Source organism: Lonchura striata, chromosome Z (assembly GCF_050655825.1).
Source record: "Lonchura striata isolate lonStrDom1 chromosome Z, ASM5065582v1, whole genome shotgun sequence".
In the NCBI taxonomy this organism is placed as follows: Eukaryota; Metazoa; Chordata; class Aves; order Passeriformes; family Estrildidae; genus Lonchura; species Lonchura striata.
The window spans coordinates 61,220,074-61,292,162 of record NC_140740.1 but is presented as its reverse complement, the minus strand read 5'-3'; the positions used below and the strand labels follow the sequence as shown (position 1 = coordinate 61,292,162).

At 37.9% G+C, this 72,089-nt stretch overlaps 1 protein-coding gene across 3 annotated transcripts; it reads right to left on the bottom strand.

The window, feature by feature from the left end:
- Nucleotides 1–26,339: 26,339 nt before the first annotated feature.
- SLC28A3 (solute carrier family 28 member 3) lies at nt 26,340–65,674 on the bottom strand. 3 transcript variants are annotated; one of them, XM_077790353.2, is made up of 18 exons: nt 65,469–65,674; nt 57,929–58,033; nt 53,954–54,042; nt 51,373–51,464; nt 49,791–49,980; nt 47,783–47,927; nt 46,348–46,461; nt 44,944–45,021; nt 40,476–40,556; nt 39,427–39,507; nt 38,325–38,450; nt 37,877–38,007; nt 36,936–37,104; nt 35,120–35,317; nt 31,116–31,197; nt 29,871–29,969; nt 28,005–28,128; nt 26,340–26,535 (listed from the first exon to the last, which is right to left on the bottom strand). In XM_077790353.2, the coding sequence occupies exons 1-18, from the start codon at nt 65,523–65,525 to the stop codon at nt 26,433–26,435; spliced, it is 2,064 nt and encodes a 687-aa protein (XP_077646479.2). In that variant the 5' UTR covers nt 65,526–65,674; the 3' UTR covers nt 26,340–26,432. The 3 variants fall into 3 exon arrangements, with proteins under 3 accessions (XP_077646479.2, XP_085423840.1, XP_085423841.1); XM_085567714.1 differs by lacking the exon at nt 40,476–40,556 and having other exon boundaries at nt 65,469–65,665; XM_085567715.1 differs by lacking the exon at nt 57,929–58,033 and having other exon boundaries at nt 65,469–65,665.
- Between the last annotated feature and the right edge of the window lie 6,415 nt (nt 65,675–72,089).

The window sequence follows — 72,089 nt, the reverse complement described above, 5'->3', positions numbered from 1 at the left end:
AATATTATTTGAGAAATCATGAAATTCTGCTTTAGTTTTACCAGAAGAGTAATTTAGTAAGCCTTAAATGGATTCAGTGAGCCATGAGGAATAACCTTTTGCTAAAAATTTTAAACATTTTGAAAGAAATTATTTTTCTTCTCTTCTTTTTTCACAGATTACATAAAATCCAGGATTCGACTTGAATGTATTAGAAGCCTAAACAGTTACTAAGAAGTTTGTAATTTCCATTTACTTTTATAACATCTATGTCTAAAAGAAATATGAAGCAAATCTAGATTTCATAACACAGAAACAGGAAAGAACATTATGCCTCCTGGCAAAAGTGCATGAAAATTATAAGAGCATGCTGCCACTGTACAATGCTTACTTCTGCAGGTAATATTTGTTTTCCAATATAAGTAAGAGAGATTAAGAGTTTATGAATGATTGCACCTTCAGATAACATGCACCTTCTGTGATTAGAATGTGCAATAAAAAATTTAGATTAATTCACACTTCGGTGAACATATCACATGTAGGTAACTACTAAAGTATTTACTTAAAAATCACTAACTGCCATAATTGCTACTATTAAGAATAGAAATATTAGCCAACTGTCAGGCCAATCAATACTAACCAATAATCAATACCTTGAGAATGAGAGAACTCTCTTGGCTCTTGGCTTTTGCTAGTGTATGCCACACACAGCCTGTTGAAACACCAAATATGTACATAAATACAGACAAACGGATGCTGCTATACCATGTCCCTGGGGACCACTGCTCCAGGTCAGAAAGAGTTTCCAAAGCATTGTTTCCTCTTCTTCAAGCCCTGACATCATTACTTTCTATATGCCAGGTGGTCAAACACCTAACAGACCTTCTACTCACTCTCTAGCTCTTATATTTTAACCTTTTCAGTGGTTGTGGCTGAACCCTCAGTTCAAATAAATTAATTTCCTTTTGAGCAGACCCAGCACCTTCAGCCTGGAAAGCATCAGGTTACAAAAGTCACCCCTACCCCAGTAGCTGGATTAAATTTCATTGAACCTGGATCTCAAGTTTCTGGTCTTATATTTCCTCAGACTCACATTAATTTGGATGGACACATAATAAGGTTAAACATATGCAGCTACTACTTTTCATTAAGCTGAAGTTGCAAAACACAATTTTTTAGTGAGTATAGTGCTCAGAAAAATAACATGTGTTTTGATTGTGGTCTAGATGCAAACTAATCCATTACTGAAGATAATGAGTATTGGCCAAAGCAAGGCAAGATGAACAATTGTATAAGAACATGTTATAATCCCTGAGACACATGACAACTTGTAATTACAGAGATATGAAGTTTTTTTCCTTCTCTCTGCCTCATTTATCTAGAAAACAAATTGGTATACATTTTGTTTGAGAGATTTAGCTTATTTCACCCAGTCCAGTTTTTTTTCTTTTTTCTTTTTCCTTTTTTTTTTTTTTTTTTTTCTTTTAACTTTAAAACAAAATATAGATACATGTTTGTTTCCTCTGGTAGAGCTGAACAAGTTCCGCGGTACAGGTCAGCCTGGAAGCTGAAACAGCTAATGGACAAAAGAAAAGCACAATCCCAAATAGCTACAGTGTGGCAATCTCACTGTAGCATTTGGGGCTGAGCTTCAGTATGCTTGTCTCTTGAAGAACAAGCTTTTGACCACGTGTGACTGACACAATCCTTTCAAACAAACAAGGTTTTTGAGCAAATTACACAACATTTGCCTTCAGGAAACTTGGGAGCTCAAGGCCGGGAACAAATTCTCTTTTGCATCAATTTTCAAATATTATTTAATACAGCAAAATTTATAATGCACCTTTGCCTTGCCCATTTGCATTCTATTTCCATCATTGCCTGCCACCTATATAGATTGCACAATTAATAGTTTAGAGTCCCAGAGTAGTCAATATTAATTAGGCACTTAAATTATTGTTTTAAAAAAGCTTTTGTGATATAGAGGACAAGTTTTTCTGTCATCTGCTCAATATCTATTTTAAGCATTTTAAACTACCTCGGGAATATTCAGTGCATGAAAACCTTTTTATGCTTGAATGTATTAAATTTCCAAGTCCAAATTAAAGCTATAAATTGCATTTACATAGTTCATTCTCCACAAAGGGGAATTTATTTCACATGCATAGATTTTAATGTATGCAAATGAAGATGAAAATACAATACGCATTGCTAACTTGGACAAAGGAGAGTTTTTTAGTGCATTTCAACCCCAGGTCAATGATCTTTCTCTCAGTAGCTGTGTTTCACAATTATGCAGCATGTATATGTGTTCTCAAATAAAAAGGTTCATGTTAAGTAAACTCAAACATACCTCACTTTGGCTCTTAGGAATGTAATAATGCTTCAAAAGCTATTATTAGGATTTTGATTTTTAGAATAAATGGAAAAGGCAAGCGGGGATAAGCAGTGTAATTGAACAGAAGGTTAGGCACTATTGTCTTTCCTTGTCAGTTTGAAACATCTGCAAGAAAAACAAAGCCAAGATCAGATTCCTATCAGAATTAGGCTTTGATTTAAGAAAAACTTAAAGTTTTCTAGAGTTAACCAAGGCACTTAACCATTTTGCCATGTTTGAAATTGGTAGAATTTATGTTTATGAATCCATCTGTCATTTTGAAGTCACAAATCCTACTATAATTTTGAAACTATGAAGTGACTTGTACATTTTGAATAGTTGATGTTGGCAATTTGTTTTGCAAAATAGAAAAAGCTTCAGTTTTAGAAAACCTGCTTTGTATCATACTAACAACAAATAGTGTTCATAAGTATAAAGTATGGACACTTGATAAGGTGTTTGATGGACCAATCTTCAGTGATTTGTGTTCATTTAGATGTACTTAAGAAATCAGACTCCCATTTTTTTCTCTTGTCAGCCAGTACTAGCTTTTTAAGTCAATGGAAATATTGAAATAATCATCTTTCTTCTGCCTTTAACATATTTTTTCATTGATTAAGAAGAGAAAACAAATCCAAAACTGCCTACAAGCACTTACCAGGCAGTTACATGAAATAATTGATGCCTAGGCATTATTTGTGAATTTAAAAGCAATATTTAAGCCAGCTCATATTTTTTTAAAGTTTGTTGTCTGTCTCTTTCAGAAAACATATTTACACAAATTCAATAATTTGAAGAGCAAATTATGTCAGTCTAACTGATTTATGTACTATTAACTCACACAGACAGATAAATAAAACTTAAGATGAATGTGGACAAAAGTTCTCAAACTGTAATTATTAGTAGTATTATCATTTGTTACCTGAGCACATATTTCTAGAGGCTGAATACTCCTGCATTGACTTGCTTCAGTGACAGGTCAGCTTTCGTTTATTAGTGCCACCTCATTACATGTAATTTCACCTTTCATTCCAAAAACTCCCTCAATGATCATGTCTCACTAAAATTAATGCACATTCATACCAAACATATGAAAGAAAACAAAATTAGACCAACAGTAGAGTGAGGATACAGGCTAGTACTCTGGCACGACATTCTGTATTCTTGAATGTCTTTACACAACACTGCAATGGTCCACATTACTGGGGCCCTTCTTGCAATGACGTTTACCTGCCAGCCCTCATGGGAAAGAGCTCTCACATTTAAACACATTTCCCACCATGCCTGCATAGAACCTCCAGTCAGCAACTATGCTCTCTTCTTGGATTTGTTTTGTTTGGAAAGCAGACGTGGGGATGACACTGATAAAGTGTGCAGACATTGGCAACTTGGGGTCAAGATACTATGTTAAACATGAAGTAGATGTGCTTGCTGCCTGCTAGAAACCATTCAGTGATGTCTGCCTTATGTCAGAGCCTGCCTCCTCCAGGGAATGGCATGATGCTTTCTGAGTCTGGAGGAGCTATTATCAGCAGAAAGCACATTTCAGTTTTTGGTTTTTTTTGAGCTGATGGAGACCATCTGAGGGTTCATTCACTTCAGTCCAACCCCTCACCCTCTGTGGAACTCTTAGTAGCTCTGAGTATGATATGGGTTTACTTTCCATGGGCTTGTTCTTGTGGCTACTGCAGGACTTGTGCCATACTTCTGGAGAGACCAAAGCAGTTTTGTATTGCAATCCCCTTAGCCAGAGTGTCTCCCTTTTAGGCTATGGGAAATCAATCAAGGAAATTTGCAGTGGAGATAATACAAAAAACCCAGAAGTCCTGAGTCTGGTTGGGATATAGTTAATGGTCTTGTAGCAGCTTGTACAGTGCAGTGTTCTAGATTTGTGGCAAATACAATACTGATAACACAGCTGAATTGGTGAATAGTGTTTTCCCAGCACCCAGGGATTTTCTGTTTCTTCCTCTGCCAGACCAGTGAAGGGACTGGAGGTGGGCAGGATGTTGGGACACAACAAGGTAGATGAGCTGAGTTACCAAGAAGACATTCCACATCATGTCATGCTACAGGCAGCAATGAAGCAAAGAGGAGAGGGTTTAGAGATGTTGGCCATGTTTTACTTCAGTCTGCCTGTGAGTGGCAGTGAGTGGTTTTGCACTACTTGTTTTGTTTCAATGTATTCCTTTCTTCTTCCACTCCTTCACTTACTGAACAATTTTTAGCTGGATCCGAAAGGTTTTTTCCCAATACTCTTCCTTTGCTCCTTCTCCATTCCACTGTGTGGTGCGGGGGGGGGAGGGGGGGGGGGGGCAAAGTGAAAAAACCTCTGTGTGATACTTAACTGCCTACCAGGGTGATTGGGCATTGGAGTGGGCTGCTCAGGGAGATGGTGGAATCACCATCCCTGGAGGTGTTTAAGAAAAGACTAGATGTGGCACTTAGTGCTACAGTCTATGTGACAAGGTGGTGTTGAGTCACAGGACCCAGTGATTTTCCAGCCTAATTAGTTCTGTGATTCTGTCTTCCTCCTTTACTCTTGTGTTGAAGGAGAGTTTGGCTGAGACTAGAGCTGTTCAAGCCCTTGTTTTAAAAAGCTGTAACTGAAAAGCACATCTTTTACATTTTTAGCACTTAAAAATAGCCCACTGGATAAACGATGGTTACCAACAAAATCATACTTTTGTTCAACTTGTGCTGTCTCTCAAGCTGCATAGAAAACACAGGCTGTGCTCTGAAAGCCATTTAGTTCTCTGATCCCCATGTCCAACTGATGCACTTGCTCTGTCTCTGTGCTGTAATATCAGATGGCTCCCACTCCCAGCAAAACTCCTGGCAGACAGCCATTTGGCATAGACAGACACAGCTAGCAGCGAGAGTCTTGTTCAGCTTAGTAAATTGATTTTACTGGACAAAGAGTTATCAAAAGCTGAAATTTTCCTGAGAAGTGGAGTATTTAAAAGTGGTCATTTCCTCCCGTTTTTTCTTTTATTTTTGCAAGGTGCTGTTTGTTTGGTAATCTATTTCTCAGTCTCTCCTCAGTTTGCAAGTTCACTAAATAGAGCTCCACCTGCACCATGATTGTTACAAAATACTTATATTTCAGAGAGAACAATCTCCTTGTTTGACAAATAAACAAACACACAAAGGATAAGCTTTCAGTCTTACAGTTCTCATAACAGGGAATAAACTCAGTATTAGTACTGGATGCAGCTTAGAGTGGTATTTGAAAGAGAAGAAAATAATTGACTGTATAAACACTGGACCCTCAGGAAATACTTGGAGATTTGCTCTTTGTTCTGTGTGATTTACATCCTGCAGCAAAGTTGCAGGAGCACAAGTACCAAAAGCAAATAAATTAATGAGGGAAAACCCAGTTTGGCATAAGGGCTGCAGAAATTATTGCCCTAGAAACCTCAGCAACAGATATTGGAGGACAGTTTGTATTAGGGTGAGGAAAAAATATTTGAGTGCAAAAGTATGCATTTCCAGAACATAATCACTAAGTTCAGTTTAGCAAGCACCCTCATTTCTTTTATTTGCCATATCTAGGGCTGACATTTCTGATAAACTACTTTCTATTCCATATATGTTAAATCATTTAAAGTAAAGAAACATGACTATGAAACAAATTATTCCAGTTGGATTATCCAAGTCCCTCAAACTTCAAAAAAGGACTTTTGTGTTTAGGGTTTCAGGACCCTATCACTCATATTTTCAGCAGCTGTTTTCAGATCAAGGATTTAAATTTAAAAAAAGAAAACCTTCTTTTCCTCCTGCTACCTTTCATTTTTGTTTTTGGTTTTGGGATTTTTTCAGCCATGTCATTTTTTTGTCAATGGATCAGCTTTCATTTGAAAGTTTCCAATGAAACTTTTGGAGCTTAAATAAGAAAATAGAAAGGCCAAGTAACTTGAAGCTGCATCTAAAAAAATAGTGAAAGGAGATAAGCATTAGAAAATAACATGCATATTGCATTGGTATACTACAGACATAATGAGAAAAATTAATCAAAGGATTTTTGCTGCAATAGTATTGTTCAAACTATATAAATAAGAAGCATTTTTTTAACCCCCTACAACTGCTTTTCCTTATTCTGCTACTGTTATATAACTCTGATCCAAAAACCTCAGCTTCCCATCTGACTTAGGTAAATCCCTTCTCCCCTTGAATCCCATAAATGTACCTCTCCAGTCTTTAGGTGCTGTTCATGGACTGTGGACAAGCATATCTGCATTTTCTGTTCCAGCCTTATCACTTCAGCCAACGTAGGATGAGTTGTTTGTGCTGCTTTCAGTTTGGAAGTAGGTTCATGTAGCCCTGCATGTAGGAGAAAATAACACTCCACATTATTACTAACATTTTCAGGCCTCTGGTCATGAGTATTTTTAAAGTGCTTTAAGCTCCTGAAATGCAGGTTGTTACAGAAATGCCAACAATTATTAGACCCTCTCAAATTGTGATTTGTGAAATGTAAAACCCAAGGACACATTGTTGTGGTGGAGGGACAAATCTCCCATTTTAAAGCTTTTACAGAAAAAATTGTCGCTAGTCCCAATGTAGAATATGCTATACATTAGCATTTAGGAGGGCAGTACTTAGAAAACAAAGAAACAATACTAAAGCAAGGTCCATTTAAATTCAAGATAAAATTAAATAACATGAAGTATTCAAAAATATAAAGCCTTTAGGTGGGTCTCTGATGATATATACTTGAAAAATCACTACTCTGATGCACATAAAAATAAAATTGATGCATTCCTTAGCAGCTTTCAAGGGCCTGACATGCCTACATACACAAAGGGCTGACACAGAAAAAGCATTAGTTGAAGAAATCATTAATTCACTGAATTATGGGAAAACAGCTGGATTGGATGTTTTTTCAATTCTATAAAACCTTTAAAGAAACTTGAGTTCCATTTACTGTGCAACATTTGCCATGGTCTTGAACATGGTGACAGGCCAAGACATTTGGCATGATCTTTGTTGAGACTGTACATATCCAACTTCCTGTCATCCACCTGCAAAGGCATTTCCAGAGGACTTTAATCTGTATTTCCCCATTACGGAAAACCATAAGTAGATAAACTTTTTAAACAGACATTACTTGTTTAATAGTAAACATATTTATGGCTTTCCTGAATTACTCAGAGTGAGTAATGAGAGTCATTACTCATGAAGCCTATAAAGTATTTGGTTACAAAGTCTTAACTTTGAAACAGTGGTAAATGGGTGCAACATCCATGTTAGCTAATTGCACTAGATTTTTCAAACAAGCTATTGTTCCTTAAGTATATAGAGTCCAGAGTTTTCAAAGCACCCTTTTCCTCCCATAAGATGCAAATTTCTCAAACCAAAAAATGTTTCTGAGGAAACAATGATTTCAACAAATTCTTCAGCTCAAAAAATATTTGGAGAAGTTTCAGAATTATCAAAAAAGTCTGTTCAAGATGCAAAATTGAATCTTTTTCTCGAGTGTGCAAAATACTAGTTATAGCAGCAGTTTTAATAGATTACTGGAAGTATGCCAAAGAAATGCTTTAATGGACCTTAAGCAGTATGACCCTGAGTTGAAGGGCAAGGCATTGAGCCTGAGCCCTTTCGCTATTTCCCAATTAATAATTTAGAAAGATACTCCTATTACTCTGAGACAAGCAGCTCCTTCTGGCCTTCTTACTTAGCTGACCTATGGATTGCTCATAGCACAGGTCTGAAGGTTTTCATCCACTTTGTGTAGGCCAGAACTGGCACAATATTTTCTTCATCAGGATCAGCTATCCTTTTGTCACTTTTTTCCTCACAGGAAAATATACCATAGAAAGAGGTTTAGTGCACAGGGAAAAAAATTGGTATCTGTAATTGCAGCTTGCATTTGCATGTTTTCCTGGGGTTTTGAATTATTTAATGTCCTAATAGTGTTTTCTCTGATTTTTATTTCCACTTTATCATCCTGGTCCTATAAATGTAATGCTTTTACTCAATACTGCAACCTTTCTTTCACTCCATCCACTTTGTTTCTTCCACTCACCCTTTCTTTCTAATCCCTGCCCAAATGACAGCAGAATGTTCAGTTTCTTTGGCAAGCAGAATTAAAAATGAAAGCAAAAGCAAATTACAGTAACACAAATGAATCCTGTGGAAATTATATCTACAGTTTACATCCTCATATTAGAAGGAAGAGGGGCAATGTGGTTTTAGGCCCAGCTGAAAATTAAGAACCACACAGACACATGCTCACTCTCTCCTCCTCACCCTCCCCCTGTAAAATGGAGAGGAGAATCAGGGTAAGATTTGTAGGTTGAGATAAGAACAGTGTAATAATTGCAAAGACATTTAATAAATTGAATATAAAATACAGTAATAATGGTTAATAATAATAGTAGTAAAAAGGAAAAAAACAAGCAATGCACAGTGAAATTGCTCACTGCCTACTGAAGGATGCCGGACCCTGTTACCATACCCAGATCATCTGCCCTTTCTGGTCACTCCCCCTAATTTATACACTGGACATGATGTTCTACAGTGTGGAATTCCTCTTTTGCCAGTCTAAATCACCTGTTCCAGCTGTGCTCCCTCCCAGCTTCTTTTGTGCTCCTGCTCACTATCAGAGCATGAGACACTGAATAAGTCCTTGAATCAGGATGAATACAATTCAGTGGAAAACCAAAATGTCAGTGTGTTATCTACACCATTCTCATTCTGAATCCAAAACACAGCACTGTAACAGCTGCTGAGAAGAAATTAACTCTATCTCAGATGAAACCAAAACAGAAAAGTATTTATTTCTAAAGGATGACAATACACATCAGTCCATGAACTGCACTGCCACTGAGGGTAGTAACAAACATTCAGCCCCTCAGGGTTCCAATGCAGCAAGCTGCTTGAGAGGCACTTATGATTGCCATGTAATCAACTCTTTGGTATAATTTTACATTACTACAGCTCCCAGTAATTATTTTTTTCTTTCAATAAAATATAACTAACCCTCTGAAAAAATTCAATTTGAAAATCTTTAGATAGGCATCTCTTTACTTAAGCTTTAAAAGCTTCATTGTTCATATACTGAAGTAATTCTTCAAGTTTCTTCGGGGAAAAAGAGGCAAAATCCAAGGGGTTTATTCATTAATTCAGATGTAAATCAAATAAGAGAACATGTTAGTTGTTTAGTCCTGTATAAACACATATTTACTATTTTCAATATTTTTCAATATTTTCAATCTCACTTCAGAGTGACCTTGAAAAGACTGTGTCAAACATCTAAGCCTACACAGTATCTGTTACATGCAATCTCCTTCCCATCAGTTTCCCCTGACAGCGGCATCTCAAGAACCCACATACATAATGTTTTTTCCATTCATGTGCTTCAAGTTGTAAAATGACAGGTGACTTAAACAACATTTTATATATACAGATCTATTGCTTCATCATTTTACAAAACACATCACACCTCAGCTACTGTGAAACTCAAAAGTTCTCTGAAATTATTGTAACTTCCTCTGACTCTGCTTGCATTTGAAACAGGCCCTACACTGCTGTGACTCTCTCACAGTGCAGTAGACAGGAAAACTTCATAATGCTTGGCATGGCCTTCTCCTCTTTTTTGGTCCGATAAATGTCCATAGCTACATGGACATTTAATTATATATATTTACAGCTGTTCCCTATTCAAAAATAGACTAGAAAAACAGGAGAAGGATGAAATCCAGCAGTGAGTGAGGAATACCAAGAACCTAGGAATGACCGTGACTAGATGGTCGTAATATGCTTAATTGTTGGAGAGGCTGAACTGTTCAACAGGTTTGTGAGAAGGGACTAGAAAATAGAATGCAGTGTGGCTAATAGGCTCAGAAAAGTACTTTTAAATGTGTGGAACTACAGAAACAGCATACAGCTGAGTCAGTAAGACATGAGTGGAACAAAGTCAGCTTAAAACCTGTGAAAAGAAGTAAGGAAAGAGGAAATTTTAGAAGGTGGCAGAAATTTCTAAAGTAGATTAATTTCCCATTGTTCTCAGAGAATGAGATGCATTCTCAGAGATGAATTTTCAATCAGCCAGAGATGATGAGGTGACAAAAGAACAAACATGCCTCTGTGAAAGTGTACACAAAATTTGGAGTGTTGGAATATTCCATTTTTGCATAGAAACTTAGAGTTTTCCAGAGATGGGTGTTTTAAGTAATAGACTTACTTGGGCTCAAGAATGATTACTGCAGGAAACTCACTTGATGAAAAGTGAGTGTACTTACTATTCTATCACCTTGTCTCAAACGTTGTGCTTGTCACTACTTTGATGCTTTGCAAACCCAAACTCAGAAAACTTACCATTAAATAACAGGAAGCTCAAAGTGAGATCAGTCATTTCCACAAAGTGGTTGGCCCATGGATATGAGCCAGTTTCAAGCCTTTCTTTCTAGAGTGTTTCTCATCACAGTAAGTATCTCCTAGCTGTGTGAAGAGATGTTGTGGTAGACAAAACAAACAAACAAACAGACAAACACCCAGCTGGGAAGTAAAGAAGTTAACAAACAGACAAACACCCAGCTGGGAAGTAAATAAGTTGACAAAGTAAAAATTAATTCCAATTCTGAAAAACATTTCCAGGCATCCCTCTGTTTTTAATTATTTAAAATTTAAAATTATGCTTTTGGAAACCAGGTGACACAAGAACTGGGGAAAATAGCAGAAAACAAAATTAAATATATACAATATATATAAATATATTCACCAATGAGAGATGGAAGAGTCAAATTTTCAACATTGATGGGAGTTATTACACATTTTTCTGGGCATACACATTGTTAAAATGTTGTTTGAAAACTAATTTTAAATTTAAACCTTTGTCACCCCCTGTGTCAAGAAAAAAATACATCTTTAAACAAATTGGTTGATTAGCAGCAATGAACCTATCATATGTCAGTTGTGTAATAGATTATAATTTTGGCAGGTTGGGAAGTACAAACACAAAGCACTAAGAAAAATGAGTGATGGTCTCAGCCATCATATGGAAAGACAAAGTGTGTTCTGAAAAATCTGTCTCAGAAAATAATAGTTGCATGGAAAATGTACAGAGGTTTTAATTTCCTACTGTTTTGAACTTTGTATTTCCACTTTCCAGGGTTTCTTAACTGCTGTAATCTTTTGCCTTTGGGCTGGTGAGAAATTTTAGGTACTTCTGTGTATTTCCAGAGGACACAATACTGAAAATTGGAGTATGACAGGCCTCAGCTCATGAGCAGTGTTTAGGTTCTTGTTTTGCAAAGATAGCTTTGAAATTGGGTGCTCCACATATGGTCAAAGCCCTCACTCCCATCCCACCCCACACTGTGTGTCCCACAGCTTCTTTCCCTATGCCTCTTTCTTCTTGTGGAAGCCCTTTCTCCTCCTTCTTGTCTCCCAGAGGGAAAACAGTCAAATGGGAGGCAGCAACACACTCTGGCCTCTGAAAAGAGAGACAAGGAAACACAGGGAAGCACAGAGGTGAGAACAGAAAAGAGACAAGGTTCAGAGGGAGAATGGAGAGAGGAACAGGGAAGTCCCCATTCCATGGATGCTGGTGAGAGGAGCAAGCCCACCGACCTTTAGAAAACTCCGCCACAAAAGGGTCAGAGCAGACATGAAGGACAGAAAAGAGGCTTGAAAATCTTACAAAGATGCCACAGACTTAAGGAAATATCTGCCAAAACCACAAAACCACAAGCACTCAAGTAGGAGGAAGAGTCCATGCCTTCTATGCTTGGAGATGCACATTCTTTCCTGCCTCCCCACCTTCGTACTCCTCAGGAGAAGATTGATGCTCAGAAGCTTTCACAACATTTGCTACAACATATGTCAGTATGTCACCAAGGCCATGTGGATTATTACAGTCTCACAGTGCAAACAGCATGGAGGGTATTTTTAAGATCTGAGTAGTAAATGACTAGAAACAGCTTAAAAGCATACATATATGATGGGTTAGAGGTTAGGATCCTTCAGTCTGAAGATTTCAAACTTATTTTCAATAGTAGCATTCATCTATTGAGAGCATATCATTACAGTAAACTCCATAGCATAAAGCTTTACATTTCCTCCAGAAATCCTGTGAATTGCTGCTTTGTCCTTGACTAGAGCTGAAATCCAGAGGAACAGGCAGTACTGTCCACCTAGAGTGGTAGGCATACTTCAGGATACTTTAGGATACTTTATTACTGATGGATGAGTAATACAAAACCATCACATGGACCTCTCAACCCTGGGGAATGTTTCTCATTCAATCCTTCATGCTTCATGCCCTCATTTCTGGTTATTTACTGTTTTCTAAAATTATTTTATTTTTTGACCTGTGTTTGTGGAAGACTCATAGGATTCCAATGCTCTGGCAGACTGAAGAAACCTTAAAGCTATTTTTAAGTAGAAAAATGTGGATGAGGAAGGTGTATTTGAAAAAAAATCTTGGCTGATGACAGAGACCACCACAGCTCACAAGCCTAAACTCTATGGAAAGTCTTCTGACAAGGTTACCCAGGGAACTTCACTGGTACGTAGTTTAGGAAGGGTGCAAATCCCATTTCAGCATTAACAGTAGAAGACTCTGGATTCTGACCTCTCTGGCCATTCTGGCCATGTGTGACAGGATGCAAAGTGCTTGATAATGAGCATGTAGAAAATTAAGTGAGACATGCTTGAAAAGCTGTCCTCAAACTCTTCAAACACATGCACAGCAACATGGCAGCTCTGAGCCTGGTCACATCTGTTGTTGCACTCAAACTTCTTGCGAGTGGAACCACAGGGCAGCCCTGGTGCCAGCATGATTGAAATGCCTAGGCAGGAGTGTTGGAGTGAGTGATCTTCAGAGGTCCCTTCCAATCCTAGCAATTCTGTGGTTCTGTGAGTTTGTAAAAATGCATACAGGAATAGAAACAAAGTCTGCCTCTGCAGATGTCCTTTTACTTCTTTAGACTTTACCAACCAGGTTTTAGCTATTCAAGAACACATTCCAACTCAAGTAGCTGAAATGAAAAAAAAAGAACTTTATCCTTAAAGACTCTTAGAGTTTATACAAGAAAAAAATAATATAGATTATGATCACACTAATTAGAAGGGTCAGATTTGTTAATGTAACCATTTTTTGTTAAATAATATTGTTAAATTGGCTTGTTCTGTATCTTTAGTGAGACAGAGGGATAGTAAAAAGTGTAATATTTACATTAGATTATTTATGTTATTTCTAACTCTTTATTAATAGACACTACTTGGAATTTTCTTACTCTTTTCTTTTTTATGTCCAGTCTGCTGGGGCATTCAGACCAATTTCATAACCTGAATATTTTCCATAGCTGCACATAGACAGTCTGTGGAAGTATTTTCATATACAAAATATGCGGACTTCAGTGGTGGGTCCATTTTGGAGCTTGCTGCATCTGATGTGGCGCCAGCCCTTGTCTCTTCTTGCAAAGGTCAAACATGCAGCTCCTCACTACCAAAACCTTGCAACAGAAGAACAATATATTACTTCCTGTGTACTTGTGTGCTGAAGTGCTCCAGCAAGAGCAGCTGGATAACTTCTGACATTGATTTCAGAAGAGCTATGGCAGTACCTATATTGGTTTACAGTGGAGACCTAGCACAGAGCCATCTACACCTCATTGACCAGTCCTAGAACCAGTGTAGAACAGAGCTGAACAAGATAGTGCAAAATCAATATATTCTTTCACTTTTGGTCATTATCAAGCTGATTAGTTATAAATTAAGCAAACAACATCTCCAAATTAAATTGCCTCCCGTCCTCTCCCTTTACAAACACTTATGAAAAGTTTGCCTTTGTTGACAGTTTTTTGACCCCACAGGTGCTGCCAGCAGCACCATGGGAGACATATGTGCTCAGTCCTGGTGTGCCTAGACTTGTGGTGAAGAGGCCAGGGCTCAGACTGGTTAAAAAAAACAAACCTCACCCTGAATAATCTCACTGATTCTACAGTGATACATGAGTCTCTTCAGAAGACATATGTATATAAAACTCAAGTATCAACCCACCAAGAGGCAGTGTTTTTCCGTGGTGTGAACAAAGCCCCAAGGGCCCATCTCTGACAATAAAAGAGACTTTTTCCTCTTATCCCTTACCAGCAATGGAACTGACTGATACAGACCTAGCAGTGGGCCACTAAATGTTGCCAAAAGCAGGAGATTATCTGATTGTAACATATGGTTTTACTGGCAGTTGAGGACTGCAATGCACAAATAATATACAAGTATAACACATTCATACTCTTACTTAGGAGAAGAGGCCTGGTCATATTTGTATTGTGCTCTGTATTGTATCATTAGTGGCTGCTTAATTTGTACTGACTTTATGGTAGTGCTTCTATGATTACCATTGCATGCACCAGTGTCTGTTGCCTTGAGCTCTACACATGTTCTTCTGTTTGCTCCATAAAAGTTGGATCAAAAGCTCCATGTAGGTTAGTCTACTTCTTTCCATAATGCAGACTCAAAAGGAGGTCAGTGCCTGCTCATTGTCTCTGATAAAGTAATATGCTCAGAATTATACCTATTGTACTTTAAGACATGTTTTGCCAGACAGTGCCATCAGGCAGAACAAGTACCATCAACATACTCGTACTTTGTCACAGTCAGGAAAAAGACGTTTAGTAGTATGTTTTGGTGTTTTGATTTTTTTGTGGTCCTTTTTTTCTGTGGCATTGTTGTAATTTAAGCCCAGATGGGCTTAAGCCCACAGAGCCATTTGCTTGCTCAACCCCTAACCTCTCCCTCTGATGGATGCCAGACAGTGTTCCCACACACAGATCAGTTGCCCTTCCTGGTGACTCTTCCAGTTTATATACTGGACATGATGTTCTGTGGTGTGGAATATCCCTTTGGTGAGTTCAGGCAAACTGTCCCAGCTGTGATCCCTCCCAGTTTCTTTTGTTTATGTCCTAACTGGCAGAGCATGAGACAAGAAGCAAAAAGTCCTTGACTCAAGATAAGCATGACTTATCAGAGATCCAAAATATCAGTGTGTTATCTACACCATTCTTATTCTGAATCCAAATAAGAATCTGAATCCAGCACTGTAACAGCTGCTGAGAACAAATTACCTCTACCCTAGCTGAAACCATGTCAGGCATGTAAGCATAAGAGGATCTTCCAAGAATTCTAAATGAGATCACTTTTACAAAGACAACAGTAAGGGTTCCCAGTGTCACCATTATAGTTCCTTTGGTTCAATGGGAGCTTTCTTTGGTACATTCATGGCTATTTTTTTTTCTTTTAATTGACTACTCAAGCAGCTAAATCAAGTAGTTCTCAGATATTATGCTATCTCTCTCTTTGGTGGCAAATGAGTAAACTACCTGACTGGGTTTGTGTAGAGCTATAACAAATGTATCTGGGAATGCATAAGCATGGAAAGAATGCAGTTCAACAGCTGTGGCCACTTTATGCAGTTTTAGCTGGGAGTAAAAGACATTGAAAAATATTTTTTTGCCTAAACACATGCAAGTGAGCCTAGTGCAGAAGCCATTTTTGCCTGATGTCTCTGTTGTAGGATTTTTGGAGATGTTTGCACAGACCAAAGACCTTGTCTCAGAGAAGAAATGAATCTGAATGCATCTGAAAGCACCTATTGCTATTTTAGGGATTATTTAAAGAATAAGGAGGAAGTGAAGGTAACTTCTAATTCAGAAACAAATTTGGTACATTTTTAGCATCCTATTGAATCCTTAAAAATCTACAAAGGACAAGTTCATTATAGATCAGAACAGCAATGGTTAGATAAAAATTATGTTTTTATAGTTATGGCAATATACTCAGATGTAGAAAAGAAAGTTCTTTCCCTTGGCATGAATATTTTGAAGGAACTTTAGGGAGCAAGCTTTATGGAAAATATTTATATTTAAAATCTAGAATTTCCTTGTTAAAAAAAGAATAGACAAAATACCATGGTAGATAAGACCAACATTTTAGTTTTTTCCTTTTGACCATTATTTGGCAAAGTCTTCTTTGGAAGCAGTCAGGTTGAGGTGACCAGGAAAAAAAGGATCAAAGCTACCTTAAGTTTTATCTTTTATATTTTTCAGATTCTGTGCTGCCTTGGTGTGTAACTCTGAACTTCGTATTAAGTCTTAGTAGGTTCTCTTCACAGGGTAGGTAGAAAAAACAATTCTTTTCCAGCTTGAGACCAAGGACAACTGTTATAAGCCTCAGTCCCAAAAAGCATAAATAACACCAAATTGAAGAGATCACACAAGGAGAATGGGACTTCATAGCCTGAAGCTGTAATTGGACAATTAACCCCAATATGTAAATGGGCCAAAACTAATAAAAGTGTGAGAGCTTGTGACTGGGGGTCCATTTTATGACCATTTTGGGTCCATCTTGGGTATAGTCCTGGGCAGGCTGCTGAACTGCCCAAGGTTTATCCATTGAGGCCTTTTAATAAATACCTACTTTATTCTTTTAGCTCTGTCTAGTCTCTGTTCCAGGTCAGTCTCTCAAGGCATCATTATTAAGAGCAAATCCACCACCCATCCTGTATTGCTCCCAAGGGCTTCAGTTCATTCTGTTGATAAACATACACACCAGGCCTTATAGAATGACATAAGGAAATATGAAGAAAAGCTAATGCAAGAAAGCCAGATCTACCTAAGCTCTCAATAATTCATTGTTGTTGAAGGGCTTTGAGCCCTTCAAGATTTTAGGAGTGTTTTTTGGGTGGTTCCTGAAGGATACGTGCTCTTATCTTTTGCCTCTCCTGAAGTTCCCATTAACAGTCATAGATCTGATAGATGAAGAGCAGTCCAAAGCCAGTAGCTGCTGTCTCATATTGTTAGATGAAACCTTTCACAGCTGGAGTGAAAGTAGTGGTGAGACCTTCTTATTTAGGTATTGAGTATACTATACACAGCCAATCTCTTTTAAGGAGCCTTTTAAATTCTGTTGAAGCTTTTGCCAATCACTGTGAGCAGGTTACTGCTCTGAAAAGTGGATTACTTTGCTGTATTTAGAAGTAAGCATTTAAGCTCTTGAATAGTGGCTCTAGTACCTCTGGAAGGCAAAGAAGGCCCATTGTTCTTCCCTCTTCCTTGTAAATAGTTTGCCAGACACTGTGACAATCAATATTCCAGAAACAAACCATTTACTTGAGTAAATGAGTATATCTCATAAGGATGTCTTCTCATTGTTTTCTCCGCAATGAGTTTCCCTCTCCTTTCCAAGGGTACCGTTTTCTAGGACTCGTACTCAAGTTTATGTCATTATTAGTGTGTTTGTCTGAACCCTCTCTTCCACATTGAGATGATTGCTCCTGCTGCCCTTACCTCTACAAGGCAACTAAGGAAAACTTTATTGTTGCCTGGAATAAAACACATATCTTTCCTAAACAACATTAAAATGATTATATATAAGCAAATCCTTAATTGAAAAGTTTTCAAGGTGCACAAAATGGCAATATGCACACATAATGCTTCTGCAATTTTTTCAGGGTTTGTTGATTTTTATACCTATCAAATATTGTTCGATTAGACGAACAGTTGATTAGGTAATTTCCCCCTGTGCTCTGCCTCAGTGGAGTTATTCCAGGAGCTTTCGTGTTATGTTGTTTGAGTTCTAGCAGAAAACAAAGTGTCCTTGCTAGACTAAAAAGCTAGACTAAGCAGAATTCCAAAAAGCTAGCATAATATCTTGGAAAGTGCAGCTACTATGTTGAAGTGACAAGGAGTTAGAAACTATACAGCTATACATTAAAATCTATAAAATTACACAAAATGCAAAAATCTTTAGGCATCAATATCAGCTTTATTGTGTCAGCAATCCTAAAGGCAGAGGACAAGCTGAAAGCCGCACTGGTGGTGGGGATTACAATAAAATAGATGACTTTGGAATTATTATTGCTGTTGCTATTCTAGGCCATGCGTAAATTTTAGAAACCTTTAACCCTGTATTACCTGCAGGTAAATAGAACAAGGATTTTGCAGCAGGATACACAACCACTCTCTTCACACCTCCATCTATTGCGAGTTCTTTCAGCATCTGAATTTTATGTATACCATAGTTTATTCTACTATTTTCTCTAAGCTTACTACAGATAGGTACTAACACTGTCCACCAGAACCTATAATGGTGATAAGAAATGTAGGGCAACCAGCACACATCATTTTAGGAAAAGATGGTCCTCAGGAATGCCTGTGTGGCACTCCAGGAAGTAAAGCTGTAAGGTGCCCAGGGTGGCCCCTTAAAAGAAAACCACCGTAGCCAAAGCATATCACATTTTTTATATGGGAAAAAAAAAATCCTGAAGACAGGGTAAAAAAAGTACTTAACGCAAAATTTTGATCAACAAAGACTGCAAGTGAACCACACAATAAGTAAAAGGTCCCTATTTATTGTGGAAGAGATCTTACTGAGTCTCTTCTGCCATCTAGTGACCCAACAAAGATAAAATTCCAGCATTCCCGTGGTGGTGTGTGAAATTAAAATAAAGGTGATTAAAATTAGCAGATATAGAAAACAAGATGGGAACAGTGCTTCTGTAAAGTCATTGAATGATCAGAGGAAAAATGGATAAAGAGAGGGAAGCAAGATGCTTGGGAATTCAACAGTTACTTGGGAAATGAAGTCTCAGTCTGGCCTCTGCTGTGGTTTTATTATGGCAGTTAAATAGCATAAGGGGCAAAGTGATTGTTATGGGGAGAATTCTTATTTTTCCTACTGGTTTCAAGTGAAGCCAGGTCCCATATTCACTTATGAATGGAAAACATGCATAGTACAGAGGGTACCTTAGCTGACTTCAGCTGAGCTGTTTGCAAGAATAGCACATAGCTGCAAGGATCAGTTCCTTATTTGAAATGCCTGAACATGACTGTTCAAAAAACTGTGGAGGATGAATGTCTCCTATGTGGTATTCCTGAACTGAAAATAGAGAAAGGCTTTTTTTAGTGGCTCCTTGGGGAAATACTTTTAATAAAAAAAAGTATTCCAAATAAAGAGGTACTATACTTCAGAAAATTTCCCTATGTAATAATTATCGTAATATGGCCACATAGCTAGAGTTAAATGACAGTTTTGTAAGACAATTTCAGTCAGTGTTAATGTACTTGGATTATTTAGGGCTATGAACAATGTGGAAGACATGTGGGATTGTGTGATGTAACTAATAGTTTGGTATGGACACCAAATCAGGGTCCCTGCTGTTGCTTGGCTAAGATGCTGCAGCAGTGTGAGAGTTTTACTTCAGAGAGAGGAAATAACACTGGTATGAGCCTATCCATGTTCTTGTTTCTGAACCAGAAACCAGAGCTGTTAGCTCAGGCAAAGTACCACGCTGGTGAAATTATATCTGTTTCAATCCATGTGTAAGAGACTAGGCATGTAAAATATAGTTTCTCCTTGTTTTCCAGCACAGAATCAGACAGATGGATTTTCCAGGTGTATAATCTCATACCTGCAAAAGTCCCGCTCTCTCACTTCTGATAACAACTTTAGTTTTAACACAACTTCCAGCGAAACACCCAAGTTACTGCTTCATTTTACAGATCAGGAGCAGAAATGAGAAACTTTCCCAAGTGAACAGGGGGTACAAAACTTATAAGTGGACACATATTCAGGTATATTATATGAGGTATAGGGCTATTCTCCCTAACATGGGGACTCCAAACATTGTAATGAAATTGGTGCTGAGGTAGGAACACTTCCCTGGCAAGTGAAAAACAAGTAAATAAGAAAACCCAAATTTGATATTTCTTACCTACATTTAATTCTGGTAACAAGCAAGATTTTTGCATATAAAAATTCAAAATTTTCTAATTTCATTAGACAAAAGTGATCCTTAGCTGCCATCTGCTGTATTTGCTGTCAGGAACCAAGCAGATTGTCATGTAGGGTGCTCCCATCCCCCTCATATTTCTGGCCACCTGACATCAAAGGCATCAATCAATACAGCAAAAATAAAAAATTCACTGTGGCAACCATGGTAACGTATGCATTCTGATCAATGTCTTATGACATAATGCACTGGTTGCTACAGTGAATCCCTATGCTGCAGAATACCATAGCAACAAGAAAAGGCTTTGATTTTTTTCCACTCTAGAAAGCCATCAAGACATAAAGAGTGAACTGGTTTTCACCAGTTAGTTTTCTAGTTTTGTATTCTCATGTTTCACAAAGCAAAACAGAAGCATGTGTACAGCCATACACATACAATACACAATATTTTATTAAATACTTCCACTGGGGATACTCTCCTGTCTGATTTACATTGTCATAAGTGTATGATAACTCCAGTTTCAGTGAAGATCCACCAAATTTAGACTGATGCAAATGAGAAGAGAATTTGATTCAGCCTCTCAAATGGGAAAGTTTTGTGACCTGATGCTTGTTTTTGTGTTGATATTGATACCAGAAAACAGCCTAGGGTTGCAGCAGACCTATATATTTTGTGGATCTGCTTATAGACTTGATGGTCTCCCATGGATGCCACAATTGTCACACACCAGCTGCTCCCAGGGCAAATCCAGCTGTGCTGGTGACTGCCAAGCAGGACTGTGCTCCCCATGCCATGTACCTCCCTTGCCCTGCACCAGTGCCCTTGACACACATCTGTCTTCTGCAACTGCTGGTGGGGCTGAGATTCAGAGACACCTTCACACCTATATGGCACTGCTAAGCATTTAATGCAAGCTGTTTCTAGTTGAAATTTGGAAGTCTGTCAGTGATCCACAGACTCACAACTTTTGGGAACAATTAATTTATGGCACTGCATAGTGTGAAGTGGACTGACCACTGCATAGCAAAAGCAGCTTCAGTCTGTAGAAGAATTGGGATTAGTATTCTGTATCCTTGGCATCTTGCCTCTCTCTGTTCATGACTTTTGTAAGAAACAGGTGGTACCTGGTTTGGAGAACACTGATTTGGCTTCATAACTTGCCGTGTGGCATGCCTGTTTGACTGTGTCCTTGTTTTGGCTGGGATAGGGTTATTTATCTTCCTAGCATGTGGTAAAGTGCAGCATTTTGGATTTAGGATGAAATGATGTTGATAACACACTGATATTTTAATTATTTTTAAGTAGCGCTTACCCTAAATCAAGGGTAAGCTTCTCATACAACCCAAACAGTGAATAGGCTGTGGGGGAGCACAAGAGTTTGGGAAAAACAGTCCTGCTTCCAGACAGGAGAGGGGTAATTTTTGCTGTAGCCAGGAGAGGGTGTGGCCAGGACCTGGTGGTTACCCTATACCAATTTATTATTCTGTACCACCTCATTATTCTGTACCACCTCACATCACTGCTGAGGTACAGAGGAAGGGAGTCTCTGCTGAGGTGTTGAGGAAGTGTGGGAGTAAGTGAAGAGCAGTAGGATAATGCTGATTTCCACAAAGAGTGAAAAGTTGGGTGGTTCTTCTTCTGACACTGATGGAGCAGTGGAGATGGTGTAGCTGCAGGCAGGTTGAGTTGTGTAGTGATGGCATTTTTGCATGTGAATCACTCTCTTTTGTACATTTTCGCTCTTCATATTGCTATTGTTATTGTGTTATCTTATCTCATTGCTGTTTCCTATAAGTTGTTCTTATCTCAACTGTGATCGTCACCTTTTGTGCCTCCGATTCTCTCTAGCCACTCACAGGGGGTGTGATTTGTGGTGTGGTTTGGAGGGGCTCAGTGAGGGGACTACACTGGGGAGTACCATTCCTAAACCATGACACACACACAGCTAGAACAGCTGACTCAAAGTGTTTGAAAGGCGATTCCATGTCATATGGTGTCATGCTCAGTTTATAAACTAGGGGGAAAGCTAGCTGGGGAAGGGACTGAGTAGCCAGTAGTCAGTGGATAAAAAACAGTTGCCTTATCTGTTGTTATTATTATTAATAATAATAATTATTATTACCTAAAACTATCTTTACCTCAACCCACAAATTTTACTTATTTTTTATTTTGAATTATCTTACCTGAAGCAGGGAGTGAGGAAGTGACTAGGTGTTTAGCTGCCTGCCAGTTAAATCACAACACATAATCAACTACTCACTTGTTCACAAAGGTATATAGATTGCAATAGCTGCTGTGATGTAAAATGAGAAAAAGGTTGTTTCTAAATGTCATTGTTTTTGTCATCTGCCCATCATCTTAGCCAATTAAAATAGAAATATTCCTGTTACCTGCCATACATCTCTGATTTACATATTTTGCTACTTTTCTAAAATGGGTCGAGAGAGAACTCTGTCTTACTTCAAGGGTAGTTTTCATTGATCGTACATGTTCTGAGCATGATAAAGGCTATACAGTAGATTTCCTGGAACTGTTGCACATAAAACTGCGTAAAAGTTTTCCTGGAATTATTACCAGTGACTTTTAGTGACTAACACCCTGTGAAAGCTGCAGCACAAAGCTATTAGATATGTACTGACATCCAGTGGGTAGCTTCTGAGGGTGAGAAATTGAGTCATGCCACTAATGCTTCATTCACTTGCCACCTTCATTAGTTCCAACCTATTGTGTACTGCCATTCTGATAACTTTGAAGAAAGTTAAACTCTCTTTTTTGTAAGACCTTTGAAACAGCTACCTCCACACAGACTTCTTCTGTTATTTATGAATTGACAAAATGTTCATTTACATCTTTGAGTCTATAGGTGTAGTGTATGTACTGGGTTTACAAGGCCAGGTTTTGGTAGTGGAGGGGGAGAGGGAAGTATGCTGCAGAGTGGCTTCTTCGAGAAGTTCCTTGAAGCTTCCTCCATGCCCAATGGAACCAATGCCAGCTGGGTCAAAGATGGACTTGCCACTTAACCCATCTATGACAGTGCTAGTACCTCTGTGATAACAATTAAAGGAATGGGAAAAAAAACATGCTGCAGAAGAAGCAGCCAAAATAGAAGAGTGAGAAAATGAGAAAGTCTCCCAGGTCACTGGAGAAGAAGGGGCAGGAGCTGGTCAGGTAGAGAGCTGAGCAGCCCATGGTGCAGTCCATAGTAAGGCAGCTATGCTCCTGCAGCCCAGGGATGTCCATGGGGATGCTGAGATCCACCTGCAGCATGCAGAAATGACCCACATAAGACCAAGTGGATGCTCAAAGGAAGCTGTGATCTTGTGGGAAGCCCACACTGGAGGGCTTCTGGCAAGACCTGTGGCCCTATAGAAAGAGGAGTTGGTGCTGGAACAGGGTCCTGGTAGGCCTGTGGAGAGAGAAGTCCACACTGGAGTAGGTTTGCTGGCAGGACTTGTGATCCTGTTGGGGACTAACACTGAAACAGCTTGATCCTGAAGGACTGCACCCCATGGAAGGGACACATGCTGGAGTAGTTAATGAAAAACTGCAGCCCATGGAAGCACTCAAAGGACTCACACTGGAGAAGTTTGTGGAGGACTGTCTGCTATAGTAGGGATGCCAGAGTAAAACAGGGGAGGATTGTGATTCCTCTTCCTGGGGAAGAAGGAGGGGTAGAAACTTGATAAACTGACCACAACCCCAATTCTTTATTGCTCTGGGCTTCTGGGTGGTGGGCATGGAGGTAGAGAAAATCATGAGTAAAACTGATCACAAGGCACAGAGGGAGATCAGGGAGAGTGTTTTTTAAGATTTGGTTTTGTGTCTCTGTATCCTACACTGAACAGATCAGCAATAAATTAAATTAATCTTCCCCAAGTGAGTGAGTTTTGCCTATTATGATACTTGGTGAGTGATCTCTCCCATGCTTATCTCAAGCCATAAACCTTTCATTGGTTCTTCTCTTGCCTGTACAGCAGAAAAGAAGGATATAGGAACTTTGGTGGCAGCTGGCATCCATCTCACCACAAGATCAACCCATCACATGTGCTAGCAAGCATTTGATTAAATCAAATGTTTCTTTTGAGGTCTGTGATGCAGATTTCTTGCTGCAGGTATTGTCAGAAATGTGTTCTTGGGTACTAATAGTTCAGGGTCCAAGCTGCTAGGGTAACTCCAAGCTGGTGAAATGCACAATTCCACTTTTCTGTTGAGAGAAACACAAGAGTTCTGCACTACACTCCCACCACAAGGACAGAGGGAAAATTGTCATCAGAACACATGATGGTACTTGGTAGCAATCCCCTCCTGCTTTCACTGCTGTTTTTACATTTAAGATGTAATGTCCCACATATATTGTCTTTAGATTGAGCCATCATCAAAGTAGGTGGGCAACCTCTTTGAGCAGGTGTAGAGAAATGTCTCATATAATCTGCAAAAATTGCCTTCCATCTAATCCAGCTGTTGAGGAATTTTAAAAAGGAAAAGAAAAAGACCGTATCTCTTCTGTGGGAGGAAGGCTGCTACCTTCGGCTATATTGAAAGGCTTTTTAAACAGTTTATGCATGATTATATTTACTAGCCCAAGCAGCCCTTTTACCCAGCATACTGTTGTGAAATGGAAACGTTTCAAAGGACTGATATTAAATAGAACATGGTACGGAGTAGCAAAGAAGGAGAGATGATTTGTAAACAGAGCACGTTGGGTGTGCTTTTCTTGACAGCAAGAACTAACATTTCTGATTAATTTTCCTTGAAAAAATATATTACTCTATTTCAGACTCTCAAACCCTGCTATAACCAGCATGCTGGATAAAACTCATGGATCGAATCCATGCATTTTCTTTAGGATGGATTCACAGTAAATATAGGAGCATATATCTGTCCCAATCAGCATTATCAATATCCTTTAAAACCACTGAAAACTGAGGATGACATACATAGGTGGATGAGACTAAAGAAAAACACCTAAAAATATAAAACCAGAGATAAAAAAATCACAAGTAGTAGCAATACTTACATTTATAACTTTTCTGGGGATTAAGTTAATAAACTGAGCTTTACAGGAAACTTGCACTTTCACAGTAAGTTCAAATAAATACTCCCTGGAAATAACTGTACTAGCACCTGTCTAAGTTAATGAACTTGGATTTCCTGGGAAAGATTCTGCAGTAATTAATGGAAGCTTGAAAAATTAGTAATTGCTTTTACTGAATAGATCATCTGCACAATTTTTATTTGCAGAATGTGTCAGAATTTTCCAATATTCCTGTACTTTATTTCTGACCTTCTTTCCCCAAGCCTTTAGCATTAACAATGTCATAGGATAGTAATCACTCTCTCTCCTCCTCTCCCTCTCCCTATCTCTGCACAGAACTTACCAGTCTTTAGAGTCCATGAAAGTCCATGAAGCTTAAAACACACTTTTTTTTCCTCAAGGGATCCTCTGGATGTCTCCTACATTAAGCTTGCTTGATGGGAATAGTCATGTTATAGACCTGATTTTTCCTGTATTTGATAATGGCCAAATGTGCATAAAACCTCCTTGCTGGTGACTCCAGGATCAATTTTAACAATAGTTAAAACATAGATTTAGAAGAATTAATACAGGAAACTTTAAGGCTGGACGTTTTAATCCAATATGAGTTAACTGTAAACAGTGTCCAACTTCCTGCACTCTCCTGTGGACAGAAGGAGTATTGTGGCAGGGTGGCTAGCCCCCAGTCTGGGTGCTTCAGTGGCCAAGCTGATAATGCAGAACAGGTTTGCAGCTCAGTTCATATGCAGCTAGGTATAGGTAGGAATATATATGTGCATATCTATATAAGTGTATGCAACTCTGCAGAAAATGCAGATTTCTCTGCAGAAAAGTAATTTCTCTTCATGCAGTAAAAAGTTCTTTGTCATCAGAAAGTGCAGAAATAGTATTAGAAATTGATGGTAATTCTGAATATTATTTCTAGTTCATAGCTTTCTGTAAGCAGCAGCCAAATCTTCTGAATCTGGTTTTCTTCATGCTTACAGCAGTTTAATTTGGCAAATTAGTTTGTTTCAGAGTAGAAATAAAAGCAGGAGAATCAGACTTAGAAATATCCTTCTATTCTGATTTGTAGTGGGAGAAGAATTCTGCAGGAAGAGGTGTCTAACATTTATGCTAGTTTAATTTATAAATAATTTCAAACAAGTCAAAGGAAGTGGGCTGGAAAGAGATGAAAAATAAAGATTGCATGGGGAAATTCACACTCATTGTAACAAAACAAATTTTTTATTTTGTTTTTTTGAAGGAACACAATTCTTATTTATGATCAATCCTGTCAAAAAAAAAATTTCAAACTTAACCTAAGTGCAATGAAAAGAAAGTTGATCCAGTACTTGGCAACACACTTTCCAGGGATTCAGACTGTAGTTTCCTCCAGGAAAGATCTCCTCCAAATGATTTGCACTGGGGGAGGAAATAAAGCAGAAATCAGATAAAATTCCTTTTTACAGAATCACATAATTTTGTCATAGGAATCTCTCTCTCTGCAATATATGTATTCACACACACACACATGCACATGGCAACACACTTTCTCCAAAGCAATTTTAGATGTGTTAAAATTTTCATGAGAAACAAAAGAGAGAAGACTTTCCCTACTCCAGCCAAGTGCTACATCTAGATGTTCACTTTTTATCAGGATAACTTCTGGTTTTCTGTAGGAAGTCCTCGTGGGCCTCATGCCTCTGGTACATCCCCCTAGATGACTGAAATGATTGAGGGCTTTACTTCCCTATTCAATATCTTTAAATTTTCAAAGCATCTGCTTAACATTGATTCTGCTAAAAATAAAGCAGGTTCTTGTCTTTGTAGCAACATGGTAGAGCTGAAATTAGTGGGATGAGGAAAAATTGGAGTAATGAAGAAATAACAATGATTGAATGTACCCATAAATTATTTTTGCTGTGTAAGTTCTTCTATTATCAATAGCAAGAAAAAAGGATGATTTAAGAGCATTTATTTCTAACATAATTAATTTTGAAAATAGAAAAAAAGGGAAAAAAAAAAAAAGCCCATTAGGGAAAATTTTAAAAGTTCTTGCAATAACCTAAATACATAGACCTTTGGTTCTTAGTGAGATAGTGTTAAGTACATCTGAATATAGTCCTTATTTAATATCAATATTTCTTTCTTCTCTGCCTTGGATAGAGAGTTGTGAAATGCATTTATCTTGAAATATTTTTCTACTTTAAATGCATGTAAAGTTTTCAGCATAAACAGGCCTTATCATTATTATCTTTATTCACATTACAGACAGATGAGGGAAGGGAGGGAAAGGCTCCTGACTTTTTTCAGCTATTGCTAGCCTCAAATACTAAGTTAACATTATATTAGTTCAAATATTTATTTTCTTGTTAGTATTTGAGATAAACCAAGAATCATCAAGGGCCAACTCCTGGCCCTGCACAGCACCATCCCCAAGAGTCACACCATATACTGAGAGCATTGTCCAAATGCTTCTTGAGCTCTGTCAGGCTGTTGCTGTGACCACTTCCCTGGGGAGCTGTTCCAGTGTCCAACCACCCTCTGGGTGAAGAATACCCAACCTAATACCCAACCTAAACCTCCACTGACACAGCTTCAGGCCATTCCCTGGGGTCCTGTCACTGGTCACCACAGATGAGAGATCAGTACTTGACCCTCCTCTCATGAGGAGGTTTCAAAAAAGATATTTTGAATTGTCTGTTGGTTCTGTAGGTGTTTGCCATGCAGCAGATAAAGGCCCCAACAAGAGGAATACAATTCAACAGCAATTCAATAGCCATTCCTCTAAAAGACACTAGCTCACTGAATGCAGATGCCTAAGAAGAAAAAAGCCAAATATATAAAAAAACTCCCTAATTTTCTCTCAGAGGATAAAGGGATCTCAATACCTGCTGAAGAGTTGCTGGCAGCATTCAACTAGATTTGTGCTGTTGGCAGGGAAATCTGTGAAGTTGGAAGCATTTCCTAATAAGATGTGGCAAGGAACTTCCGGACTAGGGACAGTCAGCATTCCTGTGAAGTAAGTTACAATTTTCTTAATGAATAATAAAGAGGAAGATAAGATTTGAGAATGTGAGTCATGAAGTCATGATCAAATGAACCATTCTGGCTGACACAAAATCACCATTTGAAGTGGTTATGTAAAGGTATAAGGTCAAAATCTTTGAATTGTGGGATTTCTAATCTGAATAATTTTTAAAAACTGCATTAAGGAGCAACCACAACAATTTATTTACTTTTCATATATAGAAATTAAACTACAGCAACATGATACACTTGGATAATTTTGGTTTTCTGCCTCTTTTAACAATATTAATATTGTGTAGTAAAGCCTTTCTCACTGCTGGGTCAGAGTGTTTTAATTAACTAAAATGAAGATATGCTGCATTTATAGAAGTGCAAATAAATACAGAATCTCTTGTTTTGTTTTAACTAGAGTTTGATTTGCTACATGTTCTCATTCATCATTTCCTGCAAATAATAATGACATCAGTCACTGGAGTAATGGAGACACAAGAAGTATGAAAGTGATAGCTCCTTCTGTACATAATTCTGTAGAACTTAGACACATTTTTAATATGTTCTTAACTGGGATACTAGAAATTGCTTGGCTTTTCTACTTTCTCCTGAGTGTAAGGAAAGCATTTACCATGGCAGGAGTGGGTGGAATGCAATTTTCTTTCCAAAGCACATTCTATTATTTTGGAGAGATTTTCTCAGTGGCTGTTCACAATATTATTCTTAAGATAAGTACTGTGAAATGACACATTTGAGTAGGGCTTCCTGGTTCCTCAGTTATGTAGAGTAGTGTCACATATTAAAATATGGATGGCTGTGACACTAATGTTATTTCAAGTGTGCTGGTTCTGTAGCCTTCAGAAAATTGTGTGGGCTTATCTTTAAAATGTGTATGTTTCTGTTGCTACCATGAATACCAAGGCATAGAGAAGTTATGGTAGAAATGGACATCGTGTTTTAGCTACATAAAGTACCAAGATCTTTCTTCACTGTTGAAATATGAGTGCTTTAACCTTCATCATACCATGTCATACCAATTTTGTATACCACATGCTCAGTAAAGAGAGCTGGAAAAGGGATTGTGAAATACTGAAGATAAATTTATAACCTAATGAAACATATAAATTAATTAGTCTTTTGAATAATTAATTTGTTCTTTTTAATTTACTCCCTAAAATGACTGTTGCATTGTGATTTTTCACTCAAATTGAAGCTGAAATTTTGAAAAAAAGGAGTCCCATTTTAGGACCATTTCACAAGCCTAAGCGCTCTGTGGAAATAATATCCTCTCAAAATATCGACTTAGCATTATGACAAGGGGTTATTCAGATTCTCCATCACTGTTACTCTTTTACATTCTTTCATTCCACTTTTCTATTTCTTTTCCAAAATTAATTCTTGACTCATCTAACTAGTGGTGTGGAGGATGGATTGCAATTTATCTATAACTTGCTTTGTTTAGGAGTCACATGTTCTGCATAGACCAACTAACAAAAAAACCCCAAAAAACAGTAAAAACTCCATTAAAACACCATACCCATACCCCTCTCCTCAAAATACAGGCATAATGGAGAACTGAAACATTTACACCTTTTCAAATTCTAGTTTTCAAGAGCCTTCTGTCTCATATCAACCTGCCAAGCACAGAAGTATTTGTGTTTGAGTGACAGGGGCAGCCTAGGTGGGTATAGGTGGTGGTCACTGACTGTAGGGGACACCAAACCTGAGCACTATACCTGCGACACAGGCCGTCATGAAACAGGCCACAGTTCCTGCAATCATTGCTCTGAAAGCACCATCGGCTATTTCCTTCTTCTTTGAGGGAGCAATGCTTGCTAGAAGAAAAACAAAATGTATGTCAAAAGACATACATATAAGGAAGGTGAATCTGCCAGCTTTTGTCCCCGCAGGAGTAATTTCCCACTCTACAGTTTAAACTAGGAGAAACATGGAGGAAAAATGGGACATTTTTTAGTGGGTTCTTTGAAGACCAAATACCAGTGTTGGCTCTCTCTGCTAAGAGAGTGGCTTATATTTAAAATGGTAACTTTCGCTTTCTTTGGCAGTTTGCATGTCTCTGCTGGATGATTGTGCCCTTCAGAAGAGTCTGGCTCCATGGCTGGGTTTTGCTCCTCTATGCTGCCCCACTGCTGAGCCCACTGTGGCTTCAGGATAAAGATTACTGCCAGCCATTCTGGCTACCTGGTGAGGAACTCAGATGGTTTTTCAATTTTTCTTTTTCCAATGAGATCTGAAAACCCTTTTTTTCAATTCTTTCCCTATAAGCCTACTGCATATATGTATTTTTACAGGAAATAACCAAATTAATCTCTCAAACCAGCATGCTATGGAGTTGACCTGCTCCTCCTGAAGTTCATGGGCTATAGTAGCTCAGGTTCATGCTTGAGGTCTAAACAGGGAAGGCTACCAGAAGGGATTGGCTCCTTCCCCTTGCCTTCAGCACCTCTCCAGAACTTCCACTCCAAAGCCTATACCTCTCTGGGTGCCCTTCCATTCACAATTGAGTGCTAGGCTTTGGCAGAGCAGCTGCTCAGCTCCTAATGCTGCTAAGCTTCACTGTCACCCTGCTCTTTTGAGAGTTTTAAACTTCTTCTAAAAGTTCTATGCCTTCTGATATTTACATAATTTCAACCGAGTTTTCTCACGCATGTTCATGTAAATAATGATTGTTTTGCATTCATCTTTGTAGGTGGGGAGAATTGATGGACTGTTGGTTTGACCAGTGTGGTTGGAGAGGTGGCAGTTTCACCCTCCAATCCACTGTCATTTTTGCTATTGTATATATAGTGGAGTCAGAAAATAAAGTTTGCTTTTTTTTAGATTATTTTTCTTTCCTTTTACATCTAGCCTGCTTCTGTGAGTTATTTTGTGTCACAGTGTGACCCTTCACCCCCAGTCTATTCATTTTGGTGCTTTCTTTGGGATTTGCTCGACAAACAAATTGTGAGAGTGGTTCTTACTCAGGCCTCCTATTACCAGTCCCAGGGAGCCGAAGTTAGCAAATCCACAGAGAGCATAGGTGGCAATGACTTCAGAGCGAACCTGAAAAGCAAAGACACACCCTCTGAGTGGTTTGAAACAGCTCATTGTGACTTAAAGGTCTGAAAACATGGCATTGCTCAGAGTACAAAAATAACTGTTCTACTTGGTTGCTGCCCAAGGTGTGGCTTTCGGAAAGGCAGGCTTCCTTGTTGAAAGGGACAGGCTTTTAGACCCATTGCCCATCTGAGGACTGACAAACTATGTGATGATTTTATCTTTCACATATATTGTTGTGCCTTTTTGAAGTGAGTAGTAGTAATTAAAGACAGAAACAAAAGTCTTACTAGTGGCAATTTAACTGCTGTTTTCTGAAAGTATGAGTCAGAGAGCTATAACTCAACTTGTTTTTCACAGCTGGATGCTTCTATAAAACCCTTCTGAAACCTCAAGTTTTTGCATGCATCCCTGAATTCTTCTACCCTGAAGAGGCAGAGGTCTCTATATACAAAGCTACTTTGTTCATGCTCCACCCTGTGCGAAGAAGACAAATTGGTCTCCTATGAAGTAGGTACATTGGTGTGTTGACAGGCAGAGAGGGACATTCTGATTTTCAAATGCTCATTAACAGCTTATTTCTGTACTGACTTGTGCCACATTTCTCCCTAGGGTAACACCAGCTAAGCCTGGACCTCAGAGTAGAGACAAGGCTGGCCTTTGCCTCCACAAAGGGACTGCTCTTAGGACACAAAATGGTCCTTTAGGTGAAATCAGGCTACCAACTTTGCAAGCCTTTAGATAAATGTAGTTCAAACATTTTGAGAAAGGAGGCAACATATCTCAGCAAATGGATTTTTGTCCCCCTGGCAGCTCTGAATTCCTATTTACTGTGGTTTAGGTTCAAGCTGAAAATGAGTGTTCTAGCAAGTTTCCTGTTTATTAGAAGTTCCTCTGGATTAATTCCTCTTTTACGAACACCAATTTGTAGGCACTTTCAATCAATCTGTACAAATGCAGGAAAATGTTTTTCAAGTACCCACTCTACCAGCTTTTCCTAGAAAAAGCTCTGTGTACCCTGCTTTCATTTGCACTTTCCTAGCTCTGAAAACAGGAAGCCATGTAATTAATGACTCAGGTGAAGACACTTGTTTGCTCAGTCTGACAGAATATCTGTGTGTGGATGAATTAGAGAGCTCTGAAGCTGAAGAGAAATTAAAAATGGAAGCCAAGCACACCCTCACCTGAACTGTTGTGCTATAATTATAATGGTTATCAGCCAATTTTTACCAGTGTTATGAATCAAAATTGTTTATGTTTCTCAGAGCTTTTCACCATGGAATTTAATACAACTCCTTATAGGTATTAGAAATTAATGTGAAAGTTCTATATGGAATCTTATGAGGGAAAAAAAAGTCAAATAGAATTCCTAGGATCTGTGTTTTAAGGCTGTATTCCATACAAAAAATGTTTATTTACTCATGCAGGAATTCAGTGTCATATTCATGTAGTAAAAGGAAGTACAGCTATAACAGGGCACATCAAAGATCATTCTAACCCAGGGTTCTATTGCCTGGAATTTCAGGAACACTGGAATGGATGCTCAGACAAGGGTGTAGATATTTGATCAGACCACCTCGCTTTCTGCCTCCACATGTGAAATATGTTCTGTTAATCAGGAATGCAAGTGGTCAGGAATTTGGTTTTGATTTTTAATAAAAGAGGTATCCACAGCATCCCATCTAATTCAAAGAAGCAAATAAGAGCTATACAAAATATTTTCTATTTCAGGGTTTCTCTACAGTGACAATCTGTCTCGATTTAAGAAAGAAGGATCAATGGAGGTGTAAAGTCAGATATCATAGTTTTCATTGCCAGTGCTCAAGACGAATTCAGCATGTGCTGTGTGTGTGAATGCCAGATAGTGGAGTTATGTTCACAAAGGGCAGCTTTCATCATTGAATGATCTTTGCCCCCATGCACACATGCAAGGTGGCCTTAGCATTGCCTTTCTCAGGGCACTGTAGTATGAGCTACCTGTCTGTTAGGTAACCTGTGAATGAGGTGGGACAAGGCTGAAAACTTGATTGAGACAGTGGTTGGACTCAGTGTGGCAAGGGAGGTGTATGGCATGTACTACATGTGTCATGGTTTGACACAGGAAAAGAATTTTTCCGGAAGGAAGAAGTCAATTTGGATATTGACTAATTGAAGGTGGACACGCCTCTGAGAACACAGAGGGGTTAAAAGCAGAATTCCCAGGAGAACTCGCTCTCTCTGGTTCCGCTCAGCCGCAGTGCAGCCTCTTCCCTGCCCGGCCGTGGCTGGGTGGGGAGGGGAAGGGCCATGGCCTGACTGAGGTGGGCCCAAGGGTGGAGGGACTGGAACCCCCTGCAGATGGAAGGGGGAGAAATCTGGGATGTCTCCGTTCCCCCCCAGAGTCGAGAGAGAGAGAGAGAAAGAGCCAGCAGCAGTTCTGTCAGCAGTTTCACCGTGGGAAGGAGAAGAGCTGGGGGCCGCAAGGTGCCCAGCTGCCCGTGGGAGCTGGAGTCTGGGCAGTGAGCCATCCTGAGAAATGAAAGCTTTGTGAATTTTTTTTTTGTCTTTCTTGGTTTGAAAGAAAGGAAGAGGGACACCTTGGACCCTGGGATGTTAGAAGAAGGAATTTTAGATGGGAGGGGGACAAGGAGTAGCTTTTGGCTAGACTTTTCTATGTTGGCCACAAACTGAACTAATCTTTTCTTTCAAGAGAGACTGTATTTTAGGAAGATGCTAGAGCAAAGTCAAGAGACCTGATTTAGCTGGGAAAAGACAGAAGTGGAGTGAACAGAGAAAAAGTTAGGGAGGTTTGTGGTGGTGCTCCCTGTCTTCAAAAGAAGGAGAAGAGAAGAAGATTTCTGATCTTGGACCCTCGGCCCTAGGGAAAATGGGAAATTGGGGGGGACTGAGGTCCCAAAAAATGAAAAACTGCACTGTTGTTTTCTCCCTTCTTGGCAGGGCATCCTTGAAAGGAAAAATCCTAAAAGCAATCTATCTATGCATTGGTGGTAAGAGCACTGTGCATGAAAAGGAGAGGGTCACTATGGCAAACTTTATTCTCCGGGCAGTGCCATGTGTGACATGGAAACACAGGATGTGGAGCTGTGTTTCTTGGGGGGTCTGTGGCACAGGAGAGACTCTGTTCCCTCGATGGACTGAGTATCGATTGTCTGGAGGGTGGAAACCTGATTTGGGTCCAGATTGTGTCTCACTGTGGTTTGTTGGAGTTGGGTGGTGGGAGGAGGAATGCTTTGCAAGGTTTCCATTTTGATCTTTGTGTGTGGTTTTTTTCTTCCTTTTTCCTTTCTTTCTTTCTTTTGTAGTAGTAGCTTGATAAAATTTTTTTCTGTTATTAAGCTTGGGCCTGCTTTGCTCTGTTCTCAATTCCATTTCACAGCATTCAGTTGAGAGATTACATTTTCATGGGGGCACTGGCATTGTGCCAGTGTCAAACCATGACAGCATGTCTTTTATTACTGCCCTCTGCAGAGGGAACAATAGCCTACAGCAAAGATGAGTCAGTAATACTGCCTGCTAGAGCTTGTTGGATGCCTCTCTTCAAGTTTAATGCTTGGACAAGCATTAAACCTCTGAGGGCAGGAGGATCCTCAAGTTCTTCCTCAGGGAGACTAGCTCACAGAGAAGTGCTAAGAATCAGGTAAGAAGAAACTTGCCTTGAAGACAGCCTCTGTCTTAGGTGTGGTGTCCTGTGGGACACTGCATGTTCCCCAAACCCATGCCCTTCTGTTTCTGTGCTTGTTCAAGGCATCTAGAGCAGTGACAGTCACAGCAACTTCACAGAGCAATGCTGCACCTTCATAACTGAACTCTGTTGCTCAAAGACATAGAGTAATATGCAACCACTTTATGCCCATACTAAAAAATAAGTCAAGTTTTAGCATTGAGGCATTTGATCAAATAAATCTGTAGAACAGAAAATTTTACTTACTGTCATATACTGTTTCACACCATTAATGTACATGCTTCCACCCTTTTCTCGGTTTTGAATCAGTTTTGAAAGGCGCTCATAAGCCAAAAATTCATTGAAGAAAGTTTTGTAACCTAGTAGTCCACCAACAATAAAACTGTCTTCCCAGTCTACTCCCATCATGAAAGAAAATGGCATGAAGACATAAGCACAAATGTTCTGCAGAATGTATAAGAAAAAAGCAGGTCAAAATACATGTCAAAGAACAATAGCAGACAGTAAGTTTTCTAAACTTAAAATAAGGATGGTTTTATATTAGCAGAGGAAAATTAGCTGTCAATTTTTGCTGCCACAAACTCTGGGAGACATTTTAATTGTCAGGAATGCTTGAGTACCTTTTAAAACATTAATCCAGACTCTAGATATAGCAAAATATTTATATATCCCTAGTGTTATATTTAAAATAAAACAAACGTTTCTGTGCCTTCTTTTCCATCAAATAATGGCTTCAAATCGGGCACAGTGTTTGAGAAAAAGAAAGAAGATTGAACTGAAAGAGCTGATAAGAGAACTGAGGATTCTAATTCTTCTTCTAGATTAAATCAAATGTGTTAATGAACATGCTTAATTACTGGACTCCAACTGGTGTAAAAAAGAGTTGTCTGCATAAAGCTGTCCATCTGATACAATTAAGGCTGTACCTATTTTTTCCTGGCTTTATAAGATTTATGCAAATTGAAAAAGAAGTCCCATATCACAATGTAGCTTATTTCAATATAAGAGAAAATAGCTCCAAATGTGAAAGGCTTTTGTCAGATTGCCCTTAGGGAATATAATGGAGGTCTTTAAGCAGTTACTATTTCTGGCTGGTTTCTCTGCTCACAGAAGGTTACACATTAGTGTCTCTCCCAAGATTGCCTGCATGCTTCATGTCTTTGTGTCTCAATTCCTTGTGGACTATGTACCTGTCCACCCAGCAATTATGAAAATACCAGCCCTTGCACAGGTATGCCTAAGGCATGCATTCTTGTGCCTCTCCTCAGCTATGGGTGTCCGGGGTGCAGTGAGATACCTGTGAAAGCTCGGCAGGGTAATAACTTAGTGTTGCTGAAGCCGTATCTGTTATGAGTGACTATTCACTTTGGCAGCACCTTTAAGACAAGTTATATCCATGTTTCTCATTGGGCTTTTATTAGGGTCTTGCAAAACTAAAAAGGCCCAAACCAATGAAACTAGGGGATTGCATTGGGTCAAAAATGACAAATTTACCTAGGTTCAAACAGAAGCACTGTTTGAAACCTATTTTCTCTGTTGAGTGATTTGGGTACAGTTTTACTTTGTAACTGTATTGACAACTAGCTGATATCAAGTAAGTCTGATTTCAGGAAAGTCGGGCCTTTCCCCAGTGTCCCTATCTAAGTAAACATAGTGAGCATTAAAGGTTTGATGGGACCTTCTGAAGCTAAAGCAAATTTTATGTTTAGCTGAAGGAGATGTTAATGGCTTGGCAAGCATGTAACTGACAGATGTACTGCACTGCCAAGTCAGAGGAGGCAGGTGCCACCCTGCTCTGTATAAAGATACCCTGAGGGTTGGCAAGAACAGTGCAGAGGGAAACTATATGCAAACTAATAGATACAGAAATTCTTAAATGGCAAAATTTTTACTTCAACTGTTAAGAAAATTTTCAGAACGTGCAAATAAAATATGGGTTTTGATCATGTTAAAACACAAAATGAGAACAAAAACAACAACAAACAAACCACACAAGCATTTAAATTTGAGAAAGACAAATTATGCATGTATGTCAGCTGCACAAAGAATCTGGAGATCATACCTCAAAGGTCAGCTGTGGATAGTCAAACAAGTTGCCCACCCAAGAAAGGGCTGAGTCGAGGAAGCTCAGCAGGGCAAGGAAGGAGATCACATTCACGGCAATGTTTGCTACCAGCCCGATGGAGGTAGAGGCACCCTGACTGGCTGCTTCCAGCAGATTCTTTGATTCACTTTGCCAATGAAGAGAAAACCAGAGTGTAAATATCTTTAAATTCAAGAACAAATAACAGAACTAAAAGGTACATACATTTGATTAGAATTCTAACACTGAAGCTGTCTGTACGCTCATAGAGAAAATAATGAAGAAAAATAATGAGGTGAGGTAGGCTTTTTCTGTCAATCCTCATAGCAGACACTTGTGCATATGCTTGTGGTGCCCTGAGGATGAATTCTGCCGCATTCAGGATTGAGCAAGATATGGATCAGACCTCAAAACTGTAGCACTGCTTGGATTAGGCAGTGGTCACTGCTCTTCTTCCACACAACCCTTACAGAAATACTTGGGCCATTCAGAAACAGATACTTAGAAGCCTATTCACTTTGACTGTCAGTCTCAGGAGAAGTGTCCCTGCAGATGAACAACAAATTTGCTGCTGCTGTGAAATGATTTCTTTGCCTTTGCTTTTTACACGTTTGCATTTGCAGATTCATTTCAGAAAAAAACCAGCAACATTACAAATGGGAAAGTCTCCTGGCAGGTCACCTCAGGTAGACACTTCCCTCTTTCTTTGGAGAGTTTATAGCTTGGCCCAGGTGTTTGGCATGTGTTAGATTGTAATGGGGCACATTAACCTGACTTTATAAATTAACCATTTGCAGTATTTAGTCTGTAATTTATTGCCTGCACACCTACCACGTAATCACCCTAAAATTTATGTATGAGGAGTTATTTTCCAGACTTCATTTTTGCAGTAGTATTAACTAGTACCTACATCAGCTTACCCTTTTGCCATTTGTATGCCACTCCTCAGAGTTACCAGAGGCTTTTCAGTTTCAGGCCAGAATAATTTGGAGGCAGCTAATGATGCTGGTGCTGACATAACGGAAGCAGTCAGCAGGTGGGAGGAGGAAACCTAGAATTCCAGGTGACAGAATGTACTCCATGATAACCATATTACACACAAACATGTAGGAATGCAATTAATTTTTTCAGTTGTTGGTATGATTTTTCTACAGGAGTCATTAAAAGTTCATATTACTCATAAGGAAATTAAGAGAATGAGCTGTTAGAAGACCAGGGATTTTTGTGGCTAATTCCTTCAGAGACAAAAAAAACCCCTACAAACAGTGGGAATTATTGAGGGATACTTTCAAAACATTGTAGCTGGGTGAAATACTTAAAATATTTCAGAAAAACTATACATTTTCTAGTTATTTTCCCCTGTCTTACCCCAAAAGAAATATATGCTCCTAAGACACTTCCAGCTATAGTTGAGAAACCTGCTGTCATGACTGCATGGAGTTCAGATTTGGTGATATATGGTAAGTAGGGCCGTACCAGGAGAGGAGACTCTGTCTGGAAGTGAAAAACAAGCACCAAATAAGAAATCCCTAATAAAAGCCCAAAGATTTCTTTTAAGGATTTCTTTTATTAAGAGCAGGAAAATGAATGTCTGCATCATACTCTCTTAGGTATCTTTGACTAGTTAATGCTAGTGCTAGCAGGTGCTCCAATTTCAATACACTGGGCTTTTTTATCCCAAGAAAGAGAATGTCTGAAGACAATTCTGGCTGGTTTGCTGTCTCCCTGAAGAGCACAGTGAAACTGTCAAGAAATTCTGAGTGACTTAGAGACAGCTACAGGTCTGACCCACAAATAAAGCTGTTAGTCAAATGAAACACACCCCTCTGGCATATGTGTGAGCACATCCTGGAGGCAGTGTCATGCAATGGTACCACTCTAAATCTTGAAGCAGTGTGATGTGGTAATGCAGCATTGCTAAATATCATGCTAGTAGTGCATTTGGGCTTGGATGTTAATTTTTGATCTTTCTACACTGCTTCTAAGCTTGGAACAGATATTGTAAATGTGGGTTTCATACATTTCCCATTAAAGTGGTCTGTTAGGTGCTGTCCACTCTTTCTGTGAATAAGGCCTTATACTGCTAACCCTGCATCTCTCTCTCTCCTGCCTTTCCCTACTTTTGTGCCATCTTTTCATACCACTTGCCTTCTCAACTGAAAAAGAACCCTGAATTGTTACTTCTTCAAGCTTTGGAGTAGTCTATCAGGGAGATCAATCATCTACATTATGCTTAACCTTCTGTTGGGAAAATATATCGCTTTCCAAATCCTTTGCACTGTGCATCACTGCCAATACTGCCGATGAACATACTGCAGATTTGGAAACAAATTATCAGACTTGATGTAGTGGAATCCTAGCTTTGAAAGAGATTAATTTTTTAACACACAACTGTTCAATGAGCAGCATTATTTCCTTAAATTCTGTAATATTGTTACATGTTAGCATGTTTTTCTGTGCTCCAGCTCACCTGTCCCACAAATATGTTACCCGCAGCTACCAGAGACTCAACAGGAGTTGTTCCCATGAAGACATGCATTATCCAACCAACCTAAAATGATTAAAAAAAAAAAGACAAAAATTTGTTCTGCCTGTTCTATACCCTTCTTGAGTTAATCATATCAATCTAAGAGTTCAGAGATATGTTACAGTACTTCCTCAGTTAATGATTTCAGCTTAAATGTATAGCGTATTCATGTAATTGGTACATACTAAAATAAGACAGAGAAGTCATTTAACAGAAATTAAAGTACTCCAGGCTCCTTCTGGGCATAAAAATGTTAAACTAAATTAAACAAAACAGATATTTTGATGTGTTCTCATTACTTACATTCTTGTCCAAAAATACTTGGATCATATGAAGAGAAAAACTGTCAAACTTAGACTAAGATAAAAATGTCTCATTGCAATTTTAGCACACTAATGTCAGCTAGGTGATGTTCATGGTACCTATATAACGATCCTGTGAATATAAAGGGCAAAGAACTTTTCATTTAAGAATATCTTCAAATTAGGTTTAACTAACACCATAAAGGAAGATCTTTTCCCTCATGACAGGTTTATTGGACAGAGACAACAGAAAGTGGACGTGGTCTTGTATTAGTAGACAGTAGCACTTGACATAGATGCTGACAGAAATAAACACCTAGAGAGTGAGGTCAGGAACATGCTTTGATCTTATCTGGGTATCTGTGATAAGAAGGTGTATGTAATTGCTACTGAAATGATTAGCATAAATCTACTCTGTGATTTAATCTCTATCCTGCACTTTGAGGGCTGAGAGAAGGGTGGGCAGAAAGGAAGATTTAAGCACGTATGGCATCTGGGGAACACTTTTAAAGCTAATGAGGCAAATCGAACAATTAATATGACATAAGCAATGAAACCAGACTGAGACATTCCAGTCAAGAGTTTGCAATAGTAACATTTGGAGCTATTTACAGGCTATGGCTCCTATGCATGTGTTCAAAACATTTTCCACACTAGCCAAATGAGCATCTAATTGGCAAAAATGCATACCTTTCCAACAAGCCACTGCATGAATCCAACATGGTAAAGCATAGACATAACCGTACTGAAGAAAACCACAATTGGCAATACCTGATTTGAAGACAGAAATCATTAAAACTTCTACAGTGGTTTCCTTCCTGACCTTCCTGTTTGTGGTGTAATTAAATAATTTTCATTTATCTACATAGCTTTCTAATACAACTGCAATTGTTTAGAAAGTGTTTCACTTAGCATAATATACATAAGTTTATAGTTATGTTTAAGTCAATTCAAACATTTACATGCTTTAAAAAGAATCTATTCTAAAGGTATATACTTAGTAAATACCAAAAGTGAATATAGGTCTCTTACAGTGTATACTGAAAAATACTTTCTTTCAACATAATTTAAAAGAATTGCATGAATGCCTAACCCACTCTCTGATGGGCTATTAAAACCACTCTCTGATTGGGTTTTCACCCTAAATAAAACTAATATAACTTGATTCTCAAGTATGTGAAATACACAGAACACCACTACCACCACTTCTATCCACCCCCAAAAGGTCCAAAATTAGTCAGACAGATTAGTTACAGCTAAACCAGTATCACTATCATGTGAAAAGGGGAGGCTTCCTAGACTCTTAGTGTGAGAGATTTATATGCCCCTTAGCATATAATTTGTCTGCCAGTGTCCAAGGAAAGCCAAGACCCTAGCAGCTGATCAATCTTTCAGCATCCCATTATGGAGACCCTTAACTGAGCAGTCCTGATGGATTGGAGAGTGGTTTGACTGTCTTGGAGAAACACACCACCAGCACAAGGGAATCCTCTCAGCAGGTCTTGCTCTTTACTAGAGTGTATTACCTGCTGCCAACTGCCAGCACCCATGAAGGATTCACACTAATAATTTAAGGAATAACACTCTTATTAATATAAAATTGTGACATGTTAAGATTAGAAGATTGTTGCTGATTGTATCTGACTGTAAAAGGAATACAGAGACAGGCTCTAATCCCAAGTAAAAGTATTCAAAGGACATAGAGCCTGGTTCTTACCAGTTTACAGGTGTCCCTATGGGGAAAAATACAAGTTCAGCACATTGACTGAGCCCAGCAGTTAAGATGGAGTTTTCCCTAACTTTCCCCTATTCTCAACTTACTTATATTCTATTTCTTTATGTTTATCTGGAGTTTGAGTGACTCTAGTCATATCTTTGTCACTGATTAGCATAAAATTCTCTCCCTTTGCTTTTAAAAATACAGTCAAAAAGAATGTAGAGAGCATTCATATGTGTGTTCATACATCAGGAGTGGGTAACTTTGACATGAAGGTGTACATTAATTTTATTATTAGGTTTTAATGAAGCAAGTTTGTTGAAGGAGAGGGATTTTGCCACAGTTGCTGGCTCACCAGTGGAACATCTTACCCTCTTTCCCTGCCTGGTATGCTGTTTATCAGCTGGTGTGTGGTTTATCAGCTACAAACTACCACCAAGTTCCCATCCCTGCAAGGATTTCCACAGTGTCTGGCTGTGGTGCCTCAACTCTGCTCCACTCTCCATTCTATTCCCCTTAACAGGTGATGGAGAATCATTCTGGAAAGGTTTCAAGTCATCACCAACCATATTCCATTCAGAAAGCAGTAATTGTGATTTACCCTGCATTAGAACTCCTGTTAAAATGTGAATATAATCCCTGTTTCCTCTAAGTGCATCCCCAGTTACCAGCCCACAGGGTCCACAGTCAGTTTCCCACAACTATGAAGACTAAGAAGCTTTCATGTGTGTTCACTAATGACATAATTATTTATAAAAAAAAAACAGAACTGAATGAAAAACAACGTAAGTAACAAAATGAAAAACAACAAACCACTTTGTTAGTTCAGATCTTTTCAGTATATAGACTCTATGCCTTTCTAGAGCAGAGTTGGTACTGTAAACAATTTTGATAAACATTTAGAAACTCAATTTTGATGATCAGAACCTTTCACTGAAAGGACAGAGTGCAATTAACCAATACTGTTGTGCTGTTTAATAAATTAATATAATGCTGTTTCTCTATCTTGGTTCCTTGATTCTTTTTGCAATTCTGCAGGGATAGTTTGCCATGCAGTAACAGCAGACAGTTTAGTTTAGTAAAATTATTACCTTTCTCCCCTGCCTTTTCTTTTGTTATTACCATACAGAGTAGGAAATTAAAACTGTTGGCTGCTCTCAACTCCCCTCCAATTTGTGGCTTGATATTTAACTTTTTCCCTATTTTCCTTTACAGAAGTTGCATTGATGTTTAAGAAACAACCTGCTTTTTCTTACACTCCTAAAGTTTGACCTTCAAAGCAAAGCTTTTCTCAGGGAGCCATAGTTCTCCTGGTGTAAAAAAGAAGCTACAGATTTAACAGAAGTCTAGTTTCTTCCTTGCTCAAAGCAAATTTTGTCTTTCATAGTCAACAGGATAGAAGACTTAATACTAAAAGGTCTTTTCCATCTACTTAAGTACTTGGAAGTGCTTATTTATATGGGCAAGTGTTTTTTTTTCAGAAGTCTGAAACTCTGCATCTGCCTGCACAAATACATATTTTAAATAAACTGGTTTATGCATGCAAGTATGTGCATTTTTTACTAACTAGTGCTTCCAGAACCGTGTGCTCAAAGACACTGTGGGACTGATAGAAATGGTCAGAACATATACAAGTGTTCATATGCACAAATGGGATGTCCACTTCACCTGGCAGAAAACTGATATGTCCCTGCATATTGCCAAGGATGCAGTATGGATACAACTGGATCTGACAGACATATCCTGTCCCTTGGCTTATCTCTCAGGAGCTAGGCATTGTCTTTTGGAAAATACTTTGGAATATCTTGGGGCAAGATTTGAAGAGCTCATTACAACATTCAAACCCCATAAAATGTCTGAAAGACAAAAAAAAGCACTTTGGACCAACTTAATGTCTAAATAAATGGCAAGTGATTCAAGGGAGAACAGGCTGGTTGTCACTGTTGTTGGAAGAGGGAATTCCCTGTCTAGAGGAGGAGCAGATGGAGCATGTTTTGATATTGCTGTACACTTGTCTGCAATTCCATTTACCATATATATATGTATATATTCCTATATATATGCACCTCTGAAAACCAACTGGTTTTCTTGTTTTTCAATATGAGAGCAATCTACTTGTTCCTCTTATCATCTAGAAATTCCATGGTTTTGCTGGCTTGAACCATAGGATAAGACTGATGCATGTTTGCCTACACAGAAGCAAACTTTTGGCTGTCTAGTCCCTAGTTATGGCTTTAGTATGCAAAGTATTTTGCATCATTGGTGAGGACTCAGAACCACCTTGAAGGAATTATATTCATAAAGCATTGCCAAAAAACATGAGAAAAATTACATGGGGGGAGGTGGGAATTAAAAAAATTTATTCCTAAAATATGTAGTTGAGAATCAAAATTGTTATTTGACTGCTCAAATAAGTAAAGTAAATACCTTCCAAAGTAAAGGTAGGATGAGCCTGGAAAGGGAAACAAAAGGTACAAAAGAACTGCTCTTAAAATCTAATTCATATTTATTGATGAAATGCCTTAATTTTTTCCTTTCTAAGATGTTCTTACTGGCCTTAGTAGCAGGCTAGCACACATAGCACTTTCTCTCTCAAGTAATGAAAGAGCTAAGTCGGCAGAACATCTAGTTTGGAATATCAACTCAAGAAAAAAATAAGAGAAAAGGCATGTAAGCTCACGGTCAGATATCTGAAATACCAAAAGAATAGTCTCCAAGTTAAGTCCTAGTACATTTCTCATATTTGTTTGAGGTTTACTTGTTATTTGGGTTGGTTTGCATGTTCTTGATTCCAGCCTAAGCAGGCATTGTGGCATGAGCTACTTCTCAGAGCAAAACCACAAAAGATGTTGGTGCAGATTAGAGAGCACAGAGCAGATAAGCTGTATTCCAGCTGTTTCCCAAAAAGCTCTCTTAAGACAGAGATAGGAAATTTCCCTGTGATCTTACTAATGCAATGTAATTCTTCTTACTGATGCAGCTTCCAGCTCTTCCCCCAGGCATAAATAAATACACATCTAGACCCTCCACTTCTTCAGGGGGAAAGTCTATGACAAGGTGGTCTGTACAGCACTTAAGGGCACAACAGCATAGATAGCATGGCAGAGCACTTTTAGTCATGGAGAGGTGGGGAAGATAGAAGGAGGTAATATTTCTGTCAGTGTCCAGGTACGAGCCTTTTAACCTATTCCAAAATTCTGTCTACATGCAATATATGTTGTTATAATTAGACTAAATAAGCGCAATCTGACTCAGTGTTTGGCAGTGAATGAAAGTGTTCCCACATTTTCTATTCAGAATATCACATAATAAGGAAGAGTTTACCTGTTGATTTCTCTGGTGACTAGATAGGTATCACAAGCTACATAATTTATTTCCTAGCTATACTGTTCCAATTGCTATTGTTTATCTGCCACATACAGCGTATAACAACCATCTTACCTTAAAAGCAAAGAAATGATCTGTGTATTTGTCACCAAACACAAACTTGGCACCTGCATCAGAGTACTCCAGAAAAGTCTGGGGACAGAAAGCAAAGTAAAATAGCCATAAACTCTGGGTACCTGCCAAAACCCAACAAAATACTGCTAGTTGTCTTGCAGAAATATGGTGAGATCCAAGAAGCTTGGGCTCTGATTTGTAGGGGTCCAAGCCTTGCTGACTGTATTTGGCTGAACTGAAGGTATCTGCTGTGCTCTGCTGAGTACCAGACACAATAGAGGCCATAAGCTACACTGAAAAAAACATGTACTTTTTAATTTCAATGCTGTGGTGCACTTCCATGCTCCATTAAAATGGAGATTTGACAGCTGAAGTAATGAGTTTTGAAAGGTGCAGCCAAGAGCTAGCCTGAGGGAATCTTCTACTTTTAAATTTTGATCCAGTGCATTTTTATACTTCTGATGCAAAAATATGCATTTCTGATACAGTTAAATTGGAGTTAAAACGCAGTTTGTAATAGTGACAGTAGTTAGTTCTGACAGGATAGACTGTAAGACTTGAAAACATGAAGCTAACAAAAGGGGGCACCAGACCTGCTCCACTCAGAGACTGAGAACCTGATGACAAAATCCAGATGACTCCCACTGCCTGCAGATTAGACAGACATCAGATATGTGCCTTTGCTCCTGCACAGAGACAGTACATTCTGCTCTGTCTGGTTTTACATGTCCTTAATTACCTGTGAAGAACAACTGTCAGAATAATATCCCTGAAGTGAAAAGTCTGAATGTCCTTCAGTGGGTACTCTCTAGTGTGTATTTTGGATATTGCTTATTCCTTACTTTACAGCAACTGACTTTTAAAAAAACTTTGTGTCTGCAGGGATACCTGTGGATAGATCCCATCCAATTTCTAGAGATCCCTTCCAGCATGCAGATCTGGATTTTGACTCCTGTATGTAGCTGAATTAATTTCTTATATATCATGAGTACTATGAAATGTTGCTGACACCAGGAATGTTGCTGCTTTGAAGATAATTAGGGCTGTGACCTAAATCTCAAGGCTTTTCAGCATACTGTGTTTATTGCAAGGATGATTTGAGCCATTTCTAAGAGCTCCTCAGTGCCCTGACACAAGATAAATTTGAGCTTCAAGAATGCAAACTTAAAACTGTAGCCCAATGATGGTAAAGCCATTAATAAATGGTATTACTCAGGCCATTGTATTAAGTAAACAAAAAAAAAAGTGAAGGTTGATCTCAGGAAGTCAATTACCTTTCTGATAATCTCAAGAGAAGAAAAAAACAAGGGACAAATGGATCCTTGAACAGCTTGTTTGTATAATGTAAGACTCCCAAGACAGAAAATTATATAAAACAAGTAAGGGTTTTGCTCAATAGCTTACCTGGATCTGAATGCCTAGCCAGTTAAATACATCAAAACCCACTTTGGTCCTCAGAATAAGAATACCAAGAATAAACTGCATTCCTATTCCTGAAAATACTGGTCTCCAAGCAACCTAGATAGAGAGAAAAATAAAGAATCTGCTTGTTGTTTAAGTAAATAATAGTTTACCTTGGATGTTTGTTTAAATAATGTAAAGAGATAGTCTGACTATACTGCAGAATGGGAACAGCTGCCAAAACAGGTTTTAGGGGACAGAACATAAGGAGATTTTGCTACAGGGTTTGTCCTTGGGTAATTTAAACTCTTTTTAAATCCCCTAGCTTTAAAGACTTTTGATACTTGAGAACTGCTCAGTTTTATACTGTGATTTATCATATATCACAAAATTTAAAAAAATCATAATATAAAATCACAGGAGAAACTGCTGCTGCCTGTGATGAGTTTCCCTTCACTACACTGACGATTCCTGTTCTGCTGCCTCAGGAAACATCTTTGTTTCTGAAAATTTGTTTATGAAAATTGAATCAAATCACTTACAAAACAAGAGATGAGATGGCATTCTCTAATTTAACCAGGTCATATTTGAATTACACAAACCAAATAGGTGTAATGAGGACTCATGGGAGAGCATAAAATATTTGGAGTGTGAGTTTTCACCTCATTTGGAGACAGCAGCAGTTGCAAAGGATAGGGCAAGTTCATTAGTCCTTGCTGACAGGACTTCACCTGTTGAGAAAGTCTCAGCACTTATGGAAGTAATGAAAATTATTAGGAAAACTTGATGACCTGGACAATGGATGTATGATTAATGAAAGGATGCAGAGGTATACGAGGCATGCAAACAGGAGCAAAAGCTGAAGTGGTAACTGTGGTGGCTGAACGAGGGCCTTTGTAATACCACAGCAAAACAGAGTGGATATTTCTAATGGAAAAGTAAAATAAATGGCATTTGTGAACCTATGGGAGTGGGTGAGAAAAATGTGAGGACATCAGCTCAGCCCCAGCTGCTGAATTTTCAGGGGAAAACAAACTTATGAGGGTTAAGAGTTACAAAAGTCTATCATATCTCTGGTTCCAGGTAATTTGTACTGATGTGATGACAATGTCCTCAAATAAGTGACTGTGATGTGGTGAGGACTATAGTGAGGCTCCTGTGGGTGAAAGCATGGGGAAGGCCTATCTCAGCTTGAACTGTATCAGGGCTGGAACAGAAGGCAGCAGCTTCCCAAATAGTGAGAGACAGGTGTTGGTACAGCCACATGCAAAATTACTTTCTTCAGAAATTAAATAGTGCTTGGTGTCAGGCAAAGCTATATTCTTACTCTTCTCACATTTTGTTACTCTTACTAGACTTGGTCCTAGGGAAGGGGAATAACTTTTTAGACACAGAATTTTAAAAATACCAAAAGATGTATAATGGAATAAATACTCACTTGGGTTGGATATTTGGAAAAGAGAAGCATCAAGACAATGTACATCACAAGTCCACCAAAAGAGATTAGCTGACGGGATCCTTGTTTTGTTGTGTCGAAGATGAGCCAGCAGATGATCATTATAATAAGAGCTGCATACAACACCCTAGGAAATAAAAAAACATCACAATAGCCTGGAAAAGATGTTTGGGATATTCCTTTCCCTTCCCATACCCAAAAACATTTACATCTCTGCGAATAAACTCTTTGTACAATGTATTACACTGAAACCTGTAGCTCTACACAACCAGGAACCTGCCTTTGTTAATGCGCCTCTGGCAACATCACTTGGTGGCATCTGGAAGAAATGCCCTCCAAGCCAGTGTATGGGAGGAAACCCAAAAAAAAAATAATGAGTGACTCTTGTCTGGGTGCTATTTCTATTATATTAAATGTGGTATCTTCCTTTCCTTTAATCTGTTTTTTCTTTCCCTTCCTTTCCTTTATTGAATCTTTAGTTCTGGGCAAGAAAGGCTGCGATATTTATGATTTGCGCTGTGCTGTTTAGCTGGTGGGCCTACAAAGCACACTCTACTAAGGAGCAGCCGATAAACAGCTAATTTCTTTGTAACCATTTGTAGTCGGTTCAGCTATCTCAGAAACAATTACATGTATATCTGTGTTTCAGTGTTTCTATGGTCCCTGCTATCAGAACAATGTTAAGCTTATTTATTGAAGGTAATTATTGAAACAACAGCCTGGAAGGCAACAAAATACATCACCCCATATACAGAGAGAAAACAAATACTGTCCCAAGTCTTTAATGCTAGTTCTGTCTAACAGAAGGTTTTACTGATTTCAGTGGTACCTAGATACGTCAATTTGATTTTGAGCTGGAGATTAAAAATATTGCAGACAAACTCCACAAAATGGCTTGGCCATCACAATGCTGAGTAACCCTCTCTACACCTGAGAGACTTTCTGTCTCTTGTAAGAAAACAGTTAAACACCTAATGTGTGATGTGTACGATTTAAGGATTGCAGGCCAGGTAATATAGCACTTACTGCCCCTGACTTGTTCCATCTGCTCATCAGAGCTCTCCTGTTCCTTTTGCTCCTTCTCCCAGAGAGGCTGCCAGATCATCTAATGGAAATGCCTCTGTGTGTCTGCTCTCCAATGTGGCTCCTGAGCAGAAGGACCACAATCTTTATAAAACCTTTCTTAGTAAAGCCATTTCTAAATCTTAAGAATAATCTGGGATATTATCCCACACACCTTGAAACTCTCTCTCAGCTAGTAGGTGACCTAGCTGGAATAGATGATAGCTGGCCAATTTTGTCTTCCTTTTTAATGATATTTCGTTTGTTTTTTATTTGGTCTACAAGACTCTTTTTTCTCCCTATTTTGCCAGGGATAACTTCACGATCCCCAATCACTGCTCAGGAATACTTGAAATAAGTGTCTGACAGATCTAATTATCTACTATTTATCTACCAGATTAATGTCTACTATCCCAAATTAAGGTTATACAACCTTATTATGACATTAAATCTGGCTGGCATGTTTTTATTCCTGAAGGTCAAGTAAAAATTGCTAGGGAGATATGTGGAAAAAGTGTCTAGATAATATACTTTAGCAGTTTTCAAGTGTTAAAGTTAAGGTTCTTATGATCTAACAGCTCTCTGAATAGTGAAGAACTTTCTGGTTTTCAGAATGAATGAAAAAGGCTACAATACACATAAACTTTTGTGAACATATTCTCTTTAAGCCATAAAATTTTCCCACATCAATTTGTGGTATTTTTCTATGCTTTCTTCCAAGTCTTTTGATCCTTAGCTACTGCATTGAAATCCTGAATGTGCTTCTCATATTTCCTGGTAAAGATTTAATTAGTCTGTGATTTTATTGAGATACGTGTGATTGACCCATCTCCCTGATCTTATGGGGAAGTAAGCTGAAATAAAATCATAGGGGTAACTTGACTAATGCATTGTCCTTCAATATAAATAGAAAGGGATTAATATTTACCATTTCAGCCAAAACCATTGTTTTCTCAGACATCGGTCTCCAGGGGAAAAGAATGCAGCAATTCTGTCTTCATATTTAGATATTAAAAAATCCCAGCAGATGAAGAAGATGGCTAGGATAGTGGTGACAAAGAGCGGCAAAGCTCTCTGAAAATTCAAACTGCAGGCTGCAATGACTACTGCCAAGTATGCTGTCACAGAAACAAGGATATACATGTCAGTTAGGTTGGTCTTTTTAAAAACAAGATCAAATTTTAAATTTATAAGAGATGATCAAAGTCAGGCCTGTGTTTATCTTTTCGGTACTTTTCTGACTCTCAGCCTAAATACTGAAAAATCTGGCTTTTTTGGATAGTTTTGTTACTTATGATATACTTACTGATATGAAAGGTGGCTCTCATTCTGTCAAAGCAGATTATATGCTTTTGCCAAGGTAAATTCATATGAAACATCTTAATTAAACCCAGAAAAATTAAACCCATCTACAAGAACTTCTTTTTCCTGTGTAAAAGGTATGAATTAAGAGCATGAGTTGTGCTCTGTTTTTCAAAAGAGGATGAGTTTATCCAATAAAACTAGAAACAAACTCTTATAAACATGTCAGTTGACTGATTTGATGACCTTAAGTAATTGTGAAGCTTAAAATTAATTTATTTCATAAAATAACTATGAAGTTATTTATTTGACAGGTTCACTGCAGATAAATGCTGGCCAAAAAAAATCCAGTTCTTGTAAAGAATTACTGGATTTTGCCTGTGTCAAAAAAGAAGGACTACTGATTTTTGTAATACAAGTTGCTTTTTATGGAATTAATGTATGAAATCGTGACTTATTCTTAGAACTCACTCACTTTCTTGAGCCAGAATATGTCTGTACTATGATAAAGCAAGACAAAATGAGTTATGAGGGCAGGATACTCAGCATGCAAGCAACACTTTTATAACTACCTCCCGGTGTACTGTCTCATAGATATATTTCAAGTCTCTGTGTTCCCAGTGTTCAAGTAGGAAGATCTCAAAAACAAACTTGGTGAAGTAGAAGGAAACAAACCAACCTACTGGCTAATTAGGAAAGGGAGAAAGAAGAATATCTGAATGATTTTGCAGTATATACTGTAATAAGACCATTTATTCCAGAAAAATTGCAGTAAATATTGAGTGATATGGGTCAGCAAAGAAAACTTTAATTTCCAGCCTGATGACTTAAGTTCAGTCCAGTTTGGTGCCTGACAGTTTATAAAGTGATTTCATGGTCTCGGACAAGGTATTGAAGCTGCAGTTTTGGAGTCAGCTGGTAATGGAGTAGTAGACACAAATACTGAACTATGCTGTTATCACAAGTGTAATTGCTAGTCAGACTTTAAATATGCTGGAGAAGCAGTTTAGCAAGATTTGTGCTTTTGTTATATTTGGGAATGAGTGGAAGTTTTGCAATCTGGAATTTTCTCTGGGACTAAATTCTACTTTGAAATACATCATTAAAGAGAGTCAAGAATTTTTATGCCAGACAAAGGCAGCACAGCCTATAATCTCATACAGGTAAATAAATAAGGCTTCAGCAATTCTGGATGTAATATACTGTACCTGTTATTAAAATTCCATAGATCACACAATGAATTTTGGTTTTATGTTTCTTGCAAAATTCACAGACTTCATCATACCTTATTTCTAAATGCCTAGGAAAAAAAGATCAACAAAGAATAGAAATGTAAGAGTTTGTAGAAGAAAATTGTGTTAAAATTATCAGAATTTCTCAGCTGAAATTCATTGAACTTGGAGAGGATTATATTTGGATCTCAAAGTCACAATATAAAGTGCCTTTTGAGAGGGACTTCTTTGGGTTGATGTTGGACGGGTGAAAAAGAAAATATGGCAGATATCTGATGGGACAATCTGTCATCTACACAATGGGCCAAAGTCAGCAGAAGAGTTCTGCTACCCTCTGAAGTACACCTCTTCTGTGAAGAGATTTGTTAACAGGGGTAGTGCAAACTCAGTAAGTAGTTAAGAGATTCAGTGTCCATTACTAGACCCACAAAGTCTATTAATACAGGTAGCCCATCATTATATGTGGAATAGTAGTATTGCTGTAATTGTAAAGGCCTAAGGCTGCATTTGTGTGTGTAAAATAACCAATACCAATCAAAAACCTCATTACAGTGAGCATAGATATTTCTGGATTTTTAAAATTTGTTTGTTATTATTAACTTTTAATCTCATCATCTCTTAGAAGTTAAAATAGTTTGTTATATTTTAATGTCATGCTGTAGTATCAGTTCTTCCAATTATAACATATTTCACTTTCTTTGTTTTCCTTACTAAAGGTAACAGCATGATTTCATGGAGGAGGTCGAAATTTAGGGAAATAGCAGTTAAGGGAGTTAATTCAACAGAGATTTCCAGTGTTAAATATGCTGATGATGTGGACATATATCAATTACAGAAGCAGTGGCTAAAAAAACACCTTCATTTGTGCAAGCTGGAAAAAAATTACAGCTATGTTTTTGTCATCTGAGAGGCCCTGCTTTAGCAAGGCACATCTCTGAAGCACTTTCGTGCATTCCCAATCTGTAAAGGCAATGTTATATTTAGAGATGCTAATTATCCAGACTGTACTTGTTTGGAAACTAAATGCAGCTGGAGTTAGATGCATGCATCCAGCATGAATACCCTTCTTTTCTGCACTCAAAAAATTCAATTAATTTAAAATGAATTTGAGAGAAACAAGAAATATTAACTTAAATTATATCAGCACACTGAATAACAGAGCAAGAGCACACTCCTTTTGCAAGTACAAAGAGTAATAGGTTCTCAGAGAAATCTTGATTGCTTTTGATACTTCAGTTTCAGTTCTGGGAATTCCTGTTGCTTCACAAATCATAGTACTTTTTTTTTTTCTAACTTGTAAGAACATTAGGTTATCTATCCAACCTCAGCAGAAAGATTAGATACAACAGGAAAAGAAAAAAGGAGAAATGAGAGACAAATAGATGGAAAAGGCAGTTACTTTATCAAATTTATGGTTCAACCAAGAAAAGGAAAAAAAATACTGTTACTGCTACTTATGAGCCCTTTGGGATTTAAAATTATTACTTTCATATTTCTTGTAATTTCTTCTTTTATCTAACATCTCTATCTCCTTTTTATTTTATTAATTTAGGCTATTATGACTTTGGTACCAGAATATCTTAAATATTTAAGCACATAGGTCATAAATATGCAGCTCTGTTCTGAAAGGTGGCAGAGAAAAATGCTTCTTATGAAATATGGTTAATTTAATAAGGAAACATTCTTTTCTAAAAGCTGATCCTATAGGCTTGAAATATAACAGAAGATGTTAAAAAAACAGATCTCACTTAAGCACATTAGTGTAAAATATTTATGTATGTCAAAACTATTCTTGCTTGCATTTTGTAACTCAAATAATTTTTATTTGTGCATGTACTTAAGAAGGGAATGTTAAAACCTTGCACTTGCAGTGAATCTGTGTTATCAATAGGCTGATCTTTCAAAAGGGCTGTGCCTTAGACTATGACTACTCAGTGCTATCTGTTGAAAGAAATCAGTGACACATATGAGCACTTAGTATGATTTTATGTATTGTGTCTTAACTTTTTTAATGCCTTAAGCAAGGTTTGCAGTTTTCACAAAAAATACCTAATCCTCAAGTAAAATGTGGATGTGTGTTTTCACTCTGTGATCTCTTGGAAGTAGAGCAAACACAAAGTAAAACTTTCGTTGTGTCAAAATGCCTTTTTTTCACAGCTATTCTATTCTTACCTTGTGCTGGAGCTATGCAAACTGAAAGATAATAGTGAATCTTCAACTTCCTGAAAGAGACTACTCTTTAAGATCTCTGTGTAAAAAACACTGCTCTGGAAATATTGGAAAAGAAGTTATTGTATCAGGAAAAAAAAAATGCTTCTTTAATTGGCAAGGCTTTAAAAGGATAGTTCACCAATCACAGATGTCATTTATAAGGTACAATACTTTTAAACAAGTTGTGTTTTTGTATCACAAAAATTGCTGAGCAATACAAAGGTCTGTGTAGCACAGGGGTATGGCAGTGAAATTTAGTGCTGTCACTCCAGAAGCATAAACACTGGCAGCTTTTTTCTTAGGCCAGGATGGAGTAGAAGACTTATTCATGCAAAAAACACATTACCCTTTCAGGCGTGGTTGCTCATGATCTTCATCTATGGAGGTGTGTTTGTTTTCATGCAGATCACTCTCAATATTGATGTATTCATCCCCCTGGAAAGCAGATGAGTGCCAAGGTTGTCAGAGGGGTTTATGTTTCTTAGGTAAAGCAAAAAACCATCCTCACTGGCAGCTGGCTGAAGCAGTCTCTAGAATTTCCTGTCTGCACTCATTCATGGCTCTCCCATCTGCCACCAAATCTGTGATCAGTATTTAGACCAGCTGAGGAGTTTCCCAAGTCATTCACACCACTTTCAAAAGGAAAATACAGGGGAGGAAAATACCAGCATTACTCAGAGCTGAAGAGGGCAGGACCTCATAGGTAGTACTACTGCACAGTTGGAAAAGGCAGGCTGTGAATTAGCCAGCACCTCCTATAGACACGCCCAAGTTTTGTTGCTGTCTCTTTGAGAACTTCAATATGATGGAACTTTTGTATATGGAGTCTGGTTAAACTGGGCGAGGCTCAGTGTTTTAAAAATTTAACTAAGCCAACAATTTTATTCTGAAGAAAAATTGTTGCCAGAGTCCACATAAGCGTGGCAGTGTTAAAGCTTTTGTATAACTACAGGCTGCCTTGCACCCTGTGTGAGGACCACCTTGAGGTGGCCAAGAAGGGCACGGCCCCTCGAAGCTGCTCAGAGCACCCATGGGGGCTATCATGCCTCCATCCCATCCTGGTGGGGCACAAGGAAGGAGTTTGTCCCATGGCTTCTTACCTCCATGCTGCTGGTGGGGCCCGCAGGGTGGCCAGGGCCCTGTGTTCGGAGAGCAGCGATCCTGCTGCGGCGCCGCGCTCTCCCTCTGAGCTGCGCCCGCCTGACTGCCCTGGGCTGTCGGCCATGGCCAGGGCGATGGCAGCCCCGATGGCAGCCCCGGCCTGGCCGGCGGCCCACAGTGCTCAGCCGCCTTTCCAGCAGTGACAATCTACAGGTGACTTTACCCTTTGTTATTCTGTCACTTTTGTTTATGTTAAGTCAATTCCCCAGTCTGCTGTGGGAAACAAGGCCCACCACACACCTTGTCCTGGCTCCTGCATTCCGTCTGTCTGTCCTGCTGCAGGTGCTGCCAGAAGCCCTGGAGAGCTCTCAGTTAGTTGCCAGGCAGAGACCTGAACCACAGAGCCGTGCAATGGCCTGGGTTAGAAGGGACTTTAAAGATCATTAAAGATCAGAGTTCCAACCCCCTGCCACGGGCAGGGACACTCCACACTATACCAGGTTTCTCAAAGCCTCACCCAGTTTGACTTTGAAGACCTTCAGGGGCATCCACAACTTCTCTGAGCAAATTATTCCAGGGTCTCATCATCCTCACAGTAAAAACTTTTTTTCATGATATCTGATCCAAACCTACCCTTTTTCCATTTAAATCCAGTACCCCATATCCTATGACTACATGCACCTATAAAAAGTACCTCTTCCTTTTTTTTTTTGTAAGCCCCCTTTAAGTGCTGAAAGATCCTGAAGCTTCTCTTCTCCCAGTGGACCAGCCACATTTCTCTCAGCCTGTCAAGTATCTTCAGGCTTTAATGATCTCAAAGGCAAAACTAACACATGGTGAGACCAGAGGAGTATATACCTGGAAGCTGCTGTTTCCTCTCCTACAGAAAGCTCAGTGTTAATACCAGCAGGAGTCTGTTGGTCCTCTTGGCTGCAGTTTTTGGAGCAGGGTGCTGTGCAGCTCTATGGAGCAGCACTGCAAAATATGACTACATCGTCACTAAACTCAATTTCTTTGCCTCTGGTCTTGGTTGTGAAATAAAGCAAAACTGGAAAATGCCTGCTATATTACTATTACTTTTGATAGCTGGCAGTATTCTTTTCAATGGCTGTACAAGCTAGGCTTCTTATCTGAGGGACACTGAGTGCTCATAAATGATATGTAATTATCATTTATTCCTGAGCCTAATTTTGGAATATATTGCATACCAGTGCTTCTTACAGATTTTTTAACCTACATTATAAAATCAGGAGAGCCCTAGCCCCCCAGGTGGAAGTGCCATGCTTTCACATTTGCAGGCAGCTACACTCCCTTTGGCACTGTGTCGACTCTCCTGGTCACAGCTTAAAGCTCATGTCCTACAGATTTTGCTTTCATTCCCAACATCATTCCCACTGCCACCACTTCATGCACTGCTTAGGCCAGGTCATGCTCTCCTATCTCTTTTCCCTATGTTTCCATATACTCCCTGTGCCTAGATCACCCACAGCCTGAACTCTGGCCCTTTTTGAAGTATATGGATTTTTGAAGTATATGAATTTTTGAAGTATATGGTTTATCTTGAGAATATAAGCTGTTTTTTTCTTTTGAGTATGTCAGTTACAAAAGCATCAATCTACATATTTTCACATTGTTCACAATGTATTTCATATGCTTAGAATATTACTATATCACTCTTCCATTGTCACAAATGCTTCCTACAATGACATTAAAATGTGAGAAAATCTGAAATCAAAGACAACTTTCTGTGAATGTGTAGATACAAAAGGAAATTGCAGAATGGATGCAAACCCCTTTTATTTTTTTCATGGCCAAACATGATACCATGATACTATGGTTTGGTTTGTGGGGAGTGTTGGCCATTGCTGAGAGTTACCTAAGGGTTGTGTGAAGGATATGGACTTCTGCCAGCAAAGGGAGACACTGCTAAGTCCATACTGTAAAGATCTTCAAAATAAATTCTTATGCCTCTCTCACAGTGTGACAGAGAAATTGTTGGTGCAAATATACCCACCTCTGATATTTTTGCACCAAGTAGTGGCAGAATGATTTCAGATGAACTTTTTCAGTGGGGAAATTGGTTTCTCTGATAAAAATAAATCTTTCATGCATGTCAGTACTTTTCTCCAATTTTCTGCAGTTTCAATCAGTTCTGAAAATCCTTTTTGAGTTTTTTTGTTTTGTTTTAACAATTTCCTTTTTGCCAGCTTTTTTGAAGATTGAAGTATAGACACCATCTACCACCTCTCTCTCCTAGGATCTCAGATTCCAGTCTAGTTCCCAGGAGTGCTTATCAGAATAGTCTAAGTGATCCTTTCCATCACTGTACATCTGTTATTAATTCAACTCCGAGAGCAGAGACATTACTTTGCACCATGTCTTTGTTGCCTCTGATCATATTCAAGAAAGCAACAGAAGATAGAAATGAGTACCCACTGCATCAAGTATTAGAAATATATGATGCTTTGAGTACCATTACCAAACTTGGCAAGTAGATATGATTACAACAGAATAGAATTTTTAGAGCAGCAAGTTATTTCTGGAGTGAGGATGTGAAAATATTAATGCCTAACAAGGGTGAAATACCTGTGGATTTTTTTAACCTGACTCTCATGTTTTCATAGTGGGATACTCAGTATCTGGGCTTAAACAAACATGCAGTCAAAAGAAGACAAAATCAATGTGCTTATTATTACAATCATCTGCATTGTGCTCTCTTCTTCTCTGGTCAGTTTTACACTGTTGCCTCAAGTTTGTGTTTGTCTGAAATTTTCCCTATTTAGAATGTTTATTTAATAATTAAATATGAATTTATTATTAGACATTTGGTATTATGAATTCTTTGTCTGACTGAAAGATTGTATCTCTAAAACAAATGATTACAGATTCTCTTTTTTCACTTTCTCATGAGAAAATGCTATTAGGGCAACTCCTTGTCCAGTCTTCCCTCTGGTTACCATTTCTGATGCCTCTTTTGTATCTTGTATGAAACCATTATGACATTGTAATACATTTTTTCTGAACCCTACACATATAATTTTTTTTTCTTTAATGTATTTTTTGAGAATACAACATACTTCCCTCTCTGTTTATACATTTTAAATTATATTCAGATTTTGTTAGAATATCTGTCTTGGATATACACATTGTTAATATTAACTTTGAGGTTTACTAATTTTCATAAGGTTATTTGGTAGAAAGAAAAAAAGAAAAAACATACCTGATTAATATGCACTGCTTCCTTATTTTGTGAATCCTTGATTCTCTGCAAATTGTCTCTAAGGCTTTTCAGATTTGTATCATCCACACAATCATCACTGTCATTCTAGAACCAGAAATTATATGGTTCAATATAATTGAATCAGAAGCTGAAAGCCTCTCTTGTGTATAGTAAGACTGAGTTATAATCTGATGCCTGGGCTACCATGGAAGAAAGTGAATAGGTGACAGGAAATGGGGTCAAGTTGTACCATGAGAGGTTTACATTAGATATTGGGAAAAACTTCTTCGCTGAAAGGGTGGTCAGGCATTGCAACAGGCTGCCTGGAGAAGTGACAGATTCACCATACCTGAAGTGTTCCAAAAACCTGTAGATGTGGCACTCTGAGGACATGGTGCTGCTAGATTAATGGTAGGACTCAGTGATCTTACAGGTCTTTTATTATCTAAATGATTCTACAATTCTCTGTGTAACTTTACCACAAAAGGGACACCAAAACTTGGTGTGCAAAGCTTGGCTATTTGAGTCCCTGCACTAGTGCATAAAGGTGCCTTGGTCATGAATGGTGCTCAACTAATGTGAATCTGCTGTTTTCTTCACTAAACTCACATGTTCCCCATGGTGAATTGTGCTGTTCATTGTCTCAGGACTGGTTCAACAAGTTTATAAAAATCCAGGTCTTCTCACCAAGGGCAAAATGGACTATTTAGGGCCTTCCCCAATTGTTCATACCTTTCCTCCAGTATTTATGCTCTTTACACATATGGAGTAAATGTGAGCATGTACTTGTATTGATCTTAGAATAAAACTCTTAGGATATCTTTAAAGAGAAGAGTTAGCTTTACCACATTAATCCTTTGAGGTATACCTTTTATCAGAGAGATGAAGACTGCCATTACCAGCCCAATTATTTCTAATTTTTTAAAAATAAATCCTGAACCTCAATTTTCTTGTTCCTTAACATTTTGAAGGATAAGATATCTCTTTTTAATAGACCTAGAACATCTAGTTCTTGATTTTGTAAGAAAGCTGCCTAAACAAAATTTTGGATAACTTACCTCTTCAATTGTTGTGAATGTTTTGTATTTCAGTGGTTTCTTATGGCAGTAGTTATATTACAGTAATTTCACTGGGTTTTACTGCATGAAGTATCTCATTATTTACATGGTAATAGACTCAGTAAATTAGTATTTACAACTAAACAATCACTTCCACAAGAACAATACAAAATAACCTGAATCATAGTAAATTAATAAAAATTTCTAAAGACAGGAATAGGCAGTACTACTAGAAAAAAATTGAATTTTGCCTTAAAGCAGAAACATGGCCTTAGAAGCAACTAGAACAATGCTCAGTAATATTTTTCCTTAAAAACACTTTGCCTCTAAAGTTCACAAAAGATGAGTTTCAAAGTGGTTTTGTAACTTTTTGTATCTCAGAGGAGTCACAAGAGGCTGTTTATTCAAATGCTCTTGTCTTGATACATCAATTTCCTCACATCTAGGTGAAGAGTATATTTTCCTTCTCTTAAGAGAGATATTTCTGTTTCAGAAATTTGTCACTTGTTTGCCTTCTAACCATACCAGGGTTTGCTGTAGCTGCCCCTGCAGCCAGCAACAAACACAACTACTGAACACTCCAAACAATTAAAAAAAAAAAAACCACAAGAAACAGAGATTAACTGTAGCATTGAGATATATTAAAAATATTACACAGGACAGTGTAGCAAAGTCAAAGTGCTATAGTTCTGTAATTCACATACACATACATTCCTGAGAATGGTGTCTTTGAAGATTTCCATACTTGTTGCTGAGGAAGAAAAAGCAGAGGTCTCCTAGAACTTTTTCAGTAAATGTGTGGAAAAAAAAAAGTATGCAAGTTGCTGTTTATGAAATACACAAGAAAAGAATAATCTATGTTGGAAGACACCTCTAGAAGTCACTTAGGTGAGCCCACTGCTCAAGTGCAATAATTACATAAAAAGTTTCGTTTATAGAGTAATTAAAACATATGAATGTATGAGTAATATAACAAAAGTAGTAAGAGCATCACACAATTACTGGAACTCAGTAGCTCACACTGCAGATGGATAGATTGGTGTTCCTCTCTGTAAATTTAAAAAGTTGCTATTTCAACTGATCATATCACATTTCTGGATTATTACTGATTCAGTAGAAACTGGTTAATTATTATTGATAACACATTTAGCTTAGTAAGATTTCTGTTGACTAGAACAGGCTTTGAATGAGTGCTATTAAGCTGAGAAATATTTCACAGCTGATTTTTTAAGAACTGTGTCTTCATTCTCCCCTTATAGAATTTTTTTTTTTTTGGTGAATACACATAACTTAACCCTACTGCTTGAAGGAAAAAACCTATTTTTAATTTCTAATAAGAACAGAAATATTCAAGTGACAAAACTGCCTTTTCCCCTTTCCTGCTTAGTGTCTCAGGTACTGAAGGAAGTCCTCAACAAAATGTTAGTCTGTGTTTATCAGCTACTGTTACTGGTTGCTGAGTAAGCAACTCAGCACAGATAGAAAACTTCTACCTCATTTACTCAGTATCCTTTTCCAGCTCCCCGTAAATGTCTGGAGAACGAAACAGTGCAGGAGAAAATGGGTGTCCAAGCCTGAGAACTACAATTAGCACAATCCTGCTATGAACACAGGCCAGTACAGCAGCATGTAAAGTCACTTCTGAACCTGCTCCATCTGCAGGTGACCATGAGATAGCAGGAAGTTCACAGAAAAGCTTCGATGGGAAAATTCTTTTTGCTTTAGTGCACAATTAAAGGATTACAGAATTGGTCTATCTATTTTGAATGTTTGTAATATGAAAAGTATTTTGAAGCAGTGTTTCTGCTTTCACAAACTGCTTTACTTTAAAGCTTGGAATTCCCCTCTTGTAAAATACTTGATTAAATGACAAGGACATAGCTATCTCAACTCTGTATGCTCTTTCAATATTTGTTTAGTTCCCTCTTGACAAGCTGTTAATTGACCCAGAAGTGTTGCAGGACTACATTCATTGATCTTTCCTGCCATCTCCTCCTTGATTTTGAAGGAGGATGGATTTTGCAAAAGTCTAATAACTTCTATTATGCTTTTAACAATAGCAGACAGTCTGGGATAAATGGTGTTTACGCTCATGCTGGTTAAAGAGGAAAATAGGCTAGCCAACATTGCATCGAGGCAGCTGCTTAAACTTTTTAAGGGTGGGTCCTTATATTATGCTGGAGATTAGAATAGGGATACTCAAGAAACTCAGTGGAAAACAGATGCTTCAAAAGCAAATTGTTCAAGTTATAATGTCGGATTTTGTTGCTTTCATGCTCTTTTTAATTGTATTTGCCCAGTAGAAATGAAGCCATCCAGTTTACAATTCAAAACTTGCTTTTCTTAAATAGTCAGTGATCCTGAACACCATTCATCTACATTTTCCCTCATGTACTATCTTTTGTTAGCCAGTGCCATGATTCTGGAGTTTAAATACATTTTAAATATTTAGGAAGAATTTACTTAAATTAATAATTACAGTACTCATAACAACCTGTCAAATTATAAAATGCAGTCTACAAGGCAGGAAGGATGAATGTTTATTATCCATGCACTAAACTACAGCAAATGAGTTGTATAAACTCATATATAAGAAAAAAGGTTCTGCCAGATATAAATTTAGCAGGCTACCTCTTCATGGGGTGTTTTGAAAAGGACTGTAAATAAGACCCTCCACCTCTGAGTACATAGTTTTTTCCTTAAAAAAATAAGGTTTTCAGGATAGGATAGTTGCCTGTTATCCTGAAATATAGGAGTTTTTAATTAAAAAGAAAATATGGCTTTGGAAAGCAAGTTATGAAAACATGGAGCAGGATTACATAATTTTCTGTCTGAATCTGGTTAAATAATGCAGTGGAATACCACCTTCATTACCAAGGGTAAACATAACAGTGATGCTTATGAAATACTAATTCTTAATAACATCGATAGTCTTAATTAACCCACCAGACAAGAGTATCTAGGAAACTGTGAAAAATGGCAATAAACAGAAATTGCATTTTTTTTTTAATATATTTTAACCTTGTTTGAATGAAATACATGCATGCATTATGTCAAGACAAATATCCTCTGCACTGTAAGCAAAGGTCATAATTTTAAAGGGGATCCTTCCTCAAGTTAACTCCTTAAGACCGTGCTGTGGTCTGCTACAGAAACAGGTACAGGTTGTTTAATGCATCATAATTCTAGGAATAGGAGGCCAGTGAAGAATAAATATTTATTAGCTATTATCCTCCCCTTATGCTGTATTTATGTTTGCCTCTGTGTTGCTTTTAACTGTAGGGCAGTTTATTCATCCCACCTACTGTTCCTTTTTAAGATGCAGCTTTTATCATTCCTTATGGAGTAAGTGTGACTTGATGTTTAATGTTATCAGAGATCTGAATCATCAGAACTGATTAGATAAAAATTTTGCCTCTTTAATGAGGGCTAAAGACAAGCTAAGTAAATCCAGTCTCAGTTTTAGGGTTACTGTTAGTGATAGGGTTTCTGAGCAGGCATAGTGGTCCTCCAGCCAGGCAGTGCCATATATGAGGTTGACTAAAACACCTCGAAGGCAAGAGACACAGTAGCATTTCCACACATTAAGTATGACATTATTGTAGCTATAGATACACAATCTGTTATGCTGGTACATAGACACTTAGGAGGAACAATTTTCTCAACTGAGGATAATGATCTAAGTTCCTTAAATTACATGATATTTTTAAGAAGAAAAAAATTTACAATCTGAATGTCTCATTAGAAACAGTGCAGCAATCTGTTGATTCTACCTGTGGGGTAGCATGCAAAGCAGGTAACTTTAGCATGTAAGTCTTAACAACTGCATTGGGTTTTATTAAGTTAAATACTTTATTACTAAAGGGTAGAAGCATGGTAGGGAAGACTGGCAGTATGGGTAAAGAAAACTATGTCTTTTCTTAAAACCTACAGGAAAAACTCTCTCATTGTATTACACCCAAATGGCTGTTGGTAATTGAGATATTCCTAATATCAAAAAGAGAGAGACAAAGAGAGAAACAGCAGAGGTGTACGTTTGCAGTTTATCGTCTCTTGAGACCATTTTGAGCTGTTAATAAGGGGGAAATTTGCTTCTGGGTCTCCCGGGTACTGGCATTATCACGAGGTAATAATGCAGGACCTGCGATTTCAAACTATGCTCACGTGGAAACTGCATAGTGTACAAAAGAAGTAGCTGATATTTTGCAGAACCAGGCATTTTTAAAAATGCAATTAATGGTATCAATATAACTTCGTGCTGCATGGATGCATATCCCATCTGAAAGTTAACATTTGTTAAATAAGGGTGTACTAAACTACCATTGAAAAGGGTGATGGAGTGAAAATCCTACCACAGTACAAATGGAGGTGTGTGTTTACATATCAATAGCAACTGAGAATTTGAGAAGAGCTCATAGTTATCACCCTCTGACCATCTGTGTGACAAATCAAAAAGCAGACTACTCTATATTACAACTTTTTCATCCTGTTAGTGTCCCTTTGCAACAGAAACCACAATTCTTGACTTAATAAAGATCTGATATGAGCCTTCATCGATCACTTGTTAGCCTTACGCTGCTTTGTATTACACTGAGAGCTGTTTTACTAACGTAAGATACCTTACAAATTGCCTAATTTGCCTTTGTCCCTCTCTTACATTATCCCTTTGTGCATTAATCATGAAGTGGTTCAGGTGCATCTGAAGGTACTTTGGATACTTAAAATGGTACCTACATGGATACTTAAAATGGTTTAAATTACACCTTTTCCAGAACATTTTTTGTATTTTGTGGTTTAGGTAAGATACTTGTTGCTTAATACACTAAGACACATTTATTTTGGATTAATTAAAATGTTCATTTGTGCAGAAAAATCTTTAAACACAAGAAATAGTGGGAAAATATTAGATTATTTACTTTTCAGTGACTTTTACTGTGATTTGTTTGTATACAGAATTTTACCTATCTCCTTCTGTGCCTTATTTCTCTAGGGAGCGACTTACATATTGAAACAGAGATAGGACAGTGTAAAAGTAAATAAAAATTGCCTGAGTAAGCTAGCTGCGTAAGGCAGAAAGTTAATCCGGGTTACTATACTGTGTTACACAGATCTCTGAGAAAAAAGGTGATTTTCAGCTTATGCCATTTAAGAGAGTTTCCAGATAGGGGCTCCTCTTCTTTTTGAGTTTGTAAGCACATATTTAGGAAGAGCATGGCACTAATTTAGGCACGTATTTTGTGTGAAAACACAGGATAAATCCTCTTATCTCGCTCACTTGAACTGACAGACTCAAGTTCAATTTGCTCCGAAGCACAGATGAGTTGAGGGTGCTCTGATTACTCAAGAGAAAGCCCTAACCACCGGGCGATCATGTTTTAAGAGTTAATTCTCTTGCCTACGTTCCTTAAATATTTCCTGACGGGCTTCTCTGTTCATATAGCGCAATGAACAAATACACAGAGAGGTTGAATGTCGCTGATGTTATGTAATAGTCCACATGATTAGCATCTACGAAGACCCTTTTGTGTTATTTGGATAGTGTCCGCAGATATCCTCAGCTACCCGCTTCCTGCTAGCTGAGATCAGGGGCAGAGTAAGGATCGGAGACTGCAAAGGAGAGCAAGGATCTGCCTTGTTAATATAGCCCACTTGAGAGTATTTCACAGCCACTGTCTCTCCCCCCGATCTATTCTACTTTCAGCAACAAGTACAGTGAGCCAGTCCGGCTGCGGGTTCGCAAGTTTCTGTTTGTGTCTGCTCTAATTCCAGTGAAAGCACAGGGATGCTGGGCACTAAGAAACAGTAACTAAATACTTATGGTATTTTGATTTTTTTTGGTGGTGTTTATTTGTTTGCAGTGGTTTGTGCTTCCGCTTACGAAATCGCGTTTCTTAAATGGCTGTTAATATTACTTTATGCTTAGAAAATGCAAAACCTTCTGGGTTGGCCCCTTCTGTCCGTGCTCTTCTCAAGAGTAGAAGAAAATTGCGCTTACAATTGTGCATGGAAGAATGATATGCCCCACTATGATTACATTATTACTTTATAATTTTTTTCTCATATTATTGAAATAGATTGCTTTGATGAGTTATGTGTGAGCTGCATAATGCTGACCTTCTCTTCAACAGAACTGTAAATGACCTATCCTCAGGAAGAACCAGCAACTGATAGAGCAAATGGGATCCAGTTGTGAGATCCACCAGCCTATGAAATATTACCAAGTCAGGACACTCTTCAAAGCTAGTTGTATACCACTGAGTAGAACATACACCTGAATAAGTCAATTGTACTCAGCTTTTTTTCTTTTTTTTTTTTCCACAAGAGCCGTGTACTTTGGCAGGGTATCAGCACGTAGAATGTTGTAAAATACCTGCAGGCAGAGCGCGGAAAATGCTTTTTCTTTGTTCAGGGACTGAATTCAACATTGTTCAACGTTTTTAACTCCTTCCTCTTTCCCAGCAAGCAAAGGAAACCACGCTTACCTGGAAGGCCAAATTGTGCACCCCTGAGTGGTCACGGTTGGTCTCCGTCAGCTCCATGTGCCTGGTATGGAGTTTTTGGTGACTGTTAGAACGCTGGAAGCTACTTGCAGTACTGGGGAGAATCGGGCAGGACCTGGTTAATGCATCCACAGGACCGGTATCACTTGAAGTAAAGCTAGCTGGAGGCCTTCTCAGGTTACTTTTACTCCCACTTAACTCCACCTTCTCGATCCACTAGCACAGCCCCTTTTGGAAAACGGCCTTCAGAGACAAGACTGGAGGATACCTGCAAGAAACGTATTTTACACAGTATATCTCTGGGTGGTCCTAAAGGCAAATGTGTGTACTTATATGACTTCTGTCTTTCCTCTCTTGCATGGGATGAAAACTTCCACGTCTAGATTTTGAAAGGCCAATACATTTTTTTCTCCTTTTTTACAAGTATTCTCAAGTCATTATTTTTGTGATATTATGGTAGCTTTATTTTTTCATAGTAGCTGAGGACTTCACCCAGCAGGAGAAAAAACGAGAATGTGAATGACACTCAAGACTCTGACAAGCACTGGTAAAGCCACTGTCAGCTGGTATCCTGTATTTCATGGCACAGAGTCTTTTGATTGTCCACAGATTGTCCACTCACCTTTAACTGAAGAGTTTTTATGACACTTTTCAGGCTTACAGTTTGCAAGTATTGAAAATAGATGTTCAGTTGGACTTCTTACCCATGTTTTAGTTTTACTATGTACTTTGTGTATATAGCTTATTCTGTATAAGTCCTGAAAACACTAGCACTATTACAGACACCAATGTCAGACAGGATTTGTGTGAATAAAATTTTGCCATTAAGAACAGCAAAAATGACAGTGTTCTGTTTCTTGGAAATACAGCAAAATATATTTATGAATTTATTACCTGCCTATATTCATAATTTTTTACATGAAGATGGAAAATGTCATAAATTATGCCTCACCCTGTGAAAAGAAAAAAACTGTGCCCTGTTTTACGTATAAAACCAGAATGGATTGGCATGACTGAATATATTATTCAAAATAATGAACAGTTACATGAAAAATAAGATGATGCATCTTTCTGAGTAATCTTCCAACTGTTTTACAGTATTATAAATCATACTGTTGCAATATGTTCTTTCTAAATATTATAACTATTTCTCAAAAAGGAGGACTAGCTGGGGTTTTTTTTGGTCAGGAGTGCCATGGTTTCTAATGATTTTTAGGTTTGCAGTGTTCGGAATATTTTTGGAGACCCAGGTTTTGAAATCAACTTGTTTATTGGTAATTGTATTTGCCCTGTGAATAGAGGACATTTTCTGACTAATTACTACTCTCTGCACAATAATCTTCAGCAAGAAATAACTGCAAATATCTTTAACGAGTTTTTATACAATTGCCTGCTGATTTCTGTATACCTCAGCTGCTTTTCCTTCCTTTTTTCCTTCTCTCCCCCTTCCAAGTTTGAACATGCTTTTAACACAGGAAGGTAGAGGAAACAATGAAATGAATAATTTTCAAATCCAGTCTATGCAATTTTAAAATCTGTAATCTGCATTTGTATGGATGGAAGAAAGTTCTACCCTCCTAACAGTTACAAGACAGTTCCTCATCCCCATTAGACAATATTTTAAGCTGTTTTTCTCATTTAAAAAAATCTCAGAATAATGCAGTGTGGTTTCGTCCTTTAAATTTTATTTTATGTTAGAAAACTGACAGGATCTTTAAAACAAAAATACCAACACATCCAAGAAAAATCTTGAACTCACTATAAAAACTATGAAATATTGTTATTTATTGGTGGACAGAGGACCATATATTAAAAAAAAAATAGGTAATTCACTGATTTTTTTTTCCATGATCAGTCAGAATTATATTTAATATTTGATTTACAGCAAACCCTTCCTGTTTCTGGTTAGTTTAAAGACTTATTTGAAGGTATGTTTTTTTTTTATATCAAGACATGTTATGTGCAAGACACGTTATGTATCTGAGGAATATTTCATCTCCATTTCAACTGATAAAAAACGTGGATGTCTGTTTTCCTCTTATGTGATTCCTTTGGTTGTGAGAAAGCATTAAAGACTCATATTCTTAAATTTTAGGGTGTTTTTACAAAAAGAGATTAATTGATAGGCTGAAACAAATATGAGTTGCCAAAATTCTACTGACTAATAGCGGAGAAAAAATTTGCAATAATCTTAGTGTTTTTTCAAAAGAATAGTGATAGGAAAATATATGTTCCATCCCACTATTTCTGCATAAACTCTGGAATCTCTTTGTCTTATTTAGAAGAAGACAAATGAAAGGGCCTAATTGTCTTACTGAATTTCACATGTAAATGAGATTTATATTTTTCCTAGTGTGAAAAATAAATGGAGGAAGATTATTTTCATTTGAAGGAATAATTTTCCTGGGTCCTTCTCACTTCATTATTAATGGTAGAAGTTTATCAATTTCTTGAAAGAATGCTGCTTTTTCAGTTGGCAGGCATGAGAAACTAGGGAAGACAAGCATTTTATTTTATTAAAACAACAATATGGAAAAGCAGAAACTACTTTTCAAATACAGACTAAAGAAAATTTAATATTAACATGTTGGGTATTTTTACAATATTATATAGAGCTGACACAGCAAACTGCTGTTATTTCATCATACCTACGACCAAAATGTAGAAAATTAATAAACTTTTGAAATTAATTGTTTTTTAAAAGGTTTGAATATAAACAACTATTTTCATGAATCCTTTCCTCCAAACATGAAAAAGGTAGTTTCTCTCATTGCCCAGAATTTTTTTAAGGAAGAAGAATGTTGCCACACCCTCAGATTGTTTTTTCTTGCATTCTAATGCAGGTGAAGGAAACAAGAAATCTTGTTAGTAGGAGAGGCTTTCAAGTGGCTTTCTGCTTAGAGGTCTGAGTAGCAAAGAAACAGAATACTGTGTCAAATAAATAAAATATTTTGTTAGCAAATGAAACCTTCCCACTGCTATATAATTCTGCCATGAAATCCTAGTCACATGGTAAGCATTCAGAACCTCTTTGTTCTTCAAGTAATGGCACAGCAATGCTCAATTTGCTTTGAAATTGGCACACAGACTGGTGAAAACCAGAAAGGTTTTTTGGGTACTATAAAAATACAGCTTACTGTACACACAGCAGGCAAATATATAGCAACATGATTCTTAATAATTTGCTAGGTTCACAGAGAAGATTAGCAGGAGTATGAAAAAATGAGTAAGGTATCTAAAAAAGAGTAAAGTAATTCTGGGTTTTTTTCATTGTTGAACTGTGAGAAGCAACTTCATAGTTAAAACCCACAAAGTTCAACAATGCAAAATTTCACTTTTTAAATTGATTCTATTAATTATGTATAGTTTTGTTATACTATATACTATAATTATGTATAGTTTTTGTGATTTCAAGAACATTTCAATTAAAAATTTTAAAAGCATTGAGATAATCAAATAATAATTTTTCATACATCTCCTAAGTAAACTGCACCTCAGAGGAAAGGTGAATGAAAAAGGCCATGGTTACCATTGAAAAATGGTTGGCAAGTAGAGGATTGATTTACATTTTGCTATATATCCTAACATTTATCTAGCCACTCCTGCTTATCCGTCTTCTGACTTCTCAGAGTGAAAAAGGTGCCTTCCATATTTGAAAAAGCATGGGACAAAAAAGTTTTTTCTTAACTTCTATAATCTACAAGCTTCAGGTGCTTGCAGTATGGCTTATTCAGTTTTTAGAAATATTTTCATACTAGTGTCAAAGATAAACTATAACCCTCCACATCACCTTGACAATAAAGGGTGAAGGGAAGAAAATACTGTCTTGGGGAAAGGAAACACAATTTTATATGTGTTTGAAATTGTCCCTCAACACAAACTTTTCTTGGAGAGTGTGACTTTGGGACTTGTTTTTATGAAATGGGAATTTCCCCTCCAAATTCTCAGGTACCGCTCTTACATTTTTAAGGGAAAAGCAGACAGTGAAAAGCTCTCAGTAAGATAAAAAGCAGTTTAAAAGAATCAACATGGTGTCAAGTGTGATGACATGTGGACACAAACCCCTGGATCTCTATTATTAAAAATCATTTATGTTTATACAAAGTGACTGTAAATGAGGTGGCTGAGTGGCCCGGTGCTGCCTCCATAACTCCATTACTCCCAGGTTCTGTTCTGAGTTCAGTTTTTGGTTCTTCCTAGTCATAGACTCTGGGCCAGTAAATCTCCAGCTCTTACTCTGTCTTGCAGCTCTCCTTCTGAGATCTTTTGAGATCAGTATGAATTTGAACAGACTTACTATCTTCCTTATTTATCTTTTTTTTTTTTTTTTTTTTTTTGTTGTTTTTTGGGTTTTTTTTCTTCTTTCTTTTTTTTTTTTTTTTTCCACTTCCTCATTTTTCTGTGACAGTAGAAATGAAACATTTGCATATGTCCCAGTTGAACTAAAGTTGCCCCTGCACAGGATGGAAACACTGCAAAAGAAGTGCATGTATAACAAAAGCAAGGAATCTGGGGGAAAGTCTCAGACTGTCAGAGGAAAGTCAAGGGCTTTGAGGGCTATTGTGTTTGACCTTGTAGCAAATACCTGTGTAAAGTTAAAAAAAAAAATTGAATCCTGGCCATGTGTTTATTTTTACTTTGTATTAATTTTACCTTTCTGCAAAATTCCCATCCCAGTGGGATGAAACGCTACACTGAGTCAACAATACAGCCAACCATTCCTGTTGTGAAAACTAGACCTCTGAGGTGCAAAGTGAATTACAGGTACAATTACTTGTTGCACTTCTTGTAAAGGCTGAAATGACCAACCCAGTTGGGAAATCAATTTATAATAGTGATATAAGGAAGAAATTCAAATTCTTTCTACTTGTAGTGTAGCTGGCATTTGCAAGGACTGTGTATACAAAGGCACGCCTCTGGGTGTACCCGTAGTGCTTCACGGGAACTTCCCAGCTTGTTTATGTACAGGTGATAGAGTGGACTCCTTTGTGACAAATTACTTCACTGAATTCCTAGCTTGCTTTGTCTCAAATCAACTGCCTAGTTCACACTGGATCTCCCCAGGTGATGGATTCCCAGCTTTATGTTGGCAGCTCCTATATGGGGCTGAGACAAATTGAGAGGTGTTACACGTGCAAATGGAGATGTGCCAATGGATATCCTGGGTGGAGGAATTGAGTAATCCTGAGAGCTCCTCCGGGCCAAAATGTGCATAGATAAGAAAATTTGAATAATGACTAGAAACTGTTCCAGCATATGTAGGAATAGTTGAATAGTCTTTTGTCCACTGCCAAGGTAATTAGATGTTTTGTAGGTACTTAAAATTAGCCCATAGGAATTTATTATGCCCTTATTAGGGTAGTTATCCTACTTATAGGAGTAGAATCTAGCAGGATCACTAGAGTTGCAAAAATTTATCTCAATTATACAATTCAGGAGTCTGATCTGATCCAATGAAGATGCCATTGCAACTTTTGCAGTGGGGAGTCCTGCACCATCTGCATAGTGACTGATGGTCCTGTTTGAAAGATTTGGTTCTCCATGAAAACATTATGTTATCAGTGCAAAATATCACAGTAAATAATTTTTGTAACTAGCACTCAGTCTGTGAATATGTGTACAGGTCAGAGAGAATCCTGCTTAAAACAAAACAATATGGTATAAACCGACATAAACTATTACTACTTGTTTAAAAGTGAGGTGAGAATCTGACAAGTTGATTTTTTTTTCTTCAGTGCTTGTTGTGCATTTGTTAGTTGCTGTTGCAATCGAAACAATACTACTTACCTACTTCTTGAACTGTTTTCTACATAAATAAATAGATATATACTGTCAGTGCAATATAAGCTGAAATGTAGTATCGATTTTCAAGCTCTAGCAGCACAAATTAACATTTTCCTTATAAAAAAGAATTTCAAAAGAAGTAAAGAGGTCAGCCATAGATAAGAAAACTAAAAAAACCTGGGCAAAAGTTCTGAAAGTGTTTAGATGCCTGTCTACAAGAAAAGCTATATTCATAACACAAAACTTATTCTTCTCTGTGATTATTGCTTTCTTTGCACAATTAATAGGGTTTCTGGAGCTTGGAACTGCAAGAGGATGATGATAAGCAGGAGCTCAAACCAGGCAGTGGGAACCCACACTGGCTGGGAAATGAAGAGAGAGTAAAAAAGTCTGAACTTACATTCCTTACATTTAATGATAAATCACTCATTGTTATTGGGATCCAAGGTAATTTACTATGACTATACAGCACTCAGTGTGTTTCTCTGTGGAGACACTCATTATGCAGACAACAAAGATTCACTGCTGTAAAAATGGCAACCAGCAAAGTTTATAGAGCTGGAGCCATCGAAGTGAGGTTGAGATTTTTTATACAGAACTGTACCTAAAACTGCAGTCTAAATTGCTTAGGTTTGAAAAGCAGCAGCATTGATGAGAGATTTGACCTTGAAGTCTCTGTGAGACTGCCAGAAAATGGTCCTATTTTTCCTTTTTTTAAAACCATCACCTGGTCACACTGGCAGTTCAGCAAGCTTCTATTTTTGGAATAACAGAGCTAAGGGTTATGCTTTAATTTACAGCACCTCTAGTGTCAGGGGC

What these genes read in the sequence shown, in the direction of transcription:
- SLC28A3 (XM_077790353.2), bottom strand. Translation starts at nt 65,525, where the DNA reads ATGGAGCTGACGGAGACCAACCGTGACCACTCAGGGGTGCACAATTTG. An exon ending in ATCATTTCTTTGCTTTTAAG is followed by an intron (nt 40,557 to 44,943) that starts GTAAGATGGTTG and finishes TCTTCAAATCAG; the next exon opens with GTATTGCCAATTGTGGTTTT. An exon ending in GTGTGAAACAGTATATGACA is followed by an intron (nt 31,198 to 35,119) that starts GTAAGTAAAATT and finishes TTTGCTTTTCAG; the next exon opens with GTTCGCTCTGAAGTCATTGC.